The sequence below is a fragment of the Chroicocephalus ridibundus genome, chromosome 8, assembly GCF_963924245.1.
Source record: "Chroicocephalus ridibundus chromosome 8, bChrRid1.1, whole genome shotgun sequence".
Lineage (NCBI taxonomy): Eukaryota > Metazoa > Chordata > Aves > Charadriiformes > Laridae > Chroicocephalus > Chroicocephalus ridibundus.
Window position 1 is genome coordinate 38,766,866 of NC_086291.1, and position 69,217 is coordinate 38,836,082.

The window sequence follows — 69,217 nt, forward strand, 5'->3', positions numbered from 1 at the left end:
GCCAGCAGCACCCACGGCTCTCCCGCTGGAGTTCATGGAGCCAGGGCGAGGGAGAGACAGGATGGCTCCGCACGGGCAGGCTGCTGGCAGCCTGGCCAGCTGGGGAGGAGCCCGGCACTGGCGAGCAGGGGCACTGGCAGTGCAAGCCCGCTCCCGACGGAGATCTGTCTGTCTGTCTGTCTGTCTTGTCATAGGACTTGGAGCGGGGCCCTGACAGGCTGCCAGGCCGTCCCCCTGCGTGCTCCGCGTGGGCTGCCGGTGCTGGAGGGGAAGGTTTGGCCGTTCCCTCCGGTGTCTGAAACGCGCCCGGCATCCCCGAGGAACAAACTGCTGCCGAAGGCCCTTGCCAGCGAGGAGCCGAGCTCTGCCAAGCCGTCTGCGGAGAGGCAGGGAGACCCCGTCCCCCTCCAGCTCGGCAGGCAGCGGAGGAGAGCAGCATGACACCGAGCCCGTGGGAAGGCGCTGGGACCCTCCGAGGGGTCTGGCTCGCATCCCTCCATCTTCCTCCGGGGGGACCGCGCTGCAGCAAGCCCCCATAGAGCAGGCTGGCAGAGCCCGGAGGTCATACACAGATTGAGGCCGAAACAGAGAGAGGGCTTTCCTAAAGGGCGTGGTGGGGACAAGGCGAGAGGGACAGTGACATCCAGCAGCCGATGTCCACGCAGAGCCCTGTGGCCATCCACTCAGCCCCGCACGAGGAAGCAGGTTGGCCTTTCCACGCGTTCGTCAGCGAAGGACCGGGGAAGGGGGGGACGCAAAGGGCAGGGTGAAAAAGAGACCTCGGTGAAGGCAATGTGCAAAACATCAGGGGCATTTGGGAGAGGAAGGGGAAAGCTCATTTTGCAAGAGGAACAACATCTGTGGTGTGGGGGCCGAACATCTGTAGGAGGGAGCATGGGGGGAGGGCATTCTGGGAAAATATTTCTGACATAATCCCAACAGTATCTGGTGTGTTGGGATTTGGTTACAAATGGCCCTCTAACGTCTTTGTGCGTTTTGTTCTGCTGGTTCCAGGGGCACACAGAGACCCCTGCTTTGTGCTAACCTGGGAAATAAACCATTCGCTGGACTCAATGGCTGAGTTCAGTTGCGCGGGGAAGGAGGGGGGTGGGAACAGGGAAGGCGAGATTTGTGTGAACTCCAGCGAAAACCAGCCTAAAAGCCTCCGTGCCATGTGCTGGAGGGAGGAGGGGGGCTGCCTCCGTCTCTAGGGAGAACTCAGTGGTCCCGCTTGAGATGACGGCTTGTCTGGAGGTGAAAGCAAAAGGCCCGAGTGCCGAGGCATTCAGTGCTGGCAGAGGGCGGCCCCGCGGGGTGGGGGCCTCCACAACCTGCCGCAGCGCTGGCCCGCGGTCACCTCGTGCCAACGCGCGGTCGCCTCGTGCCGAGGCAGCCCCTGCTCGGCTGCCCCGGGAGGCGATGAGTCGGACGTGTGACGGCCAGGCCGTGGGCGTGATGGCTCGCCTCGTCTGCTGAGCCTCAAAGGAGCCAAAGACAAAGGGGAACAAGCCTGGTTCTTTGGTGCGGTTATTTCATTGTCTCCCCAAGCTGCTTGTGATTAAGGGACAAGCTTGGGGGGTGGGGGGAGAAGGGGGCAGAACAGGCAGAACCGTCAGAACCCCGAGATGTGGTGGGTGCCAACTTCTGAAGATGTGGGTCTTTCCCCTTGTGCTCTGGGGTGATGGCCTCGGAGGTGGGCCCGGAGCACCGAGGAAGGGTGGCATCCTCTAGGTTGGGTCCCACTTGTCATCACATTGGCAAGAGACACGCACGGCCATGGCCAGACACTGACAGGCACGTGCACACCCGCTCCTGGGCACCCAGACAGTCCCTCCGTTCGCCCAGTATTTGCAAGGGGACCGTGTCCATGCCCTGCGAAGCTGCAGTGAGCCACACGCTATGCGGTCTCCCTTCTCTGCACTGAAGCTCAGGGCTTAAGCAGAAGGTGGTCAGCAGGAGGATCAGTGCTTTAACCCCTTCTTCCTTGAGGCAGGGCGGAGCGCAGGTGGCAGAGGAGGCTCCATGGGACCTGTTGGCTGCCCCACATCCTGGGAGCATGCATCCACTGGCACAACGGGGGAAGCAAAGGCAGCTTTCCCCTCCACAGCCAGCGCTGGCCAGAGCTCGCCTGTTCCGACACCACATGCTGTGCTGGGGCAGCTCCCTTGGCTGGATCACATCCATGTCTCTTCCTTGTAGTCCCTACAAAGCCCGACTCGGAGCAGAAAGCCCCTCTCTTGGGTCCGCAGAAGTCTCCATCTCTTCCTTCTGCATGTCAAGGCCCTTCTATCACCTGGGGAATTGCTCTCCCATGGACGAACCCAGATTTAGACGATCTTGTTTGTTTTGGGAGAGCGCGAGCTCAGGACGGCTTCTGACATTTGACTGAGTGGTACTGAGGCCCTTTTCCATTCTTCTGTCACATCCGGGTTTGGCCTTGACACCAGCAGCAGGTTAACTCTTTTGTCTCCAATGCCAAAGGGTATTTCATCCCCGTTTTCCCGTGCTGCCTTGCCGCATTTAGCTCAGGTCCCCTCAGCTAAGGCTGGTCTCCAGGAATGCAGTTTCTGTCGGCGTGCCGGCTCTGCCAGGGTGACCCAGATTCACGGGGCCAGAGCTCGCAGATGTCTAATGCCAGCTCTTGAGATATCTGACTCAGGCCCGGGTGATGATCTAAGCCCATCACTCATCATTCCTAGAAAGGCAGACGAATGGTCTGAAGGCAGTGATTGGCCTCCTCAAACTTTCAAGCCCAGGTTAAACCGGGCCTTTTTCCAATGTGCAAAATTGTGCTCGTCTCCTCCCCTGGTGTGAACATTTGCTGTCACTCGCCTTCGCAGCCCAGCATGGCCACCGGGAGCTGTTGGGGAAAGCCAGTCCCCCTGCACGCCCTGCTTGGTCCACCAGCAGGTCCCTGGTGAGCCCGTCCTGCTGACCGCTGCTGGCCAAGAGCTCCAGCTCAGCTGGACCTGCTCCCTCCAGACACCCCCAGCTCCTCATTTGTTACAACGATTGAAAACGTGCAACAACGCTCAGGGTTAACAGCGTACAGGCCAGGGTGGACCATGCTGACAGCCGGCATGCCCCATGGGGTAGGCAGAGGTGAGCTCTTTTCTCGCCATCTCCCCAGGGCTGCTGGGTGCGAGGGTGGGGGATCTGCTTCCTCTGTGCAAGCCCCACCTCAGGCTGCCTTTCTCTCCCTCCCCTCCTGTGCAGTTCTCCTTAGCTGCCTGTGTCTCCGTGTACAGTAAACCCAACCACATGCCCAGTCGCTGCTCGGCGGAGCTGGGCCCTGACCCCTCGGCAGCATGCGTGTGAGGGGATGCAGGGAGTATCTAGGGCTTTACTCACTGTCACTCCAAAGATGTCAGACGGACTGCTGGTTCATCTGCAAAAAATGTGCATGAGCCTCCCTTCCCCCTCGGTGATTAAAAACAAACATTAACAGCAGCACCATCCAGGAGACATGATTGCTCTTCGATGTTAGCTGTTTGGTATTCTGCTCAAAAATGTCAGACACCCTGTCAAGGAGAAGGACCACATCATGTGGCGCCTAGGAGCCCAATCAGAGAAGCAGAGCCACGAAGAGCAAATCACGACTAGCTGGGAGGCAGCACTCGCAAGCCGACCATTGGCTAAAATGGCTCTTTCAGGCGGACAGTGAATGAATCCATTCACAAAAAAAGCAGGGCTAGTTTGCAAACAGCCAAACAGTCTACATATTTTTTTTTTTTTTTTTTGCACTGGATGCATCTGCCAGGGAGACACCCAAGCCCTGAAGCAGATGTGTAGGACATGGCTGGTGCAGTTGTGCCCAAGCCCAGCATAGGTGCAGTGAATTCAGGGGGACCAATTCTGCCTCTCTCTGTTTGCAGGCCCTGCCATCCCTCCCAAGGATGTTCAATGCCCTGCTCAGAGAACCTCAGTCTCCTGCCAAACTCCCTGGAGCGGGGCACAGAGCACCAAGGGCCCACAGACCACCGTTGGGGTGTGGTAGGAGACCCTGCTCTTCAGCATCACACAGATGTCCTGGAAAGGGAGAGGAGCCTTCACAGCAGCCCACACTCCCAGAGCAACGACAGAGCGGACAATGGGAAAGGCTCCTTCCTTGGATCTGGAAGCTGGGGGTCAAGGGCATTACTTTGTGTAACTGCCAGATCTGGGGCATGGTTGCTCATCGAGAGCCTGACTAGGTCAGCCATGTCATGTGCCTTGTTACCTGGTCTTTAGAAACCAGTTATCTCCCCATACTGGAGAGCAGAGAGCAAGGTGACCAGCCAAGATCACTGGATGCCCCCATGAGTTAGGATCTGGACTTTTCCCCCTAGGCAAGTCTTACAAGCCACTACAAAAAGGCAGGGCTTTGGAGCCAATGCTGCAAGAGCTGTCTGGGGGTCCATGGTGACCACTGGAGCTCCCAGGATGGCAATTCCACCAGCTGAGCAGCAGCATGCCCAGTGCACACCATGTTGCAGCTCCTCTGTCTCAGTGGTGGCTGCTGTGGAGGCAGCCTTTGGGGAGGTAGCAGGAGGCAGAGCTGAGCAGCAGGAACGCTGAGAAGGGAAGTAAATGCTGCATCCCTGGGTGCCAGGGCAGGACAGCCTTTGGGAAGCAGGCTCGAGTCTGGGGTGGGAAAAGAGAACAACAGCGAGCTTGTCATGGACGCTAGCTCACTCCGGGGAATCACGTACAGGTGTTCAGGTCTATAGGCTTCTTGGAGGGTTGTGCAAGAGCCATCAGACCCCCTCTGAGGCTGGCTGTGTCCTCAAGCGTTGTCTGGTCTGCTTCCATCCCATTTACTGCCAAAAGACACTTTCTCTCCAGGAGATGGTACTAACAAAGGACTGGGCCTCCAGCCTTGGCTCAGTTTATCTACTTTATTGGGACAGGGACCATATTTCATGCTGGAGCTGAGATTAAGCACTGAGCTGGAGTTGGTGTTCCGCTCTTTGACCATATTTTAGGAAAGAACCTACTTCTGCCTCCTCCCTTCCCACCAGGAACCACGGCCAACAATCCTCTTGGACGCCTCTTTGAGCCGGAGAAGGCAGCGTGCGGGTCAACGCATAGCCGTGAAGTTGGGACTTTGCCGCTAATAACGGAGGACGCCGGTGGAGACGGGTGTCGCGCTGTGGTACCAGCAGGAGGGAGTCCTCGGCCGAGCTGTACCAGGCCGTGCCCTCAGCCCCGGCTACCCACCGGCTGCCCTGCGGTCCCTCACCGGGAACACGGGGGCTCTCCCTCCTCCCAGGCATTGCCCTGCAGGTGTCCCCAGCGGGGGACAGGCGGCGGTGGACCCCGCCGGCCGTGGCCAGGCCCTCCCTGCCGGGCGCTGCCCCTGAGCCCGAGGCGGGGCGCTATCGCTGCCCCCCTCGCTGGGAGGCCGGGGGGGGACCCTGGGGAGCGGCCGCGGCCGCCCCGCGCTGCGGCAGAGGGGTTTGGGGCGCTGGCCTGCCCCGTCCCCGGGGCCGGGCCGGGCCGGGCCCACCCGGGGCCGGGCCGGGCCCACCCGGCGCCGCCGCCGCCGCCGCGGGCGCCGTGACCCGGGAGGAGGGCGCCACCTGGCGGCCGCCGCGGGGCCGTGTCCGCCCCGTCCCGCCCGCGGGGTCGCTGCCGCCCGGACCCGCACAGCGGCCCTGCCCCGCCGCCGCCAAACCGGGCTCCGCAGGCTCCTCCCGGACGGCCGCCGCGCCGCGGGTTCCCCGGGCCTGTGGCTGTGCGCGGTGGCGGGCAGCGCCCTCCCGCCTGGGAGGGAGCGCGGCCGGCGGCCTGCCCTTGGGGCCTCACCGGCCTTCCCGCACCGGCGGCCGCGGGGGGCGACTGGCGGAGCCCCGGCACCCGCGGCAGGGCTCACAGGGAGCAGCCGGCCGTGGGCCCTGCGCTTTGGGCACACCGAAGCCTTTGCCGGGTGGCGCGGTGGCGGAGAGGAGCTGGTCCCGCCAAGGGAGCTGAGCTTCCCCGTGGAGCGGCCAGGGCTCCTGCGGGCCAGACCTTTGAGCCCAGGCTGGAGACGTGTGTTGGAGGCGCAGCAGCTCTCCAGGAAGTGCAGCTTCTCACCAGCCACCACCGACCCCAGGGGTCCCGTTGGGCCACCCCGGCGTTGCTGGAGCTGCCTTTTCCCCTGGCCGCTGCAGCAGCGGTGGCAGCCACTGGCCCGCAAACAGACCCAAGAAATCCAAAGCCCTCCACGACTTTCCTCTGGGCTGAAGTGAATTTGCTCTTTGTGAGGAGCTTTAGCATGCCTTGAATATAAAGGCTTCCTACGGGGACTGACTAAGCAGCCCTCCATCCTCCCGAAGGGAGTGGTGGAAGAGGCACAACCAAAGATACCCTGCGTAGAAGAAAGGAGATATCCTCCGTGAATGCTCTGAGTGAAGTGGGATTCATCTAGGCCCCGCCATCTCTTGTTGACTACACGCCGAGTGTCTGTACACAGTTGTTGTCCTGGTCCAGGTCCAGCCCTGTTGTCCAGCTCAGTTACTTCAATAAGCCTTCAAATTGCTTAACAAATACCACACAAATGTTTCAACCCTGAGAATTTGTACTCTGGGCTCAAAATGTGATTTATCTTCATCTATGCCTGCAAGATTTATCAGCCCCAATTTAGGGAATGGCTGCACTCTTTAAAGTGTGGTTCTAGTCAGAAAAACCAACTGGAGTCTCCTCTCAGTGAGTAGGACACAAGGCCAAACCAGAAGGGAAAAATTGAGAAATGTTTTTCTAAAAAAATCCTTGTGTTTTTTGGTCAAAAATTTTGAAGCGTGGCTGAATTTAGAAACATTTGACCAACTCTGTAGCAAGCCAGGCGTCAGGAAAGGAATCGTGAAAATTCAGTCAGGTTTTTTCCTCTGTTCTTCATCAAAATTTCATATTCTGATGCCATTTTTCATCAAAAAGTGCTGCTGGCAAGCACTACACGGCACATCTGCCTAAGAAAGGCCATCTGCAAACCTCCACCCCTTTGTAATGCGGATGGGGGATGTCTCCGTGGATGCGCACACACAAGAGAATAAGAGCACTTGTTCATGTGCTCTGGGCAAGCCTGCTGAAGCATGGGGTGTGAGGACTTAATCCTGGGCGCAGAGGCGTGCACTGGTAAATATGGCAGTAATTTCTACTAACGAACCCTGCAGACTTGCAGTTCCAGTCATCGCTACTGTGCTTCTTCCTTTCTTCTTGCCGTGACACTGAGCTCCCAAGGGAGGAGGCTGGCTCTGCTACTCCCTGAGAGCCGTTGGAGAGAGGCCAGGAAATCCCAATGCCATGGACAGCTTTGGAGAACGTGGAGTCTGCTTTCCTCCCTTGAAAGCCCTTCAATTCCATCTCCAACGTGCAGGCCATGCTCAGAAGGACAGGTCCAAAAAAAAACCCCAACCTCCAACAGGGTAAAACCTCAAACCAGGAAGAGCAGATCAAGAAATACAAGAAGACAGGCCATTAAATAGTTGTCACTAAGATCTAGAGAGGCCAGCGTTGGAGCCAGATGACATTAAACGAGATCCATACTGTCAAATGCACCTTGTCTGGAGGTGGGAAGACCCGGAAGATGGGTTCAAAGACCCATGCCAGAAAGGAATAGCAACCAGAACTGGATTTGCTGTTGGCCGGAAACTTTTTCGGACCAAACTTATCTTGAAACTCTATTATTTGTCTATCTGTGCGATTTCCCATCAAACTAAATTGTAGCAAAAGAAGTCATGATGGGGCATTCTAGAGGTTTCCTTCAGAGAGCATCAGAGCCTTTTGACCCCATTTGAACCCCCAGACTCTGCATATTCGGTTTATCATGCTGGTGTGGTTGCCGTGACACAAGGCGAAGAAGGAACCAAAAGGTCCTTTCAGGCTGGATGGTGGGTGTGATCCTTTCTCCATAAGTGCAAGGAGAATGGTTTATTCCTCATCAACTTGTCTGAGTCTGTAAGTATTTCTCCCCCAAAGAAAACCCTTTGGAATTGAGCCTTTTCTGTGCAGTATTTGATGGTGCATAAGAAAAAGGATTTTCCTGCCTGGAGTAGCGTGCTGTTAGATGTTTCTAGCTGTAGCTCTCAGGTTGGAGGTATGGAACAAAAATCTGACCTTTTATGCCCACCATCTTTGAAGCTGGGAGGATCCCGATTTCAATCTCAGCAACAAAGGGCACACGTAAGTCTTGATTTAAAAGGTCTGAAATGACTCTCATCATCTCCTCTGGCTGCCTGTCTCATCCAGCCAGTCTCACCTCATCCCGCCTCACCTGGAGTCAGGCACAGGCAGCTGGATCCCATCCACACCGCCGTCCCGGCCAGCCCGCAGGTGAGATCATCTGGGCCAGATGTCCTGAGGTGGGGGCTCAAGGGGCATTATCCCCCTGTTCGTACCCATGTCACATAGCACGGCCGTGCAGCTGTGCGGTCCCCCAGGCCTGACCCAGCCTGGTTGTCGTCCATCCCGGCCACGCAGGCAGCAATACAGGGGTGGGATGAAGTCCCGACTGACTTTCCCGAGGCTGAGCCAGACCCATGATGAGAGAGGAACCTCAGGAGATGCCCTCATTTCCCCTACCACCATCAGCGATACATTCTGCAGGCGAAGACCTGAGAGCAACCCCAGCCCACTCTCTGTGGTCCCCATGTCTCACCAGTGACGCCTGGTACCAGCCCTGCTTGTACTCATCCCCTTGGCTACCTCACAGAGGATGCTGAGCAGCTGCCATCCTGCTGTTTCTGTCTCGCGCACCATTTGGCACCCAGACAGCAAGGGGCTGAGATGATGTGCAGTGACTAGCCTGTGGGGGTTAGCTTGTCATCACCTTTCTGAACAATTCTAACTAAAAAGAGATGATAAGCCACCCACTGGCAGGTGGCTGCCAGTGAGCAGAGTCCCTGCGCAGTACTTCTGTCACTTGGAGTGCAGCAGGCAATATGCTCTCCACCAAGGAGCATTAGCTGGCAGTGCGTGTGTTTTTTCCCCAGATGGGGGGGATGGGGGGGTGGATCACAAGTGCAAAAAGTGCTACGGATGCTGACAGCACCTCTGAGACACCAGGTTAAATAAAAGCAGGGTCATGGTATCTGTTATCTCAAGACCTCTCCTGTGCAGGCGGGCATGTCTGGTCAGATGTGAATGATTTAAATCACACCAACAAATGAGATTTCCCCCTTACAGGATGCATCAGCTTGGCCACTGCTCAATGTGCTCTGAGAATCACAGTTCAGCATCATAGCCTTGTGCCTTCCGTCAGCAATCTAAGAACTGCAGTCAGGACCGCGCAGGCACCTCCCCGGGACTCCCTGGGCTTGCCATAGGGCTGTCCCTAGGGCGGCTCTTTGCCTTTGGCTTTGTTCAGCATCCCCAGGCCTTTCCTATGAGAGGAGCTGCTGGAAGTGTGAATTTCCATGCCTCCAGACTGCTAGCTGGAGCACACGCTCTTCAGTAACCACTGGAGAAAACCGCAAGGTCTCATCCCTTGCTGTAGCTGCAAAACCTGCCTCCTTCTCGTTGCTGAGTGTCCTGCTGTGGGTATCTGCAGCTCTCCCATGCCTCCTGGTTAGGAGTAGAGCTCTGGGACCGTGAGGACACTTTCACTTTCACCTGCACATGCATGGGCAGGTTTCGCTCCTATCTGTGCTAGTTCTGCTTTTGGACAAGCCAAGGGACCGTCTGATGAGTTGTTTGGGTGTTTGAGTCCAAAGCCTGGTCCCGGGCTACAACTCCTCCAGGTTTGAGCTGCTTTTGACACATCTGCCGCCCAGGGCTGAGAAGAGGTTCCCAGGCCTGCTCAGAAGAAAACCGTCGCTGCCTGCTTGGCACCAGAGCTTGGACGGGAATTCTCTTGTTTTTCATGAACAGGCTGAGCGGTCAGCACATACCACGAGCAACAGTCAGAGGAGCAATAAATAGCCTACCCAGACCAGAAGGAGACAACCTGTTCAGTCTGGACCGCTCATCTCCTGCGCTGGGCAGAATGACTATTGCTCTGCGTCAAGGTCCCGTGCGTGCTGGGGAAAGAAAGCCTCCGGCCTGGCCCGGACTGCACCGAGTGCGTCCTCCAAGAAGAGCCATGGTTACTGCTTTGCTCTGCACGTCCCAAGGATGTGGTAGGCAGCCATCGGGGTTGTCTTTGCTCCAGTGGGACATTTCCCTCCTGCTCCCGAAGCTGTGCCAAGACACGGATGCCATCGCTGCAGGCTGACTGTGGACTGCTCCTCCAGGGCTGGTTCCCGTTTGGGATCACACCCAACCATAGTCCTGCATCCCAACGAAAGACCCAGCTTTGCTTGTTCTCCAGGAAAAGGAACACTTTGAAAATGTTAAGTGTCTGTAACTCATCCCAGGAAAACCCTGTTTTCCCAGATTTTGTTTCTTTGCGGTCTTACACCACTGTAAGGGAGCAGGAGAGGTCCCAAGCAGTCAAGCACAAGCCCGTCACTTAGTGTTTCCCTTTTTCCTCTTTAAGGTCCGCAACAGAAGCAGGCGTGAAGGGTGTTCCTACTGCCACGGGCCAACATTTCCTCCTAGTTACCTCATGCCAAGCATCAAATCTGGAATAACCAGGGGTTGTAAAGTGCTCTGAACCTGAAAAGTGCTAACTAAGAAAATAAAGCACAACACGAGTGTTATTAATAAATGCCAGCCGCTGTTATATAACTCCTAATCATGAGCCGCGTCTTTCGGCCCCCATTGTTCCATTGTCAGGCCCCATTATCTGGGAACTCTTACCCACCGACCACAAGAAATAGCCTGGGCTCTGCGGGTTTGCAAACTTTGTTGTTGGAAAGCTTTTCATGCAATTGTTTTTGCTTTGCGCTGTTGCCTTCCTTATTGTACAGATGTGGGTGTGTATCCCAGCCCACACCCTCTGTCTTTTGCCCCAGGATAACTTTGAAAATGAGCTGATCGTCTCAGTGAGTGTTTTTCCTAAGAAATCTCTTTAAAAACAACAACATTCAAACCAAAAAAACCCTTCATTTTCCTGAAATGAAGCTTGTGCTGGGGAAGGATGCTGGCCTGCAATCCTAGCAGAATAAAGACTGCACTTTATCCTCAGAAGAGACTCCCCGCAGGACTGGCAGTGCCTTAGCCCAGGCCTGGAGGAAGAAGGGAGCGTTGGGGTAACCGGATCCCTGGGACTCGTTTGGAGCAGGGCATCTCTGTGGTTGCAGGGCTGGGCTATCAGTCCTCCCCCACTGGCCTACGAGCTTTCAGCAACGCCACTTCAGCGCTTCTTGTCCTGTTTGCCACAGCACACGTGAGGTTTCTACCTGGGAGTCAACATGAAGCTCACCTGGTACCAGCACAAGCTCATTAGTGAGTCTCAGCTCTCCTTTACAAGCTAATTCAGATGCATGCGAAAGTTTTCATGCCCCGATGAGGAGCATGTGGATCTTCGTGGCACCTTCGTGCTGGTCAGTGTGAGATACGCCAGCGTGGGCAGCTCTGCAGGCTGGATCACAGCTGCTGGGGTTGGTTGGGTCGTGGCCGCTCAGGTTAGAAGCGCTGTTGCTTCCCAGGGCTCAGGCTAGAGCTGACCACACCGAAAAATGGCTTTCTGCTCAAAATGAAAAATTTTACTGAACTTTGTCTGGGTTTGGAAGAGAAATTATAAATCAAAACCAGAAAACGTTTGGCAAAAAGCTTTTGGTGTTCAGTTTCCGATGCCTGTATTTTCTCTACCAACAACATGTTTTAAAAATCAGTGCATTTTTTTCCTCCTTTCGCTGGAAAACCTGAAATGACACAGGAAGCTAAAAATAGTAACAATACCCAACCAAGTCATTGGTGTTTTTCAATGAACTCCAATGCAAACTTCAGTGTTGGCTCGGGCAGGATTTCTTATTTTTCAGACCAGGGCCTGTATTAGGTTCCTGAATATATCCAACCAAAATGGTCTAGAAAAAGCCACCAATCCGTTCTTGAATGGTTTTCTCTGGAGCTCATCCAGCACCTCACACCTTCAGGCAGCAACAACCAGTAGAACACAGTGATGTTCTTGGGATGAGGATGGAGGTGAGGAGCACCCATGGCAGCGCTGCAGCGTAACCGCAGCGTGGTCCCCAAGCCTGGGGCTCTGGGCTGGGGTCACCGTCCCTCGCCCTCAGGAGAGATGGGCTCTGGGACACTGTTCTCACAGGACCATCCTTGGTGCCTGCCTCTCCTCCCCAGGTGAGTCCCAGCTCTTCCAGGTGGCTGTCCTCTGGCTCGTCCTGTGTTTTGCAGCAAAGGATGGGTGCAGAACATGCATGGCCACCACCAGACATCTTCTTGCCTCCTTCTGCCTGACCAATGCTTTCTCTTTAAGAGGGAGTGAGACGCAAGGCACAGAGGTTGTGTGTGCTGTGCGGGGAGCTGGGGCAACCCAGGAGATCACTCTCTTGGGACCTCTGCATGGCACAGAGACATCTACCTAACAATTGAGGGAATATTTTCCACCCAAAGAATCCATCTCGTGGTCCCCTCTTCGTTTGTGACACAAGGGAAAATGTGAAGCAGCCAAGACGCGTGAATCACTGTCCCAAACAACATATAATGAACTCATAAAATCAAAGGCAGGGTTTGTTTCAACCCGTGCTGCCAGGGCTCCTTGGACATTGTCTGGAATGAATTTAAGTTGTTACAAAACTCTCTGTGTCTCTGTGTGTCTCTCTTCCCCCCAACCCCCCAACCCGTCTTTCTTCTCTTCCCCTTCATGCTCTGCTTTCCTATGAGCTCCTTCTCCCTCCTTTTCCTCCAACCTTTCCTCTCCCTCTCCTGCTTTCCTTCTCTCCCCATTCACCCTGGTCCCTCCTCCCCAGTCCTTTGCCCCAGCCCTTCCCCTCGGATCCCTGCTCCCTCCAGCCCTCCCTGTGCCTGGGGGCCAGGTACCCTCACCGCTTTCCAGCCAGACTCATTTCCTGGACAGCTTCAGACAAAGACCTTTAGCTGATTCAACAGGACCCATAGCTCCTGCTCTATGGACATGGCCACGTCAAGGGATCCCCTGGGCTCTCCCCCAGCAGAAACTCAGCCCCGCCATCAGCAGAGGCTGGGTGGAGAGGTGACCTTCCCAAGCAGTACCTGGGGCTGGAGGAGCACGGCGATGAAGAAGCAGCGTGAACCCCATTGCGAGTGCTCCAGCTGTCTGTAGGCCCAGCAAGCGCCGCGCTAGGGGCTGAGGGTGGGGGCACGCTGGCCCATGCTGGGTGCCGCAATGAGGGGCTTTGGCAATATGGCAGCAGCCATGCTTGGAAAATGCCTGCACACCCCATTTGCACATGCTGGCTTCAGGAGAGCATCGTGCTCCATCCCGCCGCTGCTGGGAGCAGGAACGTGCTCCCCAGTCTCTGCTGGGCATGATGATAATGGCAGTGGCACAGGCAGCTGGTCCTGGCGGCACATCAATCTGAGCAGGTGCTCACGCTCCTTCTGCTGCCTCCCAGGAACTGCCCTCATCCCTACAGACCTGACCATGTGCCAGCGCTCCGGAAGAGAGCAAGGAAGCAGGCGCTTAAATCCCACCGCCTCTTCAAAAGAAACAAGGATTTGTTTACATCACGCAAGGCGCTGCTGCTCACAAGTGAGCGCGCTCTGGAGCCTTGCAGAGCCTGCGGGGCACTGCCCGAGGCAGCCTTTGAGCAGAGTCAGTCCCTGCTGCTTTGGGAACCTGGGCTGGCATCTCTGTGCTGCGACTCATGGTCCCACCAGCAGGCTGGGAGAAGAAGGGACCCTGCGCCGTGCCCGGCTGAGCGTCAGATGTATGGCCCGAGCTGCTGAGGCTTTCTGGAATCCCAGCCCAAATCTGCCCAAACACTAAAGGCTGAATTGGTTTGGAGCAAACAAGACGCAAGCCAAACCTCAACCCCAGCCATGCCAGAGCCAGCCTAGCGAGCTGCTCCCGGCTCACACAGGACAGCCTCCATCTGCCAGGCAGGTTTGTGGACCTCTTCCCTTGATGTCTCGCTGGGAACACCCCTGCAGCACCAGGAGCGGGCTGTGCTCCGATTGCAACATCAGCAGCCGCTTTCTGTGGTGAATGCCTGCTTCTCCAGCGCTGCAGATGAGGTTTTATCCACCAGCCGGCACAGCTCAGATTCCTCCAGTGCATGAGGACATCGCCCAGCTCCTCCAGATCCCAGGAGTAAGCCCAAGGTTGGTGAGCAGCTGGGAATTGAGAGCAGACAGGAGTAGGTTCCTCAGCACCTAAAGATGCTGAGGTACCCAATGAGACTTATTAAAAGAGCTCCTTGTCCTAAAGCCAAGGTTTGCTGTGGACTTCAGGCCTGTGCACAGCGTTTGTGTCCCTTAAAAGCAGCACTCGGAGGTCAGATGAGGTGTTTCCAGCAGAAATCTTTGCTCTGCGTCCACATAACCCCGCTCAGCAGAGATGCTGCTAGCAGGCGGCTGTGCTTCCCTCATGGACCCGGCCACGCATGGAGTGTGGTGGTTCTCTGGTGGACCTGGCCATGCATGGATTGTGCCGCAGGCTCCCTCCATCACACGCGCAGGCGTGCAAGACACCGCACAGCACCCTCCCGCTGATGAAAACACAAGTTTAGCTGCAAGAGCCCCGGGGGATGGGTTTTTCATGAATCCAGCGTACCGAGACACCCGCTCCCAGGCTGCCGGAGCCTCTCCCCGCCCAAGCCCCGAAGAGCCGGCGATGCTCCGGGGCTGCGGGACCAGCGGCGGGGAAACGGCACCACCTCGCGGCTGCCCGGCCGGGGCCGCGCCGCCTCCGGGACGGATCAGGCCTCGCACCGAGCGGGGACACCTTTGGGGACGGTTCGGGACACGCGTGTCCCTGTGCCTGCTGTGGGGCAGGGACACGCCGGCTGCCGTAGCAGAGCAGGGGGTGACTAGAGAGACAGAATTGTAAGGGTGGGGTGGTGAAATTCTTGAGCCACCGGCACACACAGCCACAATGGTGATGTGGGAGTGGGACTAGTTAAAAAGGAACCGCAGCATGGCTGGAAAGGGCCAAGTTCAGGGCTTGCAGCTCAGAAAGCTGCCAAGAGAGGGAAGGAGGCACAAAATCAATTCCTGACCCCACTAACAGCTGCTGGTCTGGGGACCTGTGGTTAAGCAGGACACGCTCATGGCATTCAGCATTGCCCAAGGCATGTCTTCACTGTGGCAGCCAGCGTGAACAGGGACGTGCCTGTCCCTTCATTATGGGGCAAGGGCAGCTGCCAGGGGATAACATGGAGCTGGAGACATGCTGGAAGAGCAGAACCTGGGGTTCCTGCGGAGCTGCAGCTTGCTGGGAGCACAGAGGGTGTTTGGGGAGGTGTTGCACATCTTACCTGGCCTCTGCACCCTCCTCCCGCAGCATCCCCCCAGCCCACGGCTGGGAAGGGCGATGGCACCAGCACAGACTGTTGCGGGTCCAGCATCCCTCCAGCCTCCCCCCAGCTCCATCTCGCTGGGGAAGCTGCAGGGCAGGTTGGCCCTCGGACTGCCCCAGCTTGGTCTTGTGCTATTAGCTAAAGCTCCAGCCCCGCGCCTGACCTGTGCGATGTTAATGTACAGCATTCTCTGAGTGGGGTGGGCAGGGTCGGGGCATGGACAAATCCATGTAACGTCACTCTGCAGTGGCGTTATATGTTGGATGGTGCAGTGATGGTGCACCTTGTTTCTTTTTCCCAAGCCACATTCATTGCACACCTTTCAGCCAGCAGTCCCTGTCCTCACCAGTGTCTGCCTCTCATGTTGGCTTATGCTTGGAAACAGGTATTTATGTCAGTGGTGAAATGACTCATGTATAAATAAGACTCGATCCCCAGATGCTCAGCTTTCCCCTGACAGACTGCAAAGTCTCTGTCTGTCTGTGTTTTTCCCCATGGCAATGTCATGCCCATTTCACGCTGGCTCATAGGGGCATCCAGACTTGAAAAACTCATTGACCCTCCTGGGTGGCAGAGAAAAGTCATTATGGCACAGAGCAGTGCTGCCGGTGCCCAGGAAAGGCTCCTCTGGGCTGCCCCAGTACCCCCACAGTGCTCGGACCCTGGGCACTGCCTGCACCTGGACCCCAGGGTGGGCAGGCGGATGGGAGGTCTCAGTTCTCCAGCTGTGCAGAGGAAGGACCCAAATGCACCATGGTCGTGCTGCACCTGCAGGAAAGCTGGTGGTGAGTGGGAGGCTGAGGGCTGGAGGGGACAGACCCCACAGGCTGCTGAGCCACAGGCGAGCCCCGAGCTGCTGGTGTGATGGAGCAGTGGCAGGATGGCTTATGCAAAGCACACCCAATGGGGCAGCGCCTTTGTACCTCTCTGCATGTCCTGGGAAGAGCACGTTTCAGTTCCTGGGGACAGCTGGGGTGACCTGCACTCCAGAAGAAACTGGGTGTGGGGACAGGCTCTAGACACAGCGTGGGAAGGGAGATGTGTCTGTCAGGAGACTGGCAGCCTGGCAAAGGAAGCAGGGGAGGTGTCCTTTGAAGAGTAAATGGCACAGAAAGAAGGGAAACATGAGAATCATGGGATCACCCTGAAGACAACCCAGTGGCTAAAATGCACTGGAGCAGGGACCTGCTGGGACCAGCCAAAGGAAAAAGTCTTCCCTTCTGGTAGCAAACCTCTTCCTTCTCCAGTGAAGAGATTAAAGAAGGACTCAGGGAAGGTGGTAAATGGTGTTTTCCCCCACCAGCAAGGTGGCAGGAGCCTGCCTGGGAACACAAATCATAGAATCATAGAATGGTTTGGGTTGGAAGGGACATTTAAAGGCCACCTAGTCCAACCCCCCTGCAATGGGCAGGGACACTTTCAACTCAAGCAGGTTGCCCAGAGCCCCGTCCAACCTGTCCTGGAATGTTTCCAGGGATGGGGCATCTACCACCTCTCTGGGCAACCTGGGCCAATGTCTCACCACCCTCAGCATAAAATTTCTTCCTTATAGCCAGTCTAAATCTTCCCTCTTTTAGTTTAAAACCATTTCCCCCTCTCCTTTTGCTACAGGCCCTGCTAAAAAGTCTGTCCCCATCTTTCTTATAAGCCGAGCGGGTGCCGCTGGGGCGGGCGGTGCGGGGCCAGCCCGGCAGAGGGCAAGCGAGGGCCGCGCATCGCCCCGCCGCTGCCGGGCACCGGGGAAGCCCGAGGTGCCGCTGGTCCCGACCTCGCCGCCGGCAAAAAGCAAAGGCCAAGCAAGTCCCCTGCAGGAGGGGACCGGCCGTGAGTCCTCGTTGCGGGAGGGGATGTGAGATACCGGCTGCAGAGAAGGTGAGAGAGTTGGGATTGTTGAGCCTGGAGGAGAGAAGGCACCGTACTGCCGCTTTTCAATATATAAAGGGGGATATAACCAAGATGGAGTGAGACTTTTTACCCATCTCCTGTAGCAACAGGACAAGGGGCAATGGTTTTAAACTGACAGAGAGTAGGATTGGACATAGAGGGTAGGTTTAGATTAGACATAAGGAAGAAATTATTTACTATGAGGGTGGTGAGACACTGGAACAGGTTGCCCAGAGAAGTTGTGAATGTCCCATCATTGGGAGTGTTCAAGGTCGGGTTGGATGGGGCTTTGAGCAACCTCATCTAGTGAAAGATGTCCCTGCAGAGGTGTTGGACTAGATGATCTTTTAAAAGTCCCTTCAACCCAAACCATTCTGTGATTCTATATCTGCCCCAGCTGACTCGGTGCTGGAGCCACAACTTTTGCTCCAACAGCTCATGGATGTCTGTGTCCTTCCAGCAATCCATCGTTAAATGAGAAGCCTGGCTATTGCCAGACATCATGCCTTCATGTGGCACAAGGAGCAGGAATGAATGTGCACGCAGAACAGGAGCTTGCAGGGAGCAGTTTCCTGCAGCCACCAGGGTGACAGAAACCACACAGTGCATTCACCCTCTCCTCCTCCCAGCCCTCGTGAATTTGTCCAGGAATTAGTGCAATGTGGTGAGCATTGGGTAGCCAGTTCATGGTAATGTTGAAATGCCAAGGAACACCCAGCAGGGTCTCAGCAGTCTGATTCCTACTACAGTGAGTGTCCCATCCCTGCTGATGTCCTCAGCATGCCCCTGTTTGCCAAACCCAGATTCACATTTTTCTCTTGGGCTCTCCATCCTGCAAAGAGGGAATGTGCAGGGAACAGTGGAGACAGTTTCTGCCCTTCTCACCTGGGCTTTCACTGATGTGAGGCTTGTGGACACCAGCCCCAGGACTTGACTGTATGGTGGCCAACACCTTCAGTGTCACGCTAGGGTTCCCAGACAGGGGGTCTGACACCAACTTCTGAGTGTGAGAACAGCAGCCCCCAGGTGGTGGTGACACAGTTTCCCTGGATTAGCCAGGCCAGGGCAGCTCAGAACCATGGCTCATATCCATGGTAGTCCTTTTGCTTTCTGGTGAGGAAAACACCTTCAGGTCCATCCCTGGGACAACTCCTGCTTTGTGTCACCTCAGGATCGTGGAGCTGTATCCCCTTCTGCCCCCTTGCCTCGGTCATCCCAGCCTGTTCTCAGCCCCATGCACAGTCCTGCACTTTCCCAACCATCACTGTCCTCACTCTGCCCCACGCTCCCATCCAGCCCCAAGCAAGGCAAACACTGGCCCTGCACTTGCTTTCCCTCTGGGATCTGTATCTGCACTGCTGGCACTTTGTGGCTTGTGCCTCGGCCTCCTGGCTCTCCAAATGCACGAGTGTCCCTGAGAGAGACAGTGAGGCTGCAGGACACCCACAGCATTGGACGTAAAGAGCGTTGGGGTTCCCCTGTCCATGGCCTGGGTCTCCTCTGCCCTGTCACCTGGTGGTTTTGCCCTTGTTTATCCACGTCCCTGCTGCTGGAGTAGGGGGAAAACGCATTTTGTGCAACCAGCCTGAGAGCAGCAAACAGCATTTCCCCAGGGACTCGTGGCCAGCTGGGGTCTCCTCCTTCAGCAAGCATCTGCCAGCCGGCTGGGGAGAGCGCTTCTCCTGCAACCTGCTGCCCTGGAGCAACAGGATGTGGGTAACCAGGGGTCCTCTGGGAGCGGGGCCATGTGTGGTGGGGCCCTTGGATGTACCCGGTGAGCACCGTGCCTGCACCTTGCCCTTCTCCACACGTCCGGTACCCTCCTCAGTCCTCACATCCATTGCAAGGACAGCTATGGGAAGGATGTTCCCCAGGCCAAGCTGGGAGATGTGGGGGCTGCAGTGCTGTGAACACAACCCGAATGAGCGAGGGGATCCAGGACCAGGTTTTCTGCTGTCCCCAGTTGCCTCACACAAACGCTCATTAAATTAGTTTCACCTTTTTTCCTGCCCCTCTCGCAGGTGGCCTGTGGATATTGGGGGGCAGACCCTCCTGGGGAAGCCCACAGGCAGCCTCTCGCAGTGGAAATGCCCCTGTTTCTCTCTCCCCCCCTGACCAAAAATCAGAGGCCAAGGCCGGCCCCGGTGCAGCAGCACGTGAAAAGCCCCCACATCACGGGATGGAGCAGAGACTCCAACCTCCTCCGTAAGAGGAGGCTGCTCCCCGCCTGGTAAATCCCTCATTTCTTCTGCTTTGGGAAGCAGGGGGAGGATTATCGTCTGCCTTCTTGCGGCACCGGCTGAGCCCTTGGCGTGCAGGGCTGCCGCTCCGCCGTGACGGACCGGGGTGACGGACACGCATTGGGCAATGCCAATCCCGGGGGTCGCGGTGGGTCTGGCCGGGCGGCAGGTGGGAGCCCGCCGCCACCGGGACCCCCGCGAAGTCCCCGACGGGGAGGGCTGCCGGCCGGTGGGGCGGCCCCTTCCTCCCCTCCCGGCCCGCTCGGCCGCCGGCCCCTTCCCGCTCGGCTGCCGGCGGGGCGGCCGCGGCGGCGGGAGGGCGGAGGCAGGGCTGGCAGCGCCGCGGCGGGCGGCGCACACACGCACACACACCTCCCTGCATGTGATTAAATGGCTCGAAATCTGCTTCTGATTTCCTCGGGGAGGTGACTTTTCCCTTCTTTTCAACCCGGGATTTATTGGAGCCTTTTTACTCCGCTTCCAGGCAGCGGTCGGGGCTCAGTTTCTCCACTTCTTGCTTTTCTTTTTTTTTTTTTAAATATAATTTTTTGCTTGTTTGTTTTTCCCTTTCCTCTCCTTTTTTCCCTTCCCTCCTTCCCTGTCGCCTCCCTCCCGCAGCCGGAGCAGCCGCGGGCGGTGCGGCGGAGCGGGCGGGAGCACGGCCGGCTGCGGGCACGGCGCTGGGGACCCGCCCGCACCGCCGGGAGCAGCACTCCCGCTTTGCACTATTTCCCCTTATTTTGCTTTCTCTTTTCCTCCCCGTTCTTCCCTGGCAATTTGGTATTATTGCTTTTTTGCTTTTTTTCCTTTTTTTTTTTTTTTTTCTTTTCTGTGTTGCGATCAGCCAAGGGAAGGGGGAGCTGCCCCCCCCACCCCCCCGCCCGCCCTGCTGCTGCTGCTGCTGCTGCGGCGGCGGCCCCGGCTCCTCTCGCCGCCACCACCCCGGACCTGCCGCCCGGACCGACCCCGCTACCTGCCCGGCCGCGGTAAGCTGCTCCTCCAACTTCCCGGCGCTGCCGGCCCCGGCCGAGCGGCTCCCCGCTCTCCTCTCCACCGCTCCCTCCCGCCTTGCCTTTTATTCCTCCCTCTTCCCCCCCCCACACCCTCCCTTTATTTCCCTTTCCATCCTTTCACCGCCGAAATCGGGACCTCCCCGCGGCGGGGCCGGGAGTGCCGCCCGCCCGCCCGCAGCCGGGCACGGCCGAGCTCCGCTCCCGGCCCCGCCGGCGGCTCCGCGCTTTGTCCCGGCCCGGCTCGCTGCCACCGCCCCGCCGGAGCCGCCGGTGGGACGCGGGGGTGCTCGGCGCTGTGCGAAGCCTCGCGGTGTCGCACACCCCCCCTCCCCCTCCCGGCGGTACCAGAGCCCCCCGAGGCGCTGAGCCCCGGTGCGGGCAGCGGCGGGAGCCCTGCCAGGCTGCGGCCCGCGCTGCCAGCTCCGGCTGACCGGGCACGGGGCACACACGTGCTTTCCCCTGCCCGCAGCTCCACCCGAGGCCTTTATCCCCTGGGATGGTCTCCACCAGCACAAAGCCACCGGGTGCCTTGGCAGGGTGGCTTCGTCCTTGCCACCAACCAAGGTTTGGGGCCATCGTTGGTCCCTTCCCAGCACGGCCGCCTCAGAGAGACCCTTCTGAGGGGCGACTCGGAGGGTGGGTTCCCTCTGGAAATCGCTCCCGTACAGTGCGCTCGGCTGTGTTGCAGCCCTGGGGCCAGGCTGGGTGAGACCCCTCAGACTCCCAGCACCCTGCCCCAAGCCACGGCTGGGGTGGGAGTTGGTAGTTCTGGCTGGGGCATGTGCAAGCAGGCTGTGGCACAGGGAGAAGGGAAGCTGGGCTGTGTTTGGTGGGTTTGCTTTTCCTTTTCTCTCTCAGAGCTCCTGAATCCTCATTTCTTCAAAACACTGTCCCTCCCCCAGCTTCCCTGGCCCGCTGGAGAGTGGGTGGATGGAAATACCTTTCTTAGAATAAGGAATAACTGGCGTGATGGGAGACATGGTGCTCAGCAGTCTGCTGCCTCGCTTGGCTCTTGCCAAGCAGGGTGGGTGAGGAAGGCCCCATGGGCAGGAGCAGGAGCTCCTCTGGCAGCGCGATGATCATGCCGCCTGGCCACTCAGCCAGGCAGTGCCGGTGCAGGGACTCTCCTCTCTTGGGTGAGCTCACCCTGAGAACGTATGGGATGTAAGCCAGGCTGAGCATCCTCACGTCCGTCTGTGCCGTTGGTAGTCAGGCTGAGATGACACTGAGTGTAGACCTGGATGAGCAAACCCCAGACGGCTGGAAGTGACACAGATCCTTCTTCTCTGGCTGAGCTCCCTGTTGCCTGCTCTCCAAGGCCTTCTTGTGGAGAAGCTGGAGCTCCCTGTAACTGGTGCAGCAGGGATGTGGCTTGAGCTGTGCTCCAAAAACACCCTCCAAGGCATATGGATGGATGGAGGGCACCTTTTTTTTTTCTTTTTTTTTTTTTTCTGCAATATTCCATTTATAAAATAGAGGGAGCTGCTGTGCTTTTCTGGCCACCTGGTTGGAGCGAGCTGGTGTGGGGACAGGAGGTCCAGCAGTCCAAGCGCAGGGTGGGCTGCGGGGAGTCCCAACATCCCTTCCTCCTTCATCTGCGCGTGGAAGGAGGAAGGCGAGTCAGGTCCGTGCAGAGAAGGTGACTTTAATGCTGGGTTGGGAAGGAGCCAAGGTGAGTCTGCAGCCTGGGGAAGAAAGAAGCCAGGCCCAGGGATGCAGCTGATGGCACTGTGGCCTGAAGTGAGGAGCCCACCGGGAGTGTAAGCTGCTGAGAGCCTGGGCTGAGGGACTTTGCTGCTGCTCCCTGGGCTCCAGAACCTGGTGTCTTCAGCCTGGGCTGGCTGGAGCAGATGTCCCACCTTGGGTGGCAGCTAGTGGAGGTGCGGGTCTGAGCAGGCTTTCCCAGCCCTGAAGGAGGTAAGCATCAGCACAGACCTTGGGGCATGTACTGAGATGGCTTCGTCTTCCATCAGCAGGGAAGCAACCCGCCGTGCCGAGGGTGTCCGCGGCACCTCTACCTCCTGTTCCCCCACCCTGTTAGTCAGGCCCTGCTCCATAAGGAAGCAATTATTTTGTGCCCCCACGAGCCCCTCCCTGAGCCTGCGCAGGACACTTGCGCTCGGTATGGAAACGCGACAGATTTTCCATATTCCGCTTTGCCCCGTGATGTTTAAAAACGTACGTGACGGCCTCTTCCAAATGCTGCAGACTTGGCTGGCACTCAAGCAATAACAGGCTGTGTGACACCAGGGGCATGAAATATCGTACCAATAGCCAGAGAGGAGGGGGGAAAAAAATGAGATGTCAAAGTGCAGCGTGTTTCCGGCCCCGTTGTCGTGAGCCATCCTCTACCCTATGTGAGAGATCTTTCAAAGCTGGCCAAATGTTGTCATCTCTGAATACCATTTTAAATATTCATCCAGACTATTTTCAACATCTGTGCCCGGCATGTTGTGAAAAGGCAACAAGGGACGTTATGGAAACCAGATCACTTTATTCCCATATGGAGTGGAAAGGGGTTGAAGCAACGAAGACTTCTGGGCCAGGACCACGCGAGTCCCGTGCAGCCACTGGGAGCAGCAGGAGGAAAACCCTTTGCATCCTGCGGGATGCTCCCGGGAGCAGTCGACGGAGCCCAGCGGTGTGGCAGGAGTGTGCCAAGGGGTTCGGGGAGCTGGGGTGGGATTAGAGTTGGGTAAAGCAACAAGTCAAGCAGTAGTAGAGATTAATAAATAGGGTAGCATTGAGGCAGACATGCTTTCTGCTCCCGCAAGGCCAGGGGCTCCAGATGCCTCCTTGACTTGGGAGCACGAGGAGGAGATCTCCAGCTTGCGCTGGCCACGGGATGCAACAGAGTGTTGGTGCAGCAAAATAGATGGAGCCCCGCAGTGCGGAGGTGATACCGTGCTTAAATCTCCCCTCCCGGGAGCGGGACCAGCTCTACCCAGGGCTGCTGGGGAGCGGAGTGGGCACGGGGGACCCAGCACAGCAGGATGCCCCTGTGGGACGTCGATCCCTCTTTCTTCTCGTGGGCAGCGTGGCTCATGGATTACCGAAATGGGTGAGTGGGGATGCATCCGAGCATCCAGCCTTTGACAGCTCCGTGCACATGGTTGAGTCGCCTGGGGACTGTTTGCTTCACGGTGGATTTCTTTTTTTTTTTTTTTTTTTGGGTTGTTTTCGATAACCTAGGGAATCTGGGCTCCGTTTCTGCCTTTTGTAACGTCAGGCTGCAACTAATTCAAGCCAGGCCAGATTCTGACCACAGGTATGCCAGTGTAAATTTGAATGGAGTCACTTACGTCTTGGTTTGGCCCGATCTGAATGGAGTTACTTCTGGCTGATGCCAAAGGGGCTGAGGTCAGAATCTGGCCCATCCTTTCCTGCGCGCAGTGTAATTTGTATGCGTCTCCTGGCACCGCTGGGGTATCGTATGGCTTGTGTAATGCTGGCTCTGGCCTGCCAGAGTGCATTGCAATATCTATCGCCGGGAGTGCTTGCTGCAGGAAGAAGCTGCCCTGTAATTGCCCGCATGAGCTGCGCGTACTTCGGGGAGCAGGGGCTGAAAGCCCGAGGGGCTGCGCAGAGCAGTCGGCTCCATGGATGTGGGTCTGTACACTCTTGGAAGCTTCTGATATTTAAATATCAGAAGAGAGGAGGGAGCTCATAAAGAAAAGCGAGGCATCTCCTTGGTGCCATTAGCTGCATCCCAAGTGGGCACTGGTTGCTCCATTAGCAGCTGGGAAGGTGATTACCACTGCCCACCCGCCGCATCCCTCCGGCCTCTCCCCACCACGTACGCTCCCTCCCACTGGAAAGTCGAGCCCAGTCCCAGCGCCTTGGCTGCGTGGGGTTTTTCCTTTCATTTTAAATACTTCTTGGATGTGTTTTTTTGTCCCAGCGACACATGGAATGATTTATCCACGGACGGAGCACGGTTTGGTCCTGATGCATTCTGCTTGTTGGGCGGAGGGAGGAAAGCATGCATCCCCCAGCTGGCATCGGTGCAGTGGGCGAGGGACCGGTGCCCGCCGAGGGGAGGGAGGTTGTGGGGACCGCGGCAGCTCCCCATTCAGCAGATCTGCAGTGGGTCGCCCCCACAGCACATGTGGCAAGGGAGTGGGGATGCTGTCATTAGAAAGGGCCCATAACAAGGTGGGAACGTGTGTGGTCCAGTAACAGATGCATCCCAGTTAAGGGACTCGCTCTCCTCATCTGCTCTGAGCTTTGGGTCCCCTCCTGTCCCACCAGTGCCCTCCTGCTTGGAGGGCACCTGAGCTACTGGTGGGCTTTACTGGGGATGGCACAGCTCAGGGATGAGCAGTCCTCATGGATCGGCCCTATCTGAGCGCTTTGGATCCAGTTGCTGGATGCCCTCAAGTTCTCGGGTCCTTTGGTCCTTCCTGGGCTTTTCTGCCCCCTGCTACATGGCTGTGCCATGCCATGAGGAGCCTTTTGATGCCCTATGAGGGTGGGTGGCTCCATCCCTGTCCTGTGCTGGCACCCAGGACCTCATCCCCATGCACAGGGTGATGCAGCATCTCGTGGGGCCCAGGCATCCCCATCCTAACAGGTTCTGAGTAAGGCCATGGCCTGTCCCTGGGGGATGTGAGCACCCCACATACCATGCTGCCCTGGCCCGGAGGAGAAACCCAGCCCACTGCGCCATGCCAACGGCATTGGAGAGGACCCAGGGGAGCGGCACACGTCCTTGGCAAGGAGGGAAGCACCATTTCCCTGCCATCCCTCGGGGTTTTCCCCTTCCCCTCCCCAGCAGCGCCGGCTGCTTGGCTTTAGCTGTGGCCTGCCCTCAAAACCCACGGTTTTCAGTGGCCAGGCTGCGATGGAGCACTGCTTGGGCGGCTCACACCTTCCCCCTCTGCTTTAATTAGAGAAGGCTGATCCCGCGCCGCAAAGGTCCTGGGATCAAATCTGGCTAATAACCCCCTCCCCTCCCGCCCTGTGTTGTTCCACTTAATCCTGTAATTACCTCTGCAAAGCTGCCACTGCCCCGGTCTGCTGGGTGGTGACCCTGGGCCTGCCGTCGGCACCAGCATCCGTATTTGGGGAAGTTTGCTCTCTTTGCCCTGGCTCATGTGCTGCACCTGCCTCATGTGTTCAATTCTGGGGACCAAGCACTCACCCGATGGCTTGGCATCGGGAGACCCAGAGCTCTGGGCAAGTAGCTGTGCCCAGCATCGCTCTCGGCAGCGACGTCTCCCAGGAAGGAGAACCCACAGCGGGCTGGAGCATCGCCCCAACAAGCCTCCCGCAAGGCGGGGAAACGCCACTGGTCGCCTTGGGAAGCGTGTTGCTGTAGGGAGAAGGGGTGTGGAGGCGTTGGATGCAGTAGCTAATTTTTTTAAAGCACTTCTGAAGCGCTACGTCGGCGTGACTTCCTTCCAAACCGCACGGCTGTTAGCATTCCCCGAGCGGAGGAGTGAGGAAATCGCCCACCTCAAAAATGCAGCCGCTTCTGGGGAGGAGCCGGGAGGGCGGCCGCTTCCTCGGGAAGGGTGAGCCCTGCCACCGTGTCCCCCCAGCCCCGCCAGAGATGGTGGTGGCCAGGAGCTGCCGGCCACCCGAGAGCCTCTCTGGGGACACCTTCGGGATGCCATCCCTGGGAGATGCACCCCGTTGCTTATGTCCCTCCAGGCGGGTGCTGGTCTGGATTCGGCGCTGAGAGGCTCGTCCCATCGCTCCCTGCTTAGTCAGCAGCGTCTCCATTTGATCTGAACCGGGGGCAGCGAAGATGGAAGTGGAAAGGGGGGGCAGATGGGGGCCGGGGAGGGAAATACCCACTCCCGGGCCTCTCTGGCAGCTTGCCGGCAGTCCCGGGGTCACACTGAATATGCATAAAAGGGAGCAGATTGCAGCTTGCCCTCCTCTCCGATATGGAGGTGAGGCCCGCGGAGACCACCGGCCCCGGCTCTCTTTCAGCGGGATAATGGGGTGAGCCGAGCGTGGAGCGTGCGTGCCTGTGTGTGGTCTGGTGGATGATAATGATTTCCATTCATGCCCTGCCTCCGCAGCGCCGATGTGCCGCTGGGCGAGCGTTGGCTCCCCGGCAGGAGCAGAGCCCCCAAAAGTCGGGCACCGAATCTCTGGGCTTGTGCGTTGGCATGGCTGGTGGGAGGGACGGAGTTTCCCATCAGGGCAGGAAGGATGGGCAGGAGATGCTCGTTCCCCGTGTGTCCCAAGAGCAGCAGTAACCCCAGCCCTGGTCCCAGCCCTGCTGCCCCAGCGCTGCCCATAACACCTTCTCCTCTGGGCTCTCCCCTTGCTGCTGTTGGGTGTTGCTGCTGTCTCTCTCCCCTGGGCAGGGACCTCCCAACACCTTGGTGTCTTACCAAATGGGAAATTAAAAGGCCTTTGCAGGTGGCACGCCTGAGCACGTCCCTACTCCTGTCCCTTTACTGCCATGTGGCAGGAAGTGGTGGGTGGAGGAGACTTCTCTTTGGCAGGGTTCAGCCTTGTTGGATGCACCCTGAGTCACCCCTGGGTGGATGGATGCAGCTGCTGAGGCATCCCCAGGACTTTCTCCTCTCTCCTCCCAGTGTAGAGGTCTTCCCACAGGGTTGTCCCCATGCTACGTGCTGCCCCGGGGCTGGTGGGATGGGAGGTGATGGTGGCTGCACCCAGCTGGGTCCCTCTCTGTGGGGTGTGCAGTGGGATGGGGATGACGGCGGGGCTGGCAGCATCACTGGATTGGAGGAGCTGTGCTGAGTGTCCGCAGGTATGCGCGTGGCCAGGGCTCACCAGGCATTGCAGCCTGTCAGCATTTCACAGCCCGCAGTGCCGGGTGGGAGTACAGGAGTGGGGCTCTGCCTGTGGGCTGGCAGGGGCTCTGCTTCGCTGCCTGCTGCTTGTCACCAGGCAGTGGTGACACTGGGGATGGTTCCATCGGGATTGCGTTGGGGGGGTTAACCAGCCACTGCCTTTGCTCAACAGCTCCCGGATAGGCAGATTCAGGGGAGCTCGCCCAGGAGGCAGCTGCCTGCAATGGGGCCGGGGCTCCCCAGGGGTTGCTCTTCACAGCTTGGTGCTTGTGGCATGGTGCTTCCTCTGCTGCGGTGGCTGCTGCGTTCCTGCATGCCGTACTCCTCGAGTAGGGACTTCCCGGTGCTTTGGGTGCTCCAGGGACAGCATCCCTTGTCTTGCTGCCTGCCCAGCCATCGAGCCATAGGCTGACATGTCCCCGAAAAGCTCTGCAGCACTGCCGGGTAGCGGGGGATGCAGAGACCACCAAGGGAGCCACCAATTTTTCAGCAGTGAACATCTCCTTTTCCATCAGCAGAGGATTAAGCAGTGAGGAAACAGCACAGAGGTGGCAGGGCCAGGATTTGTTCTGGGGGCGTTGTCCAGGGATGGGCTGAGACCCCTGTCCCCGCTCCCCCCTCGGTGGGCACGGGTTCTGGTGCTGGCTGCCCGGCTGAGCGTGGCTGGGAAGGGAGGAGCTTCCCCCCATTAGTGGTTTGGCAGCCTGGAAAGAGGCAGCTTTCTTCCACAGCCACGGCTCCGTTTTTTTGGCAAAAGGGGAAAAAAAAAACCCAACAACAAAAAAATCCTGGATTATTTGAAACAGGCTTTCCCCTGCCAGCCTCCTTTGGCCGGAGTGGGCAGTTGGACAGGCAGGAGCGGGGTTGGGGGCTGTAGATGGGCAGCATCTGCTGGGTCATGCTGCCAGCGCCGGGCTTTGTTCCTCAGAGCGAAGTGCAAAACCCAAGTCATCCAGTAAGGGTTTTCTAGTGGGAGAGGGGATGATGGGGGGGATCCCCTCTGCCTGCCCTGGCTGTGGCACAGGCTGGTAGAGGCCGGAGAACCTGGCTTGTTGGCTGGGACGGGCAGCAGCTCGTGGGATGGCAGGGCTGATGCCATCCTCCCAGCCGGGCAGCTCAGGGGTCTACGGCCAGCTGGAGCACCCGGGGCCCTTCTCCAGTGAATGGGTGAGCTGGAGTGGCTGGCGCGATGCTCAGGATGGGGCGTGGCTGATCTGCAGCTTGCGGGGGGTGCTCCTGCTGCAGCCAGAGCTGGCAGGAGGGGACGTGACCTCCAGTCCCTCTTCCACCCTCCAAGCCAGAAGTGCAGGGGATGGGCCGTGTCCCCTAGGAGCCACCCAGCGTCCCCTGGCGCTGTACTGTGGCTGCCAGGAGAGAGGCCCAGCCAAGCCCTGCATTTGGTCCTTTCTTTTGCCTCCATTAACAGACAGGCCAGACCTAGACCTGGGTTTCTTGGAGGTGAGACTACAATAACCTCCTTTTGCCAGTGGAGGTGGCGTGGTGGTGGGACGTGGAGGGGATCCAACCCCTGGCTTCGAGAAGCCACCGTGCCCATGGCCAGCGGGATGCTGCTGGGGCTGTGGCACAGCAGGGAAAGTGGTGCCAGCCCCAGCTGTGCCCTGGGACTTCATCCTGGCGGGTTCCTGCCTGTTGTAAAATGTCCCCACAAGGTGTTTTCGCTGCTGCCCCTTTCTCCTCTGCTGCTGGGGGCTGTCTCAGGCTGCAGTTGGATAACTTGGGGGTTGAAGCCACTGTGGCAGCTGAAAGGTCTCCCCAGCTCTTCCCCGCCACCTCTCCTTGGCAGCTGTGTGGTGACAGGGGTCTCCGAGCTGTGTGTGACAGCCGGGGCTGCTGGCAGGCGTGAGCATTCATGTCGCTCCTGAGACAGTTTGTGAGAGGTCAAGGAAGGGCTGGACTCTCATTTCAACCTGCTCCTCCCAAACCTCAGCTCCTTCTGCCATTTCCCACAGTATTTTTGCTCCTGCTGATGAGGAGCAAGGGGTTGCTGTGGATAAGGCACCACAACGTAATCTCCTCCCTGCCCTGCTCCCAGGATGCTGCACCAGTAGATGTGGGGTGGGAAGGTGGGCACGGGTTAAGGGCCGGACATGGGGTGTTCCCCATCCCGTGTTCCCCATCCCCGTGGGGCTGCCAGCGCCATTCACTCTTTGCTCTCGCCCCAGGGAGGAGCCGCTTCCCTCGCCCTGGGAGGATGGAGGTCCTGCAGCTCCTGCGCCTGCTCCTCACTGCCGCCATGCTGGGCCTCTCCCAGACAGTGAACCCCTTCGTAGCCCAGCAGAACCCCCCAGACCCTTGCTACGACGAGAGCGGCGCTCCTCGCCGCTGCATCCCTGAATTCGTCAATGCCGCTTTCGGGAAGGAGGTTCAAGCCTCCAGCACGTGCGGGAAGCCCCCCACGCGGCACTGCAATGCCTCGGACCCCCGCCGAGCCCACCCGCCCGCCTACCTGACCGACCTCAACACCGCCTCCAACATGACGTGTTGGCGGTCAGAGACCTTCCACCACTCGCCCCAGAACGTCACCCTCACCCTCTCCCTCGGCAAGAAGTTTGAGGTGGTCTACGTCAGCCTCCAGTTCTGCTCGCCCCGGCCCGAGTCCACCGCCATCCTCAAGTCCATGGACTACGGCAAGACCTGGGTGCCCTACCAGTACTACTCCTCCCAGTGCCGTAAGATCTACGGCAAGCCCAGCAAAGCCACCGTCACCAAGCAGAATGAGCAGGAGGCCCTTTGCACTGATGGCCTCACCGACCTCTACCCCCTCACCGGCGGGCTCATTGCCTTCAGCACCCTCGATGGGCGACCATCCGCCCAGGACTTCGACAGCAGCCCCGTGCTCCAGGACTGGGTGACAGCCACCGACATCCGCGTGGTCTTCAGCCGCCCGCATCTCTTCCGTGACCTGGGCAGCCGGGATGCCGGCGAGGAGGAGGGGGGCACCAGCTCGACCCCTTATTACTACGCAGTGGGAGAGCTGCAGGTGGGTGGGCGCTGCAAATGCAACGGGCACGCGGCGCGCTGCGTGAAGGACAAGGAGCAGAAGCTGGTGTGCGACTGCAAGCACAACACAGAGGGTCCCGAGTGCGACCGCTGCAAGCCTTTCCACTATGATCGCCCCTGGCAGCGGGCCAGCGCTCGCGAGGCCAATGAGTGTCTGGGTGAGTGATTTTTTTTTTTTTTTATTATCATTTTATTTTTTTCTGGGGCTGAAACCACAAAACAAGTCACTGGGGGAGGAAATGATGGGTGGTGAGCCGAAGCAATGGAGCATGCTTGTCCGGAGATGCTGGGAAGCATTCTCCTCGCTGGAGGGCTGAGAAAGGCTCAAGCATCTGCCCTGCCTCTCTTATGGGTGCCCCCCCTGGAGGTGTGGTGGTTTTGACCATGAGCCAAAGTGCCAAAACCCTCTGAAAAATCACTGGTGTCTTCCAGCTGGTCGGCAAACCTCACCGTGGGATGTGGGATGCCCGGCTGGATGTGTTTCCCTTGGGCAGCAAAAGAGCTGTCCCTGGGCTGGGAGGGGGAATCGTGGCGGTGCCCTGCGAGGTGTGCTTTGGGGCAGGGAACAGGTGGCAAAACCTGGAAGAGACTAAGGAAACACTTGAGATACCCCAGTTCCACACTTTATCATTCACGTTCGGTGTGACACAGAGCTTTGTGTGGTGGTTTTAGATTGTCTGTCCTTGCAAAGGTTTCCACGAGTTAAAAATACTGTCAATGAAATGAAACATTTCCAAAACATCAAACTGGTGTTGCTTGGCTGTCCTGCTCTTGGATCTTTGTGGGATTTTGGTGGAGGTTTTTGCCTTTTGTCCTGATTTGGGATGGGGCTGGGGGATGCCAGAGCCCTGTGAAGGTCTGGGAGAGAGAGGAACAGCCTCTCTCTCCTCCTGGACTGGAGCCCGGGTCCCAGGGGGTGGCGGGAGGATGGATACAAGGGAAAGCTGTACCATTAATCAGCCCCTGAAAGGCTCAGTGGATGTGCCAGAGGTCAGAGGGACTTGTTAGTATTTGTGATCGATGTCTTGTTGAGATCCCAGCTGTCAGCTTAAATATATATATGTTACAGTGGATTTCTTCTAAGAATGGCTAAAAAGGCAGCAGATTCAAAGCAAGTGCCAGAGCCGATGCTTTAAAGCACCTCATGCCCTGTGGGAATGTGTCAGTCCTTGCGTTTTCCCACTTGTCTCAGAAAGATGAGTTTTTGAAGCAAAGCTCAGAAAAAAATCCACCCTCAAACTCCACACCCTGCCCACGACTGCTGCCTCCAGCGGCCCGCAGGTCAGGCAGGGGAGGCTCCGGCTGGTGTGTCAACCCATGGAACCCCCCTGGGACAAAGGGAGGACCCCGACCTGATGGCTGCCTCTCCTGTGGCACCCCACATCGCATCCTCCTCACCACCAAATCCTCCAGTAAAGCAGCGTGATGGCAGCAGAGGTGGCTCTGCCGGCACAAAAGGGGTTAAAACAGAGGAAGCTCATTTTGGGGGAACGTCTGCAGATCTCCCGTCAGTCTGTCCGTCCACCTCAAAGCAAGGCTCCCGCTCTGCAGGGCCATGCTCCCAAGCATCCCTGCCCCCAGCGGCATCTCCCTTTTGGCAGATGGGGCTGAGAAGATAAACGAGGGAGAGGAGAGGAGGAGGGGGCCCGGCGCGGTCCCTTCAAGCTCCCCCCTGACAAGCCCCGCGCACAAAGACCCTTCCCCGAGCTGCGTGTGAAAGTAGTTTTTCCTGTTGATTCGCTCCCCTTCTTTCTCCCATTCCCCTCTCGGGCTTTGTGCCTTCTCTGAAGGGACCTGAAAGAGCTTCTCCATCACCCGCCTCCGAAGGGTTTAGCGGCTGAAAGCTGGATTAGCTCCCCGAGCCTTCCCCTCTGTGCCTTTCAACAATGACATCTCCCCAGCCAGCACGAACAGACGCAGCAATTAGCACCAATTAAAAGGAGAGGCCGCCCGGGAAGTTCCCTTTGCTCAGTCCGGAGGCCGCGGGGTTTCGAACTGCGGTCCTGTGGCCAGGCATCGGTGATGCCAGCTCATGGTGGTGGATGGTCGCGCATGGCCGGGGAGGTGTGAGGAGGAGGAGGGTGGATGGATGCAGGAGCTTGGCAGCCCAGGGCCAGCTGAGGGGCAGGGGGCTGCAGCAACAGAAAAGTGGATCCGGATGGAGCCATGGGGCTGGTACGGCCTCAGGTCATGCTGGGGTGTCACCTCTTGGCTCCGTGCTGCCCAGCGCCGGGCATGGGGGTTTGTCCCCTTCCAGCACATGGGAGTCTCTGCCTGCTCCAGCATGGGGACAAATTAATGTCCTGCACCATGTCACACTGCTGGGACATCCATCCATGCAGCTGGGAGTGAGGACAACCTTTTCTTATTTCACAAGAAGTTCTGCCTCTGGCTGGTGCAGGGAAATGCAGGGGTGAAACAGCCCAGTGGTGCCTGAGGTCTGAGCATCAGTGCAGGGTGTCACCCCTCCACAGCTGCCGGAGGGCGGCTATGGCGTTTGCGGGGACACCACCGTGCTGCGGTGTTATGGGTTTCAGCGTGACTTTGGCAAGCAGGCACGTTTGGGGATGTCGCAGCCAGGAGGGCGACAGTGGATTGGCCACGCTGCTGGCTTGGCAAGAGGGCAAGGTGCCAGCTCCGTGCTGCAGGGTGCATGGCCCCGTGCCTGGTGGTTACAGAGCGATGCCATTGGTCCACAGGCACAGGGGGCTCTCCCGACACTCCAAAAGGGCTGCGTGTCCCTCAGGCAGCTTGCCCTGCCAATATTGGGATGCTCTGTGTGTGCCCTGCGTGAAACAGGGGACTGAGAAGGGCAGGAAAGAGAGAGCCGTGTCCCCTTCCATGTGTCCCCCCAGCTTTTACCCCAGGTCAGGCTCAGCAAAGGATAATCCTGTCAGAGCGACCGGTGGGAGCGTGATCACCAAAATCCCAAGACCCTCTATGCGGTGCATCAGCTTTATTCCTGCAGATTCGTGCCATCTCCTTCCCACCACCGCTGCCAGCCCCTGCCTGCACAGGCAGAGCTGCTGGGGACAGCTCGGTCACCCCCTCGGCAGGCTGTCCCCGAAACACCCGCCCTGGGGAAGGGGGGGAAGCGGATTAGCACAAGGCAGCCACTGGAAGTAATTGATGCACTCGCTGGTAATGCGGGAGCTCTTGTTCCCTTTGTGGCCGCCGCGGCGGGAGCGCTCCCCGGAGCACCGGGATAATGCACGGGGCTCGCTTTGATCTGGGCGGCTCGTCAGGGAAGGGGCTGCGCGCTCCTGGGAAGCCTTCGCTGGCTGGTGCTCCCTCAAGCGGGACTGTGGCGATCGATCCGGGATGCCGGTGCCTGAAAACACCAATCTCCGGAGCGGTGATGGGATTTAGAGGATGCCATGTGCTTCTCCGGTGTCCTCTGCCCCTTCCTGTAGATGTTTGCTTTCTTTTTCTGTCTCAGTGCTTCCCATGCAATAATCCTCTCGGGAATCCCACAGTGAGCTAGCCTGGGCTGCTTTGCCCCGTGGAGCAGGATCTGTGCTGTTTGTTAGCAGTCGCATCTGCGGCCCCTTCCCTTGCCGCATCCCCCGCAGCGGGGTGCTCCCTGCCCTCTCGCCAGCAGATGTCCTGGAAACCAGCGGGTTCCCAGCAGCTCCGGCCACGGTACTTCCCCAGGGAGAGCCAGGGAAGGGGTTCGTGGTAGGTGATGGCTTTTAGAGGTGGGTAAGCGGGCAGCATCCCCCTGCCACCCCTGCCCAGGCACCTGCTCCCCATGGGGTGCAGCATCCCAGCAGATCTGGGGTGCAGGGGGGAGGTAGCCACCGTGGTGGAGGGGATTAACTCTTGTCTGGCCATCCTGAGTCCTGTTCCTGCCGGGATGGGGCTGGAGTGGCTCAGCCTTGTCTCTCGCAGCCCCTCGGGGAGGGCTTCCCGCTTCTACTTCCCCTGCTGCTTCTTGGCGGCAGCAGTGCGAGCCCCAGCCCCTGTCTCCGAACACCTTCCCCGTGACGGAGGGGCAGCACGGACGGGAGGGAAGGGGCTTTTCTGGTCTCCGTTCCGGTGCCTGGGGCAGAGGTGCAGCCCATCCTGCCCCGCCGCCCGGCCGGGCTCTCCTCCAGCCAAAGCAGGGGCGTAGCTGAGTCTGCTGCGGGTTGGCAGCAGCAGCTGGTCTAGGGTTTCGCTGAGCCGGCTGCCTTGGCTAATTATTCCCAGGGAACTTGTAGGGGCGGTGAGCCCCTCTCCCACCCTGCGGGCTCCATCGCCTGCCATGCGTGTGTCCCGGTGCACGGCGCTGCCCATCCCCTGCCCAGACCCCCAAACCGCCCCCATGCCCCCAGCCCGGGTGCCTCCATCCGCAGCGACCCAGGGCAGGTTGTGGGGCGGCCAGGGCCTGGGCAAGGGTTCAAACACCACCAAAAGGGGGACAGAAGGTTGCTCCGCTGCAAGGTGTCGCCGTTTAATTAGTCTATTATTGCAAATTATTAGATCTTGTGATTGTTTAATTGATCATATGATTGTTTAATTGGGCATACTGTACAAGGGCGGAAGCGAGCTACCACGTAATTAGCCCCAAACTGTGCAATTAAATTCTTATTAATACCCCAAACAGCAGGGAACATTCAAGCCTTTAATTAGTGATTAACGGGAGACAGACAGAGCTTGCAACTGAGTCAGCGCTGAGGAACAGTGCAAGTATTTAGCCGGGTAAGAGAGGGGACCAGTCTGCCCCGATTAGCGCCGGGTGGCTGCGCTGGGGGGGGGTGAGGGGACAGTCACGCGTGCTGGTGTGACCCTGTCCCCGAGCAGGGGACAGCCACCCATCCCAGCCTGGCCAAGCCCGGGCAGGTCTCCCGTGTCGGCTGGCCAGAATTGTGCCCAAATCCTGCCTCAGCTCGCACTAAGGTGGGGGGAGTTTGTTGACACCCAGCCCTGGCTGGGAGCAACAGCCTGGAGCGGGCGGCATCGCTGCCTGCAGGCAGAGTGGGACGGTGCCGGGCAGCAAGAGATGGTTTCTCCCCAAAAGCCAGCTCCTGGGAGGTTTTGCGACAGGTTCCCAGGAAAAGGTGGCCCCAGGGCTGATGGGGAGGTGCCAGCCGAGAGGGCCCCCAGCCCGCAGCAGAGTCAGTGGGGCCGTGAAAAGTCCCCTGCCAGTTACTCTCTCACCAATTAAACTGGAGGCAGAGAGGGACCCGCGCCGGGGGCGGCGAATCATTTACCTGACCTTTCTCCTCCACTGCCTGTCGCTTCCCCTCTGGGCTGCCGTCCCCTCTTCTTCCCCAGAGGATGCCAGGGGCTCACGGGGGTGGCCCTGAGCACTCCCAACGGGATGGCAAAGCTGCCTTGTGGGGTGACCCAACTGGCCTTTCACTGATGCAAGGAAATACCCCCCAAAAAAAACCAGCTCCTTTGCCACAGTTACATGCGGCTGCCTCTGCTCAGCGGCACGAACCACCCTGGCTCGTCCCTGTCCCGTTATCTGGTGAGAGCAAGAGCAGCCTGGATGTCGGGGTACTTCACCGCATGGTTCCTGGCCCTGGCAAAGCCTGGCCGGCCATCGGCATCCCTGGCACAGCAGCATCCCCGACACAGCAGCATCGTAGGCTGCCTGGGACCATGGGCAATATTTGCTGCTCTCCCTCCAGGTGCTGCATGCCATTGCCTAGCCCCGTGTCAGAATTTGCCTCAAAAGTCCCTTTTTTTCGCTGTCACCTCAGAAGAAAAATGAGCTCAAAAGGCACAAGTCCCCAAAGGCACCTACCGCCACGCCAGGCTGTTATTTTGATGCCTGCCACGTGATTTTTACACTAATCTCATAACTCGGGAGAGCTCCGGGGGGAGCTGAGGTTTGAGCGCACGGTGCCGGCAGCACCGAGGCCGGCAACAACCTCTCGCTCAACTCCTTTAAGCCTCCAAAAAGGCTCTTTTTTAGGGCTGGGGTTTGCTCCAGCTTTTTTCCCCCAGCGTCTCCGAGGCCAGAGCGAGGAGGTGAACGTTTGATCTGCGCGGGCTGAAGCTCCCACCGGCGCTGCCGGCCGGGGGGGAGGCGACTTCACACGACCGCCAAGCCAGGCCTCAGCAGTTAAATCTGGGCTGACACGTTAATGAATTTCACAGTACGCCTGGAAAAACTCTCACCCAACCTCAATTTACCGGCATGGGGAGGGGGCCGGGGCTGGGGGAGGAGGGTGCCGCGTTTTGCCAAAGGAAATCTTGTTCCCATTATCTTTTTGCGAGGGTGTTAAGCAGGAACGGGCAGTGCTTTGCCTTTTTATCTCGCACACGTGGAATCGGGCCGGGGGGGGGGTGGCTGCATGGTTCCTGTGGCTAATGACAAAATAACGTGCGTGTGTGCGCGCACGTGCAGGCTTCTGTGCACGCATACTCGTGTGTGTGTATGCATGCACACACGTGAGCACACCTATGAACGTGCACGCACGCACGTGTGAGCACGCATGTTTGTGTGCAGGTTTGCGTGCACATGTGTGTTGTGGCTGCCCCATCCCTGGAAGTATTCCAGGCCAGGCTGGATGAGGCTTGGAGCAACCTGGTCCAGTGCGAGGTGTCCCTGCTCAGGGCAGGGGGGTGGAACGAGATGATCTTTAAGGTCCCTTCCAACCCGAACCATTCTGTGATTCTGTGTAACAGTGTGTGGATATTTGTGTGCACATCTGTGTGCAGTCATGTTCATGTGTCCACATTTGTGCGCACATGAGTTGTGTATGTGCTTGTGCACATCTGTGTGTGCGCACACGGGTCGCTGTGTGAGCTTCTTTGTGCGTGTGCACGTGCACACAGGCTAGAGCCTTAAATATAAGGAATTTGGGGGCTCCATTGCTGACTCCAAGCCAGCAACTAGTGAGGCAGCAGAGGCAATGCCGTCGCAACCCCAGGCACAAGGCAAGTGGTCCTGCCAAAAGCCGGCCGGGCTCTGTCGCCAGAGCTGGCTGCCAGGGAAGGGGCAGGGGGAAACGGGGCTGCAGGTGGCAGGCTGTCGCGGCCAGACTCCCCGGCTGCACCCCTCCATCCCGCACGCATCTGCCTTCAGCCGTGCGTTGCCCCGTCCCTACACATGCCCTTTCTCCTCTGCCCTGACCTCCCGGCACCGGCCCCATGGGGCGGCGGATGCCGCACATCTGGACAGCACGTTGGGGCCAGCTGTGCCGTGCCCGTCCCGCTCTGCCGGCACAGGCAGCCCCGGCCCCCAGCAGCAATGGGGGACACCAGGGCAGCTCCAGCCCACCCACGGGGGCTCCCAAGTTTCGCCTCCAGCCCTCACCCTCTCCCCTTCCCTCGCAGCCTGCAACTGCAACCTGCACGCCCGGCGCTGCCGCTTCAACATGGAGCTCTACAAGCTCTCGGGCAGGAAGAGCGGCGGTGTCTGCCTCAACTGCCGGCACAACACCGCGGGGCGGCATTGCCACTACTGCAAGGAGGGCTTCTACCGGGACCTCAGCAAGTCCATCACGGACCGCAAGGCCTGCAAAGGTAAGCCAGAAGTTCTTCACGTGGGTAGCACCAGTGATATAATCTCTGTTGTTCTCCTTGCTCTTCCTTCCCATCCTTGGGACATCCCTCTGCTCTGCTTGGTGTCTGGCAGATCCCTCCAGCAGCTGCAGGTCACCTCTAGCATCTGTCACCCTGGTCATCTCTGCCGGGACATCGCTTGGAAGTCAGCATCTCCCCAAGGGATGGGGGAAAGACAGGCAGGGAGTGAGCAGGCTCCAGGAGCCCTGTCCTTCCCGGGAGGGTCCTGGTGTGGCCGCAGTCAGTGTTTGGAGAGATGCTGGGAAGGTGTCAGAGAAGGCGCATGACTAAATGTGCTGGAAACCTGCCTCTGACACTGGCATCGTCTGGGCCATAGACACGCTTAGAAGCGTTCAAGCTGCTTCACAAAATGCCCCATGGTGGCTTCCATGCCTTGGAGGGCTGGGGATACCGAGGGAGGTTTCCATCTCCCTGCTGGGCTGCGGTGCAGGACCCCACCGTGTGCTTTTCAGCGATGGGGTGGCTCTTGGGACCTGTTTTGGGGAGGTGCTGAGCCCCATGGCTCCCGGTGCCTGCGAGCAGGGTGGCTTGTCCCAGAGCTGGTCAGGAGCCGCGCTGGCTCCAAGCCATCAAGCTGCAGCTCGACCTCGCAAGGTCCCCTGCCTGTGCCAAATATCATGGGATCTGCACCTCTCCTCTCCCTCCTCTACCTCCTGGCCAAACCCATCTGCTTTGTCTTATCTCTGCCCGCTCAGCCCGCTCTGTGGAGCCTTTTTACTCTGTGAAGCCTCACAACAATAGTTGTGTTAGAGATAGGAAAACACAGTGCCCGTCCCCAACGATTGGTGGGATCCAGGCTGAAAAGCTGGAGCCGGCAGGAGGTTGGCCACGGCAGCTCTGAGGCCAGGAATTCATCCCTGATCCCCTTTTTTCCAGCTTAGATCGCAAGTACCTCCCGGAAGGGAGTGCAATGTCCCCTCCGGTGCACAATGCAGCCACATGGGCTCCGGGCACCTTTGCTGCTGTGAGGACGTGATGTTAGCGTGTTTATGTAGAGCCTACAGCAACTGCTGAAGCTGGTTTCGGACCATTAACCTTGTGGCCACGGACCCGAATCGAAGGATTTGGCTTTTGGGGCTCTACTCTCGTCTGCCTTATTGTTTGTAGGTATGGCTCGTTTGGGTCCAGGATGTTATAGGTAAAATCCCACCATTGCCCATGCTGTGTGAGCCGCCTCTGCCCATCCCTGTTCCCACGGGAGCGGCGGAGAGGACGGAGCAAAGGGAGAAACTTCCCACATTTGACCGACGCGGTGGTGGCAGCAGGAGCACGGCTGAGTGGGTGCTCTCAGGGGGAGCCCTGCCTGCAGCCAGCTCATTAGCAAACAGCGAGCTAATCATTTTTAGTAACACAGGCAGCTGACTTGGCCGGTCCTACCTCATCAGCCCATGTCCCCAGGGGACCACGCACTGCGTCCCAGCCCCATGGACTTGGCCAAGCCACGTCACAGCTATGGCTATGGGCACAGCAGCCCCCCGGCTGCAGCAAGGGTTTCCCATTGATGGGGCTTGTGCCAGGTGGCAACCAGGTCCCAAAGCCGTGTCAGGTGCCCAGCATCCTTGGGGTGACACTGGGAGGCACTGGGAGAGAGGAAGAGGAGGAGGCAGGACAAGGCACGCGTCCCCAGGGTCAATAGCACAGCATCCCAGGTTGCATCCCATTCCTGGGACGGGTCCTGGCTCTGACTGAGGCCGGGGAGGGGTGGCAGCAGCCCCCGGCTCCTGCTGCAGCACCACCAGACTGGGGCAGCTGCAGCAAAATTCCCTTTTCTGTGAGGATTTTCTTCAAGCGCCTGGGGGCTCGCGGGCAGCCCCGGCTCACCCCCACTGGCTCCGGGGCTCAAGGCATGCATACCTCACCTCGCATCCTCTGCGAGCAGCACCCCAACTTCACCACCCCTCCCTGAACAAGGGGTTTCTGCTCCCCATTGGTCCACCAGCTCCTTCTACTTTTGCTACCAAAATTACGTGATAAAGTCCCAATAAAAGCGGAAGCCTTGCAGGCGTGAACTCCCTGCGGGACCCAGGGTCCCCAGTGCTGCCTCTGTGCTGGGCATTGAGGTCTCCGTTTCTGCTTCAGCCAGGGAAGAGAGCACTCACCAAAAAAAATAATAGTAAATAAAACTATTTGGGTTGGGACAGTCCTCCTATCAGTACAGGCTGGGGGATGATGTGATAGAGAGTAGCCCTGCGAAAAAGGACCTGGGGGTCCTGGTGGATGAAAAGCTGGACATGAGCCAACAATGTGCGCTTGCAGCCCAGAAGGCCAATGGCATCCTGGGCGGCATCAAACAAAGCGCAGCCAGCAGATCCAGAGAGGGGATTCTCCCCCTCTACTATGCTCTGGTGAGACCCCACCTGGAGTACTGTGTCCAGCTCTGGAGCCCTCAGCACAAGAAGGACACGGACCTGTTGGAGCAGGGCCAGAGGAGGCCACGAAGATGATCCAAGGGCTGGAGCCCCTCTGCTGTGAGGACAGGCTGAGAGAGCTGGGGGGGTTCAGCCTGGAGAAGAGAAGGCTCCAGGGAGACCTTCGAGCCCCTTCCAGTCCCTACAGGGGTCCTACAGGAAAGCTGGGGAGGGGCTGTTGGCAAGGGCATGTAGTGATAGGACGAGGGGCAATGGTTTAAACTAGAGCAGGGCAGGTTCAGATGAGACATTAGGAAGAAGTTCTTTACACTGAGGGTGGTGAGACACTGGAACAGGTTGCCCAGAGAGGTGGTGGAGGCCCCATCCTGGAGACATTCAAGGCCAGGCTGGATGAGGCTCTGAGCAACCTGGTCTAGTTGAAGTTGTCCCTGCTCACTGCAGGGGGGTGGACTAGATGGCCTTTAGAGGTCCCTTCCAACCCAACACATTCCGTTCCGTTCCGTTCCGTTCCGTTCCGTTCCGTTCCGTTCCGTTCTATTCTATTCTATTCTATTCTATTCTATTCTATTCTATTCTATTCTATTCTATTCTATTCTAAACCAAGCAGGATTTGGCTGGTGCTGGAAGCAGGGTTGGGGAGGTAACTGAATACAGCCCAGCTCAATGTGGGGGTACAGGTTTGTGGGATTGGGGAAGCTGCGGGTGCAGCAATTCCTACCGGGGCTGTGGCTCAGGTCCCTCCGTTTTGAGGGCTGAGGATGGAGGACGTGGAGGGGCCGGAGCCGCCTCCCTCTGCCTGCGCCTGCCTAATGCAGGCAGCAGCCTGCAGTCTGCCAGGGCAGGGCAGCAGGGCAGCAGTCGTGGAGCATTAAGGTGATGGAAAACGTTTCAGATTCAAGGGGGGGCTCCTCCGGAGGGGACAGGGTGGCGGAGCATCCCGGGGTGCTCAGGAGCTGGTGGGACGGGGCGAGGGCTGGTGCTGCTGCACAGGAGAAACGCCAGCGAGCGATGCCCAGGCTGCGGAGGAGTGGGGGGCTGCAGCAGGTCCCCCCCGGCAGACAAACCTCCCTCCCCTGCCCCTCCCTGTGCCAAGCCACCGGCAGGTCTCTGCCAGCCCGGCCCAGTGGGTGCCGCTTCCGGAGGGCTGGCAAGGTTTGCCCACAGCTTGGAAATGCCGCACAGGTTCAGCCCAGCCAGATGAACATGTGCACAAGGGTCGGCCCCCGCCATGGTGCATATGTTGAGGAGGATCTGGCAGTAAAGGCAGTACCCTGGGTGTTGGGAGCCAGTTCCTGGCTCTGCCTCAGGGAACCGAGTTAATAATGAAATCCCTGATGCTGCTGCTTCTTTGGCTGCCCCTCCTTCAGCAAAGCAGAAAGTGTTTCCACCCCTTTCTTGTACTTAGCCAGTGGTGGATCCGTTGGGATTGGGAGCTCCTTGGAGCAGGACCCAGGAGCCTGCCCAGTGCCATGAGTGGGAGCTGGTGCTGCCAGAGAGATACATAAATACACGGAGATATGACGAGAGAGTTTGGGCTTGGTTTTTCCAAAGATGTGTCCTGTACCTACAGCTCAGATACCTACACTCCTGCAAGAAAAAAAAAAAAAGGAAAGAAAAGGCAAAGCAAGGCTCCTGACAGCAGATCTTAAAAGCAGGCGTGGGGCAAGCTGCTGTGAGCCGACATCTGCAGCTTTGAACGAGGGTACTTTGTGCTCACCACAGTGTTGGCCCAGGGTGGAAGCTGAGCATCCCAGCAAAGGCAGATTTTGCAGGTGCTAAGGAACGAAGCTGGGTTTATATTCAGGACGCAAAACGGTAGCCAGGAGGCCAGGAACTATTACATTTTATTTAAACAAACCCCCAAGTATGTTACTAAATAACCGTCCAACCATGGTTCGTCTCTGCTGGGATGCAACGCCTTTGAAATAAATATCCAAAAATACTAAAATATTGACTGCAGATTGCACAAGCCTGCATCTCCTGCCGGCAACCGAGCTGAGCCCTCGGCTGCCAGCCGGCAAGCGGGGAGGCAAGCTCTTCCCTCCAGCCGCCGGCCCGCCAGCAGCCGGCGTCACCGCTGGACGCTGCGAGACGGAAAAGCTGGGAGGATGGAAAAGGCAGAACAACCTACAGGATTAATTCAATGGTGGTAATTGAAAAGTCAAATAAAGAATGGCTGTGCATTAATCCCTGTAATTTAAACAAAGCTGTAAACCGTGAGCGTTCTCCAATGAAAACTGGTGAAGCAGTAGCAGCTAAGCCTTAAGACGCAAAAATACCCTCAATATTAGGTGCAAGACATGCTTTCTGGCAAGCGCAGCTCGATGAGTTAAGCTCCGAGCTAGTGACTTAATCCACCATTCAAGCACTGCGGGCCAGATCCTGGCAACTGGCGGGGCTGCGAGCCGCAGGGCTCGGTGTGTGGGCAGCGGGCAAGGAGCTGTGCCGTGCTGGCCCTGCCTTCCCGCTGGCGGCATGGGGCCCCCGGCCGGCCCCCCTCGGTGGGTCACGGCAGGACCAGGAGCGGTGGAGATGCTCCAGCTGGAGTGGTGGGATGCGGCCATGCTGGGATGTGGGACTGGTCGGGGTAAGCGCTGAGTGCTGCCTGGGATGCTCTTCCCATCGGAGTGGGAAGGAGCAAGGGGTTTTTGTGGGACTGCAGGAAATCCCACCATGGCGGGGTGAGGGGCCAGAGGGTGGTCTGGCAGAGACCAAGCTCATCTCCCAAAGACATCCATCTCTTGCGGACATAAGATGAGAAAAACTGCCTTCGTTGCTGATCCAGGTAAAACACGAGCAGTCATTGAAAGCCGCCTTCTACTACATGAACAAGGATTTGCTAGATGAGTTGGATCTTGATTGTGCTGAGATTTATGTCCATCCTTAGACTTTACACCAGGAATACACCGCTGGGGCCCAAGAGATTATCCACAATGTGTGAAGCTAAGCGCTTGTATAAATCTTTGCTGGAAGCCTGCCTTTGGCCATAAATTTTTTAGGGCAGGGACTGTCTGTCGCTGTGCGTGCAGAGCAGGAGTGATGGCTGCAGGCACCTCCGAGCTCTCCCTGCGTGGTTACATCTCTTGGACGAGCGAGTGTTTGGCAGGGCTTGTGCCCAGCTGCTCTGAGGTGGGTTGGACTTCGCCAGCTGGAGATGGGCGCTGTGGCCCTGGGAGGAGTCCGAGCACCAGTGGTGGGGTGAGAGCCCCCTGTTCAGAGCAGCACTGGTGTGATGCTGGTGGCACCGGGCTGCCCTTTCCAGCAGGGGTGTGATGAGGATGGGTCATGCTTCATGCCTAGGCCCACTAACAGAAACCCAAGCCTTTGCTAGTGGAAAAGAGACAAAGCAATGGATGGTTTCCAAGAGGTGTACCTGCCAGCTCGTCAAAGGCACCTGCTTCCTCCAAGTGGCTCAGGATCCAGCCAAGCCCACGCAGAAGAGCCCTGAGGAGTAGCCATAGGGAGACCATCCAGGTCCATCTGAAGCCAATGAAATGTCCCAGAGCACGGTGGTTCAAGAAAAGGCGATTAGCGCAATGTTCTCCTCCAGGCGAAGCAGCAGTGCTGTTCCCATGGGTCATCCAAGCTGGCCCAGCACTGGACTGTCACTGACAGTTTTGCTTCTTGCAGTCCAGGGCAGGACCATGGCTTGATCCCAGGACCTTTGGGGGTCCCCAATGAACTGGTGGTGGGTGTTTGCAGGAGAGCCAGGAGAGCCAGCCGCCCTGGCAGGAGACAAGCCTGTTGTGGCTGAAGAAAGATCCCATGTTTCCGACAGCCCCGTGTCATGCCAAGACTCCCTTGCTCACTGCCATTTGTTATCACAGCTGAGCCCCCAAAATATCCTTGTCAGAAAGACGTCCGTTTCCAGTCCCAGCCAAGATCTGATAAGGATGAAGCATCTGGTCCCCATTAGAGGCTGCTCGCTCTGGTTTCTGGCCATGCGGGAGGGGTCTGAGGAGCAGCGCTGTGGTGCTCCCACCAGTCCCATCTGGTGAAAATTAGGGAAACGATAACATCGGGGGGCTGCGGGGGCAGGCAGGGGGGGATGTTTTTGTTTTGCTTTGGAATCACGTTCAACTCTTACACTGATGGAGTCTGAGATAACCTCCTCCAGCACATAGCCAGTCCAGCCCCATGCAGGCAGATGGGACGATCCTCTCCTGAGTGAGCATCTCCTTCCTCATAGGCAACCCCTGGTGGGTCCCGTCATCCAGTGTTGTGTGATGGAGAGTCACTTCAGGTCTGTCCTGAGGCTGGAGACCCAACTTTCACCCTCCTCAGGTGTGGCTTTTTCCCTGGGAAGGCTGTGGTGGAAAGCCATGGGCATGTCTTTTGGCTGAGGTCTCCAGGAGGCAGGATGGGCATTGAGGCTCATGAGCTTGGGAAAGATAAAAAAAAACTTTTCAGACCATCCTAAAACCAAAACAAGGTTGAAGTTTGTGTAAAAGCTCAGTGTTCGTTCAGTTCCTTGGACTGGAAAGCTCAGAGGTGGGGGAGCAAGCGGTGAAAATGCATTTCACTGCTGTGACAGGAGCATTGCCTCGGGTTTGAGGTGGGGGAAGAGCAGACCTGGGCAAGTATCTCTCCGCTCCCTGTCCTGCTGTGCCCTCGCTCCCACGCTGGCCATGAACAAGGGTTTGCGTGGACCCATGTGAGCCCCGCTCCCTTTGCTTGCACAGGACAGGGCTGGCAGCTGGCATGGAGCTGCCCGTGGAAATCCCTCCTCCCGCCTGCACCCATGCCGGGCTGTCCCCGGAGCAGCTGCCTGCAACGTGGGCAGGAAGAAACTCTGCTACTGGTGTCCAGGCCTTAAATGCCAGCTGGCAGCTGCAGGTGCCTGTGTGAGCGGTGGGGTCTCCAGGGGCTCCTCCTGAACATCCCCATCAGCAGAGGCTGTGCTTTGGCCAAGACCTTCATCCACACACCCTCCTGCCCCTGCTGCTCACAGCACACGTGGGGCCACGGTCTGGACCCACGGGTCTCAGCTGTGCCGGCCACTGTGGCTGCTTTCCACCAGTGTGCTGGTAGGACTCACCACCCCCTCACCTCCCCAGGGGTGGCACCTTGGGTCCGGTTTGGGATTTGCATTGCGCATCACCTCTCATGTAGCCTTTTCTCTCTCTCCCACCCAGCCTGCGACTGCCACCCCGTCGGCGCGGCCGGCAAGACCTGCAACCAGACAACGGGGCAGTGCCCGTGCAAGGATGGCGTGACCGGCCTCACCTGCAACCGCTGTGCCAAGGGTTACCAGCAGAGCCGCTCGCCAGTGGCCCCCTGCATCAGTGAGTGCCGCCATGCCTTGCCCTGCGCTCGGGGACCCTCACCGGCGCTGGGAGATGCTCTTCTTGGGCTGGCTTGCAGTGGGTGGGAGGCTGAGCCGAGAGTCTGCCCATCCAGCTGGTTGTGCTCGATGGTCAAGGCAGGATGGTTGGGTCACCTTCTGGAGGCACTCAGGCTTTGTTCCCCCAGACCAGGAGGCTCTGAAAGACCTTTTGGGTTAATGATTCCAGCCACCTCTGCTGGGACATGTCTTCAGCTGCAGCAAGGTACCTTCCTCATCCAGCTGAGTCCTGAGCATGGGCAGGTCTGGGGCAAGGCCAGATCCTGTGGTCAGTGTAAAACTGTGTTTATTGTCGCAGTGGGTCTGAATTTGACCCAAACGGTAGAGGAACAATTTCCCACCTGCAGCATCTGCCGGCACTGCTGGAGCGGTGGCAGCCCGGAGGAGCTGACAGGGCTGGCTCCTCTCCCTCTGCTCTTCCCCAGTTTTGGAGACAGAATTAGGACAGAATTTCCCCCAGGTTTTGTTGCCAGGAGTCCCAAGAAAATGTTGTCTTTGCCCGTGCTTGTCCCTGCACTGTGCAGCCTGGAGCGTGCTCAGATCAGCCGAGCATCAGCCAATGCCCCAACTGAGTTCAGACGAGCTGAGCACCCAGGGAGCATCCGTGCCTGGAACACGTCCTGCACAGCAGTGACTTGGACGTTGCAGCATCTCAGCCTGTCCCAATTTACTGAGCTCAGTTTGGGCATCTCTGGGTCTATTTAACGGCCTGTGATATTCAGGTCAGACTCATCTCACCCCTCTTTCTTAGCAATCTGCTGGAGGTGACCCACCATCCCCTCTGTACCCCACTTGCAGAGGGCTTTTGTCCAGGTGTCACCCCCAGGGTTGGGGACCCCTTTCCTTAAGATGTCTCTCCTTTTCTTTTCCAGAGATCCCTGCCATCAACCCCACCTCCCTGGTCACCAGCACGGAGGCACCTGCAGGTAAGTGCTCCGCGTCCTGGGCTGAGCTCACAGCCCTAGCCCTGCCCAGAGACATCCCATCCCACTGCCCCTCTCCCCATCCCACCAGGGAGAAGGACTGAGCCCTGCCAAACTCTTTGGCAAAAAGATTAATGGTGAAAAATTTTGGCAAACAATTTTGGCGAAAAAAATGACTGAGATTTGAAAAGCTATGTATTTCTGGAAAGTGACCGGTACGGCTTGACGGGGCTTTCTCGGGGAAAGGGTTTCTCCATCCCCTCCGAGGAGAAAAGCAGGGTGGCAGCCTGCCAGGGCCTCACCACCCCACAGCAGGTTATGGCAGGGGTTGTGGCATACGGCACCTATGTCTCAGCGGGTGCCTGGTGGCTGGCTTTGTATAATCTTCTTTTATAGGTGCCAGTGTGAGGGAGGTTTCTCTTCAGTGCCTTTTACCTCCGCAGGGCCATGGCTCTCTGAGCAGCACTGGGGCAGTGGAGTCTGGCTGTGCTGGGGCACGGGCTGCCAGGTGTCCCTGAGACATGGGTGACATGAGCCTTGACCCATCCCTGTCCAGAGGAGTGACGTGTCTGGGTCTGAGCTGCTTGTCCCTGCTCTGTGGGATGATGGGACCATGGGAAGATCGATGTCACCGCTGCTGGCACCCAGTGGGAGAGGGGGGCAGCGCCGGTGGCAGGCTGCAGGCTTTGCAGGGGCAAGGGAGGCATTTCTGCCGCTGTCCTTAGAGCTCCTCAAGGGCCGCCCTGGCATCCTCAGGCTGGAGCAACAAGTCTCACGTCTCCATACACGCTGCAAGTTTGCTCACACTCCTGCAGAGGCTCAGCTGGGGCTGGGCACTGGTGAGTGCATGGATGCTGCACACACCGGTGGGCTAGGGTCCCTCTACCAGCCCCACCACTGCTGCCAAGGCCCCACCGAGGTGCCCTCAGCTCTCACCCTGACACAACACATGCCGATAGCACCACACAGTGGTGCACCAACCTCCAGACCCTGTGCCACCCACCGCCACGCTCAGCCCTCCCCGGCGCTGCAGGACATGGCCCCGCAGATGCCATGGCGGAGAGGTAAAGCAGCCGCTTTGCACCTCCTCCCCGGCCCCCCCTCTTCTGTCAGCCACCCCCTGCCATCTCGTCCGTCTGCCTGGCACCTCCGTGCCCTGCGCAGGGGTCGCAGCGGTGGGAGTGGATGGGCTGTGCTGACAGTGGGCCAGCTTTTCAGAGGCAGGCGTGGCCACGTGTCAGAGGGGGCCGTAGCAGGGCTTTTCTCTTCCCCCTCTCCTTCCTAGCCATCCCAGTGTCTATCCCTCTGCAGGGCTCCCAAGTCACGTTGAAGGGGACCTTCTTTCCCTAGCTTGGGAAAGAAGCAGCCCTTTTCCTCCTCAGGCCACCCTTCAACCTGCAGTCCCCAAGGCTTTGTCTTCTCCCGCATGCCAGCGGGGTGAATAGATGTCCCTGCACCATCCTCCACTCCATCCCATGGCACATGGTCCTTGGAACAGAGCAGGGGCACCTCCAGCTCCCCATGCCCATATTTAATGAGGAGCTTCCCCAGGCCCTGTTCCGGGTAGGTCGATCCCGGGAGAGCCAGTGTGCTCCTTGGAGACCTGATGCCCTGCCTGCATCCTTCTCCCTAGCTCTCCCTCCCACGGCCACCCCGCCTTGGGGGTGTAAAGTGCCAACAGCCCCTTCCCAGGCTGGCACACACCGGTGATGTGCTCCTCAGCCTTTTGGGAACATCTTCCCTTATGGACCATAAGAGCTGAGCTGTCTGCGATGGTGACACTGCAGGGGAGGCTGTGTGGAACTTGGGGCAGACCACCACCACGTCTGCCCCTGCCCTCCCTGCCCGCCCTGCCTGCTGCAAGGGAGGGAGCTGGGAACACCAGGCTGTGTGGAAAGGGAAAAAAGGGGAGGGGAAAGCGGGATTTGGACAGGTTTATTGCAAACAGAGAGTGACACACAGAGCAGAGTTAATCAAGGTGACTCCCCTCCAGTGCTTTATAAATAGAAACAGTCTTAGAGTGGTGTCTGATATTTTCAGCTGCGTAAAAATAAATGGCACTGGCTGGGTGTTTGCTTTGTTTTAGCAGAGCAGGTCTGCTTTAAACTGCTCCTAGTTTTATCTGTGGGTTTGTTGTTTTAAGATTTCTGGCTTCTAGCTCGAATATCTTTAATGCAAAGTAGCTTGCCTCTGCCCAGAGTCCGCGTCGGGGGGAGCAGGGGACCTGCTGGGGTCCTGTTGCCCCCTTTGCTGGGGGAGATCAGAGATGGGGCAGGTGATGCTGCCCTGCCCGGCTCTGCCGGGGACACCCTGCCTCCAGCCTGCTTGTGCTGTGGGCAGGGCTGGCCACAGCGGTGTGCCCTGCCTGCTGCCTGCCCCCTGCCTGCCCCCTGCCTTGCTGCCTGCCTTGCTGCCTGCCCCCTGCCTGCTGTCTGCACCCTGCCCCACTGCCTGCACCTTGCCTGCTGCCCACACCCTGAACCCTGCCTGCTGCCTGCACCCTGCCCTGCTGCCTGCAGCCTGCTCCGCTGCCTGACCCCTGCCTGCAGCGTGCACCCTGCCCCACTGCCTGCACCCTGCCTGCTGCCTGCACCCTGCCCCACTGCCTGCTGCCTGCCCCCTGCCTGCACCCCGCTCCCCTAGGAACCTCCAGGCTGTTCCAGAAGCAAAGCACACCCAAGGGGGCTCTCAGCCCCCCAGCGCCCCACAGTCCTCCCCCACAAGGCAGCCTCCAAGCCCCTTCTCCCCCCATTTCCCCACCTCCCTCCCTGCCTCTGGCAGCAGGTGCCGGGCTGTGGGAACAGGGGGACATTGTTCGGGGCTGCCGTGATCAGGTGCTGGGCTTCCCCCCTCTTCCCATCCTCCTCCCTGCTGGCGTCCTGTCCCTGGGCGCGTCCGGGCTTTTCGCTGACGTTGCCATCCTCTGCATCGCTCTTCCCAGCTCTCTTCTGCCTTTCCGACCCTCCGGAGCCTTTGAGGTCCGGCTTTGATCTCTCTGCCCAAGCAGCCAACTGGCTCAGCAATGAAACGTCCTGGGTCCACTTCTCGTAATTTTTATTATTATTATTTTAAAATATTTTCCACTTAGTGGGGAAAAAAAAAAATCCTTGTTCCCCGTTAGCAGAATTAACAAAACTTGTGGAGCGCAAAACAGGGCTTTAAAGGAATTCAAAGTCAGCAGTAAAAGATTTGCAGCCATAACACCTAATTAAGTTACATCTCTCTTAAAACAAAATATTCCGTCTTTTTTTCAAGGCGAGGAGAAGTAAACCAGATGTGCAAACTTGCCGCCTCTCACACATGCGCTCCCCATGGAGATGGGGGATGCCCGCACTGGGCTCGCCGGGCACTATCCGCCTCCTCCTGTGTCCCTGCCAGTGCTTGCCCCGCTCCGTCCACCCGTCCTGGGTGCCGGCTGCCCACCACCGACAGCCAAGACATTGCCAGTACCTGGGGTTCTGCTGCCTGCACCGTGGGCTGGTGCCAGACCAGCATCAGCAGGCGGCAGTTGGGTGGGCACACGCCTGTGGCGGTCATTGCCCCCGGTGTCCATGGAGGGTCCATGGTGGGGTGAAGGGGTTGAGAGTTGCCCTGGGACACAAACGGGACCGAGCTGTGGCACAGGGCGGGAGCTCCCATTTGGAGCCCCCTTTGCATAACAAGAAAGGACAGAGCAGTGTGTCCGGGATGGGGCTGTAGTGTATCCCAGGGATGCAGCAGTGTCCGGGAATGGGGCTGTAGCGTATCCCAGGGGATGCAGTGGTGTCCGGGATGGGGCTGTAGTGTATCCCAGGGATGCAGCAGTGCCCGGGAATGGGGCTGTAGCGTATCCCAGGGGATGCAGTGGTGTCCGGGATGGGGCTATAGTGTATCCCAGGGATGCACCAGTGTCCGGGAATGGGGCTGTAGCGTATCCCAGGGGATGCAGTGGTGTCCGGGATGAGGCTGTAGCACATCCTAGGGGATGCAGTGTGTCCAGGATGGGGCTGTTGCCTATGCCAGGGATGCAGCATTGTCTGGGATGGGGCTGTAGTGTATCCCAGGGATGCAGCATTGTCTGGGATGGGGCTGTAGTGTATCCCAGGGGATGCAGTGTGTCCGGAATGGGGCTGTAGTGTATCCCAGGGATGCAGCGGTGTCCGGGATGGGGCTGTAGCATACGCCAGGGGGATGCAGCAACATCTCAGGGTTTGTGGGTGCACTTTCACAGCGTCAGACTGTAGCAGGTCTCTGCCATCCCCCAGCCCTTCCAACAGGGCTCGACAGCCCCGTCAGGCTGCACAGACATGGCAGGAGGGGTGGGCAGGAGGACGACTACAGGCGGAGGCTAAACTTGATCTTCTTTCCGCTACCCTGCAGCACGTGTAGCACCACGAAGTTTAAAGGGGAGCTGGGAAGGTGGGGGATGCTCTGGGAGCCGCCGGGGGAGAGGCACTCCTCAAACGGCTTCTCTGATGGCCATCCAGCTTCTCCTGGCGGTTTTGTGGGGTGGACAGAGAATGTGCTGCCCAGCTGGGCTGGCAGGGCACACAGAGCCACGGCCAGGCTCCCCGGCCTGTGGGAAGAGCCACCACCCAGCACCCGGCATCCTGGCAGGCGTGGGAGGATGGAGCCATGGTCCATAGCTGTGTCCTGGCGAGGAATGGGGGGCTGAGACCCTCAGTAGAGCCCTGCTGCGGGGGGGACCCTGTGGGGATGGGACAGGGTGCCCAGGGAGAGGTGGTTTGTGAGGGCAGGACCCAGCCACCCCCCAGGTGGGGACTGAGCTGCAGGGCAGCCCCGGCACCCCTGGCCTGGCCACTTCCCTGGGCGCAGCACCCATCCTGGCCCCAGGCACGGCGATGGAGGCCACGAGCACAAAGGCAAGGAAGGGAAGCAATTCGAGTCACTTGGTCTTTTTTTTTTTTTCTTTCCATGTTTCTTACCTAAATTGAGCAGGAATTGATTTTATATTTGAGGAATGTTTCTCAGCACAAAGCTGAGGTTAAAAAAAAATCCCCAAACTAATCCCAAATTGTTATTTCCCAACACTGTTTTCTGGCTCTTTGGAATCGCAGTTTTATTATGTTAATCATGAGCAGGAGCCCAGGGCAGTTACTGGTTTTCTTTCTGCTTTTCTTACTTTTCTTTCTTCCCCAGGGCTGAGCGAGGTGGGTGGCAGGTTGGCTGAGGCTGCCCCGCAGCTCGGTCCCACCACCCATCACCCTGCCGCCCACGGGCTCAGCACCAGTGTGGCCTTGGCTCTGGGAGGTGGCCACCCTGGCCATCCTCCTGCTGGACACCCCAGTTGGTGCCACCCTCCTCGGCCACGGCACCCAGTGCCCACGGGCAGCCCCATGGCAGAGCCACAACAGATGCCGGCTGCAGGATGGTTTCCGTGCCCCTCAGCCAGCTGGCGCTGCATGGCATGGTGCTGGCAAACTGCTGCAGCGGCACAGCTCCCAGCTCCCCTCCAGCACTGGCGGTGCAGCAAACCTATATGATCCTGCATCTTCGCCAAAGGCTCGCACGGGGCCGGGGCCCGGGCTGGACCCCGCAGCGGGCACGGGGGGTCACACCCTGCACCCAGCCCCAAAAAGTGCCTGATAGCCTCCCCCATGCCAGGGCGGTTGCTTGGGCATATGGACAGGCTCCTCCACTCTGCTCGGGGATGAAAAGGACACCCGTCCTGCCAGGCGCTCCCCAAAATAAGGGGGGGACGCCCTTTTGGAGTCCCCTTCAGGTAGCAAGAAAAAATGGATCAGTGTGTCGGGGATGGGCCTGTAACATGTCCCAGGGGTGCAGCAGTGTACGAGATGGGGCTGTAGCGTATCCTAGGGGCTCAGCAGTGCCTGGGATGGGGCTGTAGCGCAGTGCCTGGGATGGGGCTGTAGCACAGCCCAGGGATGCAGCAGTGTCCAGGATGGGGCTGTAGCCTATCCCAGGGGCTCAGCAGTGTCTGGGACAGGGCTGTAGCACATCCCAGGGGTGCAGTTGTGTCCGGGATGGGGCTGTAGCACAGCCTAGGGATGCAGCAGTGTCTGGGATGGGGCTGTAGCGTACCCTAGGGGATGCAGTGGTGTCTGGGATGGGGCTGTAGCACATCCCAGGGATGCAGCAGTGTCTGCGACAGGGCTGTAGCACATCCCAGGGATGCAGTGGATGGGGGCACCATCAGCATTGCTGCCAAGTCCTTCAGTGCACTCAGTAGTCACCCTCCACGGGGGACCCTGCACCCTCTCTGCAGCCACCACAGCTGTCCCAGGGGGTGCAGCGGGGCTGGGGCAGCGCTGCCAGCCCATGCAGAGGGGCAGCGTGCCGGCACGGGGGGAGGCTGAGCCGAGCATCAGGGCTCATACCCCTCTGCCAAGAACTAGCTTCATGCCGCGCTGCTTCTATCGATGACAAATTTGCAACAGGCGGCACAAAGTCCCCATTAAAAAGGAGCTGGGCAGAAAGGAGAGCAGCAGAGCCCAGGGTGAGTTTGTGCTCCTGGGCTTCTTTCTTTCCTCTTTTTTCCTCCTCCCCTTGGCACAGGGCGCTGTTATTCCCCGTCTTCCCCCAGACCCTTGCCTCCATCCCCAGCGATTGCTGTGGCAACCCACAAACAAAGACAACTTCAGGGACTGCTGGCTCTGTCCCGGCATGCAGGGCCAAGCTGGAGAGAGAACCTGCAAGAGGGAGAGAAGAAAGATGGGCTTAGAAAAAACATGCCATTTGGAAAGAGACAAATTGAGATGTTCAAAGGAAGATGGCAGGGGGAAAGAAAGGAATAGAACTGGGCTGCTTCAGGCAATTGTTGGGATCAAAGCCTTTGAGGAGAAGGAAAGAGGCATTCCCTGCCCTCCCTCTGCTTGAGATGCAAATCTGGGGTCTTTAGAAATGCGCAGAAAAAAAGCCTCCTTGAGGACATGAGTGTCCCAAGAGCTGGGGGACAGCAGGGAGGGATGCTGCGTGGGGTGGAGGACAGGCTGGTGGCCTCCCCAGCCATGCTGGAGCAGCCTGAGCAGGGGATGCTCAGGCAGCAGGAGTGACCTGGCAGAAAAGAGCTGCTTCCCTCGCCCACCTGCTTCCCCCGGCCTGAGTCCCCTTCCCTGCTTTTGGGACACCAGCAGGTCTCTGGTGGGGCTGCCCCATGAGGTTGCTTCCCACCACCCTGGCCCCTGAGGGCTGAGTCACCTCTGAGGCTCACAGCCCCCTTGGCGTGGGGTCAGACCTTGCTTTGGGTCCCTTCCCTGCGGGGCCAATGGTGGAGTTGTGCTGGGTCCTCTCTTCCCCACGTCGCCCAGGTTTGTAGGGCCACAGCTGTCCTGGTTGACCCTCTTTGGCCATGGCCCCTGCCTGCTCTCCATGGTGGCCACCATCACCTCACCTCCATTTCTCCCATCCATCCCCTTCTGCGCCCAGAAGGAGGTTCCTCACACTGCCTCCACCACCCCTGTGCTGCTTTATTCTGCTGGACACCATCACCTTCAGCACAGGAGGTGACATGGTCTGCTCTGTGTGACCAAAGCCACTTGATTTCTCTCCCAGCTGATGTCGTGTCAGTGTTCATGCTGAGATATGAGCCCCCAGGAGGCAGCTGGACTTGCTGGACCCCCATCCCCAGCAGCAGCCCAGGCCCTGGCTCAGGAGCCTTCTGGAGGGAGCTGGGATGTGGAGTACCCACCATCCTCTGCCAGACTGGGTCTTGCTGCTGTCCCCTCCACCCTGTTCCCTCTTTCCTAGTGGTGGGACGGGACCCCACATGCTTCAAGCCCCTCAGTGCTCAACTCTCTGTTTTTCCTCCGCAGACTGTGACTCTTACTGTAAGCCAGCCAAGGGCAACTACAAGATCAACATGAAAAAGTACTGCAAGAAGGACTATGGTAAGGACCTCCTCCTTCCCTGGGCCACACTGGGCTTTGCCACAGAGGCAGCCCAGGGCCAGCTGCAGGATGGCCATGGGTGGGGGAGATGCAGGTGTCCCAGGGGATGGGGAGCATACAGCATGGAGAGGGGTCCCCAAATCAACCCTCCCAAAGGTTGGCACAATGGATGAGGCAGGTGGGGCTGCTGAGGACGAGCAGTTCCCATCACCAAAGCTTCCTTGGGGAGCAAGGCAAAGCATCCCCCGTCACCATGCCTCCCCCTCTTTTCCCTCAGTGGTCCAGGTGAACATCCTGGAAATGGAAACAGTGGCCAATTGGGCCAAGTTCACCATCAACATCCTCTCTGTCTACAAGTGCCGCGATGAGCGGGTCAAGCGCGGCGACAACTTCTTGTGGATCCACCTGAAAGACCTGTCCTGCAAGTGCCCCAAGATCCAGATTAGCAAGAAGTACTTAGTCATGGGGATCAGCGAAAACTCCACAGACCGGCCGGGACTGATGGCCGACAAGAACAGCCTGGTCATCCAGTGGCGGGACGCCTGGACACGCCGCCTTCGGAAACTGCAGCGGCGGGAGAAGAAGGGGAAGTGCGTGAAGCCCTGAGGGGTTTCCACCCCTCCCGTCCCACCCCGCGCTCAGCCCCAGCCCGGCTGTGTGCCGCCAGACTGCGCCCAGAAACTCTGTACATATATATAGTGTGAACGGACTCTTCTGTCTATAGTGTATATTTTGGCAATGGTTTCCCTTTGTGTGTGCGTGTGCACGCGTGGGTGTGCGTGTGGGTCTTTTTTTTCTAAGTATATATTAAAAATAACACAGTAATGACAAACCTTTAATGAGGAGCAAAGTGGAGCAAGATCCTGTGGGTGCCTGAAGGAGCTTGAAGGGGATTGTTGTCCTGCTCCGGGCATGCTGTTTGTAGCACTCATTTTCTAGGCTTTTCTTTTCCTTTTAACAAAGTCTTCTGCCTGGTGTTGACATCTGAGTTTACAGCTCTCCCTTCTCCAGCATCTGGGGCCTGCCTCTTCCTCGCTCTCTGAGAACATGCTGCTGTCAGACCTCTCTCTGCCCTGTAGGAACAGAAGGCCAGAGTCTTCTGTCCTTCATCCCAATGTGCAAACGGGGCAGGCTGAGTGGAAACCGTCCAATGCTGCAGAGGGACCAGCCTCAGGAGCTCCACCAGGAAGAGCGAATGAACTTTTGCAAGGCCTGATTCCCTGGTGACCTCGGGTTTACACAGACCAGCACCGCCACCTGGGGCAGGACCCATGGGATGCTGCAGTGCCATGGGGAGGAGTCAGACCCTGACAGTGCATTGGTGTCCACCAGGGAGAAAGGGACGGACTTTGTAACTCCCTGGCCATTGTCTTATCCTGGTCCATAGTCCCAGACCCAGTGGGAAAGACCTGGAGAAACCCATTTTCTCCTCCCGTGTCCACCAGGGCCTGCCCTGCCTGCAGGACCTGGGGTGGAGTGGTCAGGCTGACCAGAGCCATCAAGTACCGTCGTCCACCCTCCCAGGTCTATGTCCTTATATTCTCACAGCTGATGCCAACTGACGTAATTGCACCTATTTTTGTTGAGCTGACACCAAGTGACCATCTGCCTTGGTGTGCATCCTTCAGAGCTGGCCTGACTGCATGCTCTCCTGGGAAGTATTGCTGTGGCCGAGGTTGTCTGAGGAGATGCACAAGGCAGAGGTGGCAGGAAGAGAGAAGAGCTTTCATTGACCCACCTCTAGTCTTTTATATCTTCTTCACCGTGTATTAGTCTCCGGTTCAAACAGACATCAGTATCTTCCCATGTTGAGATTGTAGAGGTCTTGGCATAATAAATATGAGTAGAAATACTAGGTGCTCTGACAACAGATATTCCTTTCCCTACAAACCTTGCCTTGCTTATTGAATGGCTCAGTGAGGTATTGTAGCCTGTATCACAGCCTTTCAGTGCCTTAGGAAGATGCTTTGCCCTTTTGAGCTCATGGCAGCTTGTGTGGACTCCCCATCCCATGGGTGGCCTGGTGCTTCTGAGCAACAGCATCCCAGCACGGTGCTGGAGCCTGGAGCTGAAGAGACTGGTGGAGCACTGTTGGGGTTCAGGACAGGGGAGTTTGGGGACCGAGGATCTAGGCACAGGGGGATATCTGTGTGGACATGCAAGTGCCCTAGTTGGGGAGCCCTGTGCATTGGTGAAGCTGCTGGAGATGCTGAAGGTGGCTTTTCAGAGACGCGGAGGGCCTGCAGTGCCATCTTTCAGGTCCCGTGTATGCTGGGGTGCCTACACAGGGTATGGGCAGAGCCGGGGGGAGGCCAGAAGCTGAGGGGAAAAGGGCATGTGGGACCACCTAGGCTCAGATGAGCTGGTCCTATGCCACAACCCTGATATAGACCTCCCCTTCCCTCCTCCAACTGAGCTGAGGGCACCCTCCTAACCCTGGTTCCTCTTGTTCTGGTTGTCACAGGCTGTTGGCCTCTGCCATGAGATGGCCCTTGAAGTACATGGGCCACCCAGCCCTCCTCTTCCTCCCAGGGCTGTTTGCACCCAGGAGCCCAGGAAGCAGAGCTGCTGCCCTTGCCCCAGGCCACTCCGATCCCATGCACCCAACAGTTCTCACCCATGAGTCAGTGGTGGAAAACCCTTTGGTTGTGCTTGGCCGTGACTCCCCACAGCCCCAGGGGCTGCTCGATATCACCTCACAGGGTGCAGGGGCTCACTGGCCCCTCTTGTCAGCAGCTGCAGCCCACAAAAGAGCAGGGGGGCACCACTGCTCTGTGAGCATGGGTGATCATCAAGGCAGGTCTGCAGAAGCATGTGCTTTCTCCAAGCAAGGACAGCCTTCAGGTGAGGCATGATGTGTCTGTGCTCCCAAAAAAGCTCTCTGCACAGCCTGCTGGGGCAGGAGGCTCCAGGGTTTCCTCTGGCATCTGATTTCTCCTCCCTTGAAGCAGGGCATCTAAAATTCTTTGAGGACTTTGATGTTGGTGGTTGAAGTTCTCCATTTATCCTCCCAGACGGCTCTTCCCTCTTGTTTCATCTCTGCCATCCAAGACTGCTGAAAAGGAGGGATGGCTCCCAGCTGATGTCCCAGTACATATGGGTGTCCTGCTGGGGCAGGACATGGGGGCAGGACCACTACATACCCCGTGGAATGCTGCTGAGGAGAGGAACTCTCTCTCTTTGGCTGGGGGATGTCCTAAAATCCTGGCTGGAGGACTGGAGCAGGCCACTCTTCACCCTTCACTAAGGCTGCTGCCTGGAAGACGTTTTCCTGACTTCCCCTGCTTGTGTCCCCCCCGAAGTCCGAAGCAAGAATTCATCTTTCTTCTTCCTCTCCCTCTGCCTGGTATGGCCGGCTGGAAACTCCTGCACGCTGGTTTGGCTGTCGTGGGACATCGGGGCTGGGTCACCCGGAGCTGTTGCCGGCATGCCAAGCATGGTGGCAGAGGTGCCGCGGGGTTGCACAGAGATGCTGCTTGTCCTGCCCCACAGCTCGGGGCAGGGTTTGGGACGGACACTACCGCAGGCACCGTTTGGGGGAGGCTGCGAAACCAACCGGGGGCTGCAGTGCCATGTTCACAGGGATGCTGCGGAGTTGGCCCTGATGGCTGTCCCTTTCCATGCCCTGCTTGCCACACGAGCAGGTCGCTGGGGAAATGGGGCCTTTTGCAGAGAAGGCTGGAGACACCGCCTCCAGCCTGCGTGCCAGCCCTGCATGGACCCTGCATGCCCACTGTGACTCTTCTGGCCACATTTAATCAAAGGCGAGTACCAAACACAGACGGATGTGTCCCCAGGGGCAAGGGGCAGCACCCCACCCGGGGAACCCAGCCTGCCCAGCCGTGCCCAATGCCCTCTGCAGCAGGTTTTTTGGGAGAAGTGATGCTGCCCAGGGGATTTAGACACGGAGCTGCTCCCAGATGCATATTTAAATCCCCATACATGTCCGCGTGCCTTTTTATCTTCTTTTTCTGTTTCTTTTATAATTTAAATGTATGACTGGACAGGGCAGATACAGGATGCTGGTGGGGTCAGTCCTTTGCAAGTCACCCCATGCAGATTTGGGGGTGGGCTCTGCTGTGCTTCTTGGGGTACCCTGGCCCTGGCTGCTGGGACATGCGTGGTGTAAATACCATCCCCAGGGTGCCCGTGCAGGGGGACCCCGGCCCTGCAACGTGGTGGCATCTGTGAAATACGTAAAAAGAAAAGCCAGCGAATGTTATGGACTGTAATGTAAGATATATGGTATGTGCGTTTGGGGAGTTTATTGTTATTTTATTATTATTATTATTTCTAATAACATGAGTCTAATAAGTACTGACCACTTAATTCAGTGTCTTCTTTGCGTGCGCAGGCAGTTTGTGCATGGGCTGTGGGGTGGGGGGGCTTTGCCAAAGGGTTTCTCTCTCCCTTCACCCCCATCTCTGCAGGTCGGGGCTGTGCTGACCCCCAGGGTTTCATGAGCACTGCAGGAACTTCCCCACAGCTTTGTATCTGGACACGAGTGGGCTCGGGACGTGCCATGGGCCCGCTCCATACATCCCCAGATGCACCAGGGACCGATGACTAATGGCCCATCAGTGGCCCACAGGACCCCATCTACCTCTCTGGGTACAACAGGGACAGCAGACCCCAGAGAGCTCTTCCACCTCACCAAGATGGGGTCACCTCTTTACAAAAGCCTCCAGCTGGCTTCTTTTTATTCATTGGACTCATCAGGCAAGTGGGGAGCTCTCCCCAACCTCCCACCCACCTCCGCTTCTCTGGCAGCTCAAGCACCTGGAGTTACCCAAACCTGGAGGGCTTCACACCCACCGAGGTTAAATAGCTGGAAAAACTCTCCATCTTCCCATCATGACTCTCCAAGAGCTGCAACTGAAAAAAAAAAGGAAGATTAATGATATTAGTTGCTGTTTATTTTATTTAGGTATTGTTTTTATATACTCATTAATGGCTTATGTAATTATTTCATTGCTGTTCATAACACTAGCATTTAAACAAAGCCACAGTTAAAAGAAAGAGTAATCAAGCGAAATTTCCAGTAGGGTTAACTGCTTTTAAAGCTAATTTAAGGGGGAAAAGAAGGGATAATTAGCAGTCAAGCAAGGGATTGCCTTCCTGCCTGCGCTGATGCAACGGGAGGCTGGTTGGCGCGAGCTCTGTCAGGCTGGAGCTGTGCTGGGGCATTCCCGGGCAGGGCTGTGGGGTGCGCACTGAGGCCACCCCCTTGGTGGCAGGGAGGGTTTGTCACCGCAGGGTGCTCCCAGAGCCCGCGGGTGACGCCGGGGTGGGGGGACTTGGGTGCCAGCAGCGGATGCCACGCAGTCCTGGTGGCCACGGCCAGCAGCCATAGGATTTGCAAGGGCAAGAGATGCTGCAGAGCAAACCTGCCTTGCCAGAATGAAGGCATAGGTTTTCCAAAACAGCTTTTCAAGGAAAAAAACAAAAAATTAATTCAGCAAAGGATCTGAAAAGACTTCGGCACGCTGCGGTGCACTCCCATTTCCTAGAGCACAGCCACCTCATCCCCAAGCGGCAATGGCCAAAGTGACCAAGCACATTTTGCATCAGTGGTTTTGTTTTTTTTTTAACAGACCTTTTCCTGGTATTCAGCTGGGGCAAAACGTTTGAGATTCAAAAGCAGCGGAAAGAGAGGCCAAGTTTGCAACTTCCACCCCGCTTTGGGACTGAATTTTGCAGGTGGTTGAAATTTTCCTCATTTCAAAATGCCGATGGACATTTTTCATGGAAAACCGGAATTTGGCCAAGGAGAGAAGCAAAATGTGAGAATACTACAGAAAACTCGACGTTCTTTTTCTGTATCGTCCAGCGAGCTCCACTCATGAGGTATCACAGGAGCTCAGACAGCAGAACCCCTACCTTAGTGGACAGACAGGTGGATGGATAGACATGGATGGATGCATGCATATGCAGATTATTTCCCACCATTTCGCTATTGGTAACCAAAGTCCATGTAAATAAAATTAGACCTGAATCCCACAGGAAAACACCTCCCTTGGGTGTGGCCCAGTCAAGCAAAGAGCATTTTGCTGGGCCGACAGGGCACAGCGTAGTGCTGGGCTCTGGGAACACGCTGCCTGGTGAGGAGCTGTGTCTCTAACTATGTGCAAGACCTGCTTCCTTGGTCCCTTGTCATGGCCTGATGTGGTATCCTTGTTCTTCTTGCTCCCTTGATGCTCTCCGGTACACAGAGCAACTTTTCTCCATCCTGTGATGCAAATCCACATAGGTCTTAGTAGTGTCTCCAGCTGTCGGAGAGCAGGGGTGGTGGCCCTGCCAGCCCGTCCTTTCCATGCTTCTGTGGTTAATAACACAAAAAGTGGTACTTTGTCTCTTGTGGATGTGGTGTACTAGGGACTGGTGCCCTGCTGCCATCCCTCAGGTGGGGTGACCTGTCCAACTGCCCCTACTCAGTGCTGCATCCTCCATCCTGGCCCTGCCATGCCCTTGGTTCCACAGCACTCCGTCTGCCATCCCTTACCCGAGCATGGCTTTACAACCCTCACAAGCCTCATTAACCTCCCAAATTTGCTTCCTAAGCAAACCTCGACCTCTACATTTCCCAGCCCTCCTCCTGCCCTCCCAACCAAGGCTCTTCCATCCACTCAGGCTCCTGCCAGAGGAGCTGTAGCACCTGGGCAGGGTGAGCTTTTCCCACTCATGACCATGTCGGCCAAGTGTGCAGGGGGGTTAGCTGCTCCAGCCACTCTTGTCCTTGCAAAATGGTGAGAAATGTGCTATTCTTTAAAATGCCACATGTATTTTTACAAGCCTTGGGGGCCTTGATTACATCAGAGTTAATCACTGTGCCGTTCATTTGTTTGTCCATTTATTCCTTCATCCAGTCTATCTGTCTCCCCGTTCATCCTTATTAGGGCACAATTCACTGGATAAACACGCGCTCCCTGTCCGCGCAGGGTACCCGGCACCCGCGTGGGGCACGGGGAGGCAGAGGCTCAGCTCAGCAGAGCCTGGGCAGCAGGGAGGCAGCTTCCCATGTCAGCTGCACGGGGGGAACATGAGGAAACCATTAATCGATGGGCTGGCCCGCGCCGTGTTTTCCTAAGGAAGAGCCGAAGACGGGGAACGGCTGAGGTCAGAGGGGCACCATCTGGAGAAACCCGTTGACTCCCTCCTGCTGGGGTTTTCCCACCTCAGTGGCGATGGAGAGGATGAGGCAAAAAAGATCAGTGCCCACCAGTGCCCTGGGAATGGGGGGACCCTGCTGCACCCCACGACCTGCATCTGCACTGCGGTGGCCCTAAGGCATCCCTGTGATGTTGCGCCACAACATTTGCCAGTGGCACAGAAAGACCATCCCACCCAGGGATGCTGCTGCCCCGGCAGAGCCGTGCTGATCCCCCCGTGACGCGGGCACGGCATCGCTGTGCATCCTTCCAGGCTTTCACCCCTCACCTGCTGCCGTAACCTCATCCCCCCCGTGTCATCCTCTGCCATTTGTGTCCCCAGCCCGTGAGGCACAGGACCCGGGTGGCGTGGCTTGTTCAAGGGGGATGGTGTATCTCCGTTAAGTCAATGACAGGCTGGGTGCCTCCGCACAGGGCAGGATCAGGCTCTCACTGCCAAGCCGCCAGCCGGCATCCATTGAAGCAAGTCGTCTATTTACACAGCCACCACGAGACTCAAATAAACGGCCAATGTTTTCATCTTGGACACAACGCACTACCCTGAAAGCTTGGAGAAAGGGCCTCTCCGCTGTCAAAATAAACACCACCCGCCGCTTCCCCCTCGGCGCACCCACGCGATGGGAAATCATTGGCCTTTGTTTATTGGGAGGAGCAGGGAGAGGTGGCACTTCCAGAAGTCGTCTGGTGCTGGGATAGTTCAGAGGAGGGATTGCCTGTCGGAGGGCTGGCAGCAGCCACCAGCTGACCCCTGGGTTTGCCACAGCAGGGACCACGGTCTTGCTCATGGCACAGGGAGAGAGGGGATGGAGACGGGGCAGAGCAGACCCAGCCCAGCATGTACGAGAGGTCTGGAGGGGCCTGGGTCAGGTCTCTCTTCGGCATCGTCATCCCCGCAGAGACCTCTGAAGCAGGAGTGTAAAGTCGGGAGCTGTGTCCCGCCCATCCCCTGCCTGTGCCCTGCTGGACAGATGACAGTGGGAGCAAAGCTTCTCCAGCGCTTGCAGCTCCAGGGCTGTGCGACAGGTCACTAACCCGACCTCATGGCCCTTTGAGGCTTTTGGTATGTGGTGACTCTTAAGTGTCCCTTCCCAGCGCCTCTGGCCGCCCACGCTGTAATCCCTGCGGCCCCGGGGCCCAGCCGGGATGGGGTCGGTGCTGCTTGGGTTGGTGCCCTGGGAGCCCTGGGTGCTCTCCACGCCATGACAGCAAGGGTTTGCTGGTCTATCAGGAAGCCCAGCAGAGCTCATGCCTTGAGCCAGCAATCGAGGTGGCTTTGTCTGGCACACCCATACGGAGCTTCACACTGTCCCTTTTCCAGCAAAGCCGGACAGTGCCCAGAGCTGGGAGTGAGCAGGGTGGCCAAAGGGGGCCCCCTGGGGTGGCTGGGCAGTGCTGTCCCCGGCACCGGCAAGGCTCAGCTCTTCCTCCTGCCTTGCCCAGGTCCGAGCCGCACAGCGGCAGCCCCGTGGGTGCCAGTCTCCACCTCCAGCCCCATCCCTCACTCCAGCACTCAGCTTCTCGCCTTCAAGAGTGATCCCTTTCCAGCAACCTGCTGCATCCTGTGGGGAAATTCCCGGTCTTGTCTATTATGTGAAATTAGCTCTCTGGGAGCGCCTGGTGAAATCGCGGAGCATTCGTCTGCTCTGGGTGCTTTCAGACTTTTCCCTGGCATCCAGCGGGACGGCCATAAATCTCCGCTACTGCCTCCGAGTCGAACATTTCCTCCGAGCCCCATTATTAATTTTCTGAAAGATCCCATAAACCCACAGATGGAAAAATATGGAGATATTTGCACATGTGCCGTAAAACACATTGCCCATCTATTTCAAATGGATGTGGCAATATATAAAACATACTTAGGGCATGAGCCAGGTTTCACGGTATTTAAACAAGGCGGCATGATGTAATTGGAATTTACAGTATAGGAGCAGATTGAAGCTGGGACTTGGTTGCGTACCATATATCTTCGATCTCCTGAAGATTTGGCCTGCTTTATAACGCCAAATGCCTTTTGTACTTGTCACCTATATTTTAAGTGGATGAACAGCTCCTTTCGTGAAATATAACGGTTGGAAAATATATATTTTTTTTCCATATGAATTTTGCAGCCTCTCTGGAGAGGAGAAATCTGCTTTGTCCCCCTTGCAAACAGTACGTATTCCCAGGGACGCAAGTGTCTCAGAGCTTCACTTCCCTCATCCCCCTGCCCGGATGGCTCCTGTCCTCCAGCAGCACGATGTGCCACCACCTCTCCTGTGCCATGTCCTCCAGCCCTGCAGGCTCTGTGGTGCGGGGTGGGGGTGAGGGCCTGCTGCCCACAGCCACTGTTCCCGGGGCACGAGAGGGTGGAGAGCCCCCGGTGCTGCTCCCTGATGCTGGGAAGAGCAGCCAATGCTCCAGGCGCTTCTCGCAGGAGTGTGAGCCAGGCAGAGAGCAGCCCCTGGAAGAGGTGCCACCATCAGGTCCCCAAAAAAGATGCTCTGGCAAAGCCTGTCAGATGTGCTCCCCACCTCCCTGCAGCCCCTTCAAGCCAGCACTGGGGGGAGCAGGGGGCAACGGGAGGGTGATGGAAGAGCGGGGATGCTTAGGGACCACCAGCAGCAGGGCTGTCCCCATCACCAATGCAAGCACCTGTCTGCCATCCCTCCCAGGACAGGATGGGCAGACGGGCGCAGCAAAGCTGGGGATTTTTTGACTCCGGCAGCCCAGTTCCTCCCAGCAAGGTCCTGATCTCTCACCCCCTTCCCACGCTGCTCAGCCCCCTGCACTGCTTGCCGAAGTAGGGGATTTCTGGGGAGGTGGAGGGACACAGGGGGGTCTGCGGCTGAGCCGGTCCCTGCCTGCTGCACCCCCTCCCTGCCTCACCCACACCCTTCCTGGGGTGCCCACCCCGCCCAGGGAGACACCCCAGCACAGATCAGGGTCTGCGCCCCGGCATGGGAAGATGGTGCAGCCCTGTGGTCAGGGCAGGGAGATGGTTACATGCCCTGTCCGAGGCCTGGAAACCTCCTGGGCCTCCCCCAGCCAAACAGAAAGGCAAAAAAGGGAAAGGGAAAGGGAAAAGATACCAAAGCATAAAAATTGAAATTTTGCTCATAGGTGAGGTGGTGGCTCTGTCCCAGCCAGTCCTACAGGGGGGGCTCTGGGCGCAGGGCTGACAGCACCCTGGTCTCCGGCCCACCGGAGCCAGGGTGCTGTGTGGGCTCTGGGGTGGCTGTGGGCACTCAGAGGGGTGCTGGGAGCCCACCAGCAAGCCCTGGGGTGGTGAGGGGGTGCCAGGAGCGAAAGCCCCCCATGCCTGCCAGCTTCAGGCAGGGCTGGTGGACCTGGTCTGGCCAAACTCACTGGCCCTCTCTCCATGCTCCTTTGAGCATCCAGGGGGTTTGGATAAGGAATTTTTTAAAAAATGAATAAATCACATTGTTCCCTTTCGGCAGAAGGAAAACCCCTCCAAAAAATGTCAGTTAGAAATAATCCAAGTGATTTGTTTGGAAAATTTTGAAGCACAGGTCCTCTCAAGAGCCAGCATGGCCTCTCAGCCTCGCTCTCCAGAGCCAAGAACCAAGCGCCAAGACCCCAACTCCAGGGCAGGAAGCCTAGAAACGTGCATAGCCACGGCTCGAACTAGAGTCCAGCAGAGCTGCAGGCCACATGCAGCTGAGCCAGGACCAGGATCCCACAAGCCCACCTGGAGCCAGGGCTGAGCTACCCCAAGGCTTTCTGGACACAGGGGTCCAGCCTGCCAGGGGCTGGGCTGGATGCTGAGGAGGCAACTGGTCAGCTGGTTCAGTTCGGGCAAACTGGCTTTTTCACGGGACAAATCCAGTTTGGTTGCGAATTTTCAAACTATCCCTAGCTCTTGACCATCGAGCACGGTGCTGGCCACAGCCGGATGAGATAGTGGGGCTGGGGTGTGCTAGCTGCTGGTGTGGAAACCAGGGTATTTCTCCTCAGCAGCCCCTGCACGTGCCATGCCAGTGGCAGACCCTGAGGTGCTGTCCTGTAGGATGTTTTCCTGCTCCACAACTCCAGACTTAATTCCTGCTCACGAACGAGCTGAGTTGCTCTGCGGAATTGTGTTAGCAACCATCTGTTAGCTGGACAGTACTTGTGGTTTCGCTAGACCTCAAGAGACCTCTGTCATATTCTGAAGGGCTCTTACTTCCAGACAGAAGGTCTCTGAGGGTTTCTTGTGAGATTCAGGTGTGTACAGCACAGTGAAAACTCCTCAACAAGGTTGTGTGTATGTGTACTTCCAGCCCTCAGACCTCTTGGAGACCTGGCTATCAGATAATGTTGAGCATCAGCTCTTTGAAAGCCAGAAGCCTTTCCATCGTTGCCACAAGGGAGGCTAGATAGGCAGGCATCTGGAATCATTTCCCGTGCTGGAGAGTTCGGCCTTCACCAGGCCAAAGGATCAGCCTCACCTAATGCTGAATTTCTGGCATTTGGCTAACTCTCATGGGATGTGTTCTGCAGAGGTGTTGGCATGATCAGGTCAGCACAACACTCTGAGCCACGTTAGAAGTGCTGGTGTAGATGCTTGGCTCCTCAGTTGCTCTGGGGCCAGTGGCAGGTTTCTGGTGCGGGTTGAATGACATAGAGTTCCATTCTGTCATCCTAACCGTCCCTTAATGGCGTGTTTCTCTGAGATGAGCTCTCCCAGCATAGTTGGTAGTCATCCACAGGCCACCATCAGGTTGCTTCTCTCGGCTGACTGCAGTGGTCATCCAATATTTTAGCTCATTAATTCTAAGGGGAAGGGGAAGGCAAGAAAACGAGCTTTTTTTGCACTACCCCCATGGCGCTACTTGTCAGGGTACCTTTACAGATGTAAGAAGAGAAGAAAGCAGATGGTTTAAGCCCCGTGGCTTTATCTAAGGAGTCTACAAAACCCTGCAGGGAAGGGGTGAGATTGCCAGAGGCTGGGAGCATTCAAACCCAGGCAAAGCAGCTCTGACAAATGGATGGAGCTGGAGGTGATGGCTCAGGAGGGGATAGTGTAGATAATGAGAGACAGGCACCACGCTAGTGATTCTCTGCCTGAAGAGACTGCAGACAGAGCAGCTCTTGGACATCAGAGATACATGAGGCCTTTGTCTGTGTGACACATGGTGGGTACTCACGCTGCACGGCTGACCGGCACAGAACAAATCTTCAGCAGCAGTCCAGAAACAAGACCAAGAAACCACATTTCAGTATCTCTGGATCTTCTTTGCACTTTCTCATCACCCTCCTCCATCTTTCTCTTATTCCTCTCTCTCACTTTTGACCTCTCCCCTCCTCCCGCCAAACTTTCTCTTTTCCCAAGTTTCTTGCTGTTTGGCTGCTGGTTCTCCCATCCCCGTCAGGGATGATATATCACCTCTTCGGATGAGCGTCATCAACATACCAGACTCATCCTTCTTTTGACCTCCTCGGCTCTGAGCCACTTCCAGGAGGTAAGAACTGGACCCAATTATGCTGGAGAGATCACCAGTTGACCCAGTGAAACAGGAACCTGTCCACTCCCCCTTTTTAATACAGTCACAAGTCCTGCGCTCATCAGTCCTCCATGTTCAGTAGAGACCGCACATCCCTCCAGCCATCACACTGTGCATCCAGCTGGGGCACCTCATGCTAAAGAGATGGCCATGTACACGTGCCCCTCTCTTTCTCTTGATCTCCCATACCTTGCTCCCCCCGCTTTCCCTCCCCCAACACACATCTGCTCACACAGTTCCAGAGAATTCGTTTCATCTCACCATTGGGCCGTTTATTTCTTTCCAGAGAGTTAAAAGCCTGTCTCCCTTGATTTAGTGAGTCAAGAGTGGCTGGGAGGGAGGGGGGAGAAGAAAAGAATGAAAGAAAGAAATAAAATAATGAAAAAAAGGTCTTGGGAACATCTGGAGTTGCTCTTAAGCAAGACGCAATATTCTCGGCCAGATGTTGAGTGACTGGCTTCTACTTGGGAAATGTCAATGTGTCAGACGTCAAAATCCCACCTGACACCACCTTCCCTTCCCTCTTTGCTGCCTCCTTGCCCCGCTTTGGTTGTGCTGCCCTCAGGGTCCCCCTGGGATGGCACCAAGAGGAAGGGGCAGTTTGTCTGGGACCTTGCTGGGTATCACTGGGAAGCATCAGTGGGCTGAGCTTTTCACTTGGAAACAACCAGTTCACCTGAGCAGAGGGATGTGGAGAGGGTGGGTGAGCTCATAGCAGTGCTGCCCGTGATGGACGAGGCAGAGCCAGGCAACTGAGGAGGTATCTGCAAGTGGTTTCAAAGAGCCAGGAATAGGGATGCAGCAGGACAGTCTGGGTGGTGAAGACATCTGAGATCTCTAGCAGCAAGGCTTTCCCAGCAAGGCAAAGCAAAGACCTTTCTCAAACCCTGGGTGAATTCAGCTGAGCAACCAGCTGCTAGAGAGGCAGGAAGGGCACAGGCACGCCGGCGGTCCTGGGGCTGCTTCCCCACAGAAAGGAGCTTTTGGACAGACGACTCATACTGAATCATCGCCATCAGTGTAAATGGACTATGAGGATTTATACCAGCCCCGGAGCTGTCCGGGTGAGCGGGGAGAGCATGTCAACGAAAGCCGGCGTAGCCAAGGGGGTGACATCCATCCTGAGATGGACACGCTCCGCGTACCGCGACACCACACTGCAGCAGCCAGCGGCAGCCGCTGGAGGTGTCATCCTTCATGGGCTTGACGTGGCACATCTGTCAGCTGCCCGAGCCGGCACCACAGAGCCCTCTGCTCTTGGGGGGTGTCCCTCTGCGGTGCCCTGGATGCGGTCCATTGCCCCCAGCCCCATAGTGCCCATCCATCATTGAGCCGGCGTATCCAGCAACGCCACACAGGGGTGCTCAGGAGTGAAATATACCTTCTTCCCACCAAGAGTTTATAAATTATGAGCCATGACATAAAAAAGCAGAACTGGGAGATAATAGACTGCTCAGGAGGAGGACTGGCACCCCAGCACAAGGGCAGTGCCGGGTGGCACCCTCCACACCAGGCCAGCTGCTTCCCCGTGCTGGGTGCCCTGCAGAGGCTGTGGTCCATCCATTCGAGCCTCACCACCTCGTCTACACATCTGGCCTCAGCTCCCACTGCTCTTACTCCAGGGCCAAGCCATGGTCTCCTCTAACCTGCTGCTCTTCAGCTTCCTACAACCCAGGGCATGGGCTTGGTTGGTCCAGGGGAGTAACCATTGCCAGGGCCATCCACATCCCTTCACTTGCACCATCCTGAGGATCAATAAGGAAAAGGGCCACTACTGCTGCCAGTCAAACCCAAGCACTTTCTAGGGCCTTGGAAGTGGCTTTCATCTCCCACATCTCATTTTGGTCAGTGCCCAGAACCCAGGATTTGTGGCCAACTGTATGGGTTTTTTTGGGAGCTGGAATCTATCCTCATGCCTCAGCAGTGTCCAAGTACCAGGACAAGCTCCCCAGGGCTCATCCAGGGCCTCCCACACATCAGAGGTTACTCTGCGTGCCGAGTTTTCCCATGTCACTGAGCTGGGCCAGGTTAAGCAGAGACCTCCCTCCCCAGCAAGAGCAAGAAATCATAGAATCATAGAATCTTCATGGTTGGAAGGGACCTTTGAGATCATCGAGTCCAAGCAATCAAGGGTGGAGAAGTAAAGGACAGCTGAGCCATCCCTCCCATCGCCAAACCCTGCCTGCATGTGGTTACCTCAGCAGGCATTGCGTGCTGTCACAGGGCTGCAATGGCTGGGACCTGCCCACAAGAGGCTCTGAGTCACCCCAGTGGTGCCCACGCTCAGGCTGACCCTCCTGCTTGGAGACGGGTCCCTTTGGA

At 57.7% G+C, this 69,217-nt stretch overlaps 1 protein-coding gene across 2 annotated transcripts; it reads left to right on the forward strand.

Annotated features, from left to right (window-relative positions):
• The first annotated feature begins 19,979 nt into the window (after positions 1 to 19,979).
• On the forward strand, positions 19,980 to 56,095 carry NTN3 (netrin 3). 2 transcript variants are annotated; one of them, XM_063344375.1, is made up of 7 exons: positions 19,980 to 20,409; positions 29,399 to 30,394; positions 37,512 to 37,700; positions 45,265 to 45,414; positions 46,346 to 46,399; positions 54,169 to 54,243; positions 54,521 to 56,095. In XM_063344375.1, exons 2-7 carry the CDS (start codon positions 29,428 to 29,430, stop codon positions 54,847 to 54,849), a joined length of 1,764 nt encoding a protein of 587 aa, XP_063200445.1. In that variant the 5' UTR covers positions 19,980 to 20,409; positions 29,399 to 29,427; the 3' UTR covers positions 54,850 to 56,095. The 2 variants fall into 2 exon arrangements, with proteins under 2 accessions (XP_063200445.1, XP_063200444.1); XM_063344374.1 differs by lacking the exon at positions 19,980 to 20,409 and adding an exon at positions 21,961 to 22,353.
• Positions 56,096 to 69,217: the final 13,122 nt, after the last annotated feature.

Excerpts from the sequence above, each read along its gene's own strand:
- NTN3 (XM_063344375.1), top strand. The coding sequence starts at position 29,428 with ATGGAGGTCCTGCAGCTCCTGCGCCTGCTCCTCACTGCCGCCATGCTG. Across the intron at positions 30,395-37,511 it reads CGAGGCCAATGAGTGTCTGG|CCTGCAACTGCAACCTGCAC; the intron begins GTGAGTGATTTT and ends CTTCCCTCGCAG. Across the intron at positions 45,415-46,345 it reads GCCAGTGGCCCCCTGCATCA|AGATCCCTGCCATCAACCCC; the intron begins GTGAGTGCCGCC and ends TTTCTTTTCCAG.